Genomic DNA, 72,089 nt, shown 5'->3' with positions numbered 1-72,089 from the left:
TAGTCTTCCGATTTTATTCCCTAATACATAGCGGAACATAAGAGCACCTTCGTTGAAAGCAACCACCCTCCTCTGTCAAAATGACAAACACACTCTCCAGGTCCTATTTTGGAAGAGTTGATGACCCTAAATAAGCCAATGTCAGAACAAAGAAATACAAGTCATAACTTATTTGAGTGATGATGCCCCCTTCATTAAAATATTTTATTTCATACCCTTGTAGCTGTCAAGTAAATGCCACATTACAAATGACCAAATGTAAACAATCATTTAGTTTATTTCATTTTGTTGTTGGTGTTAAGGTTGAAACACTAGTAACTAATACAATGATAAAGATATACAAAGAAATTGAACAACTTGATGAGTATAAAAGATAGGTGACATCTTGTAAAAAATCCATACAGGATGAATTTTGATGTACTGCATTTCTTGAGTTTGAAGATGTATAACAGCATGTGCATACTATGTAGACCAGAAGGGTATGCTCCTTACAATACAAAACCTGAAAAACAAAATGTATGCTTACCTGATACATTTCTTTCTTTCCAGACATGGAGAGTCCCTGACATCATTCCAATTACTAGTGGGATATTCAACTCCTGGACAGCAGGAGGAGGCAAAATGCACCCCAGCAAAGCTGTTAAGTGTAACTTACCTTACCTTACCCATAAACACCAGTCATTCAGCCAAAGGAAAATAGAAAAAGAAGAAACACAAGGGTGAAAAGGTGCCTGAGGTTTACACACACAAAAAAAAAAAAACTGCCAAATTAAAATTAGAGAGAGGGCGGGGTCGTGGACCCAAACTAGAGGACACAGAATGAACAGGGAATCACCTGAGCATCTCTAGGTAAAAAAGGAAGATATTTTACCTCACAATCTCCTCAGCTAAGCAGAGTAAGTTCTGTGTAAAAAGTTATACTCAGCTGCTGCCCAGCTGCAGGTAAAAAGAAAATTAAAAAAAATGAAGAAATGAACTGCAGCCAATCAGCATCAACAGTGCTGAGGTCATGAACTCTTTTACTGTGATCTAATGAGATTTCATAATAAACTTCCTTAAACTGAATAGGGAAATAACATGAGAGTGCACAAGGCTCAATCCCTTAGCTGTCCCGGGACAGACATACTGATTTGCTGCCTAGAAGTCCTTTACAATGGGATGTGGCTACTGAGAAACTTTTGAGGTAAAATATCTTTCTTTTTTACAGCTATGCTACATCACTTTCAAGTGTTTCAACATTTGGGTATCATGGCCCTTTAAGGTTCCAAGGAGGAGCAACAGGTTTAAACACAGGCCTAATTTTGACTAGAGCCTGTACAAGACTTTGAACATCTGGTAAATCTGCCTAGAGGTTTGAGCAAAAGGATGGATAATGCAGAAATCTGACCCTTCAGAGTACTGACTGACAAATCTTTTTCCAGGCCATCCTAAAGAAAAGATGATACGGGGAATCCTCACCCGGCTCCAGGAGAAACACCAATTAAAGATAAAATAAAGATATTAACACAATACCTTATGGAAAATCTTGTAAGTAACAGGCTTGCGAGCCTGAAGCATAGTATCAATGACCGCTTCAGAAAAACACGTCTAGACAGAACTAGGCGTTCAATCTCCAAGCAGTCAACTTCAGAGAATCCAGGTTTGGATGGAGGAAAGGACCCTTATTAGAAGGTGTCTCCTCAGAGATAATCTCCAAGGAGGTAGAGATGACATCCTTACTAGATCCGCAAACCAGATCCTGCAAGGCTATGCAGGAGCTATTAGAATTACTGATGTTCTCTCCTGATACGATCAATGACTCGTGGAAGGAGAGCAAACAGGTATGCTAGCGAGAAATCTTGAGGATCTCTTGACCTTGAACCGTACTTTGGAACCTTGGCGTTTTGGAGGGATGCCATCAGATCCAACTCCGGAACCCCCCGAATGAGGGCTATCATAGAGAACCCTTCCGGATGGAGAGCCCACTCCGCAGGAAGAAAAGTCTGTCTTTTTAAAAATTCGCCTCCCAGATGTCGATGGCAGATAGGAGATAAACGTGAGTTTCCGCCCACTGCAGAATGTGGGCCACCTCCTTCATGGCTAAGGAACTTTGAGTTCCTCCCTAGAGGATGAAGAAGCTACTGAGAAGTTGATAGAAAGAAAATATAAACCAGTCCTCCGGAGTCCACCGTCCCTGAGCTTTTAATGAGCTCCAAACTGCTCTCCAATCCAGACAGCTGGTATCCGTGGTCTAATCACCCAGGAAGGTCTCAAGAAGCATGTGCCCCAAGACAGATGGTACTGAGAATCCACCACAAGAGAGGCGCTTCCTTTAGGTAATCCAGATCTATCCTCTGCAAGAAATCAGACAGGTCTCCGTACCATAGTCTGAGAATGCAAAATTGAAAGTCTCAGATGGTGAAGAGTAAAATGAATAATGTCTGTGTCAGTAATGTTTTAATGGCTGCTTCCAAAAAAGATAGATGGCCAGAGTCACCTTCCATGCAAGTAAGCAAGTTCCACAAGGATCCTGGCTAAATGAAATTCCTAAAATCTGTTTACTGCCAGAGGAGCCCATAGAACCTTCTAAAAGATTCGGGGGCAGAGACAGAACTGAAAAGGTAGGACTAACCTTGATAAAAAAAAAAAAAAGATAACCAGAGTCAGTAGTTGGTTCAAACCAACAACGCTGTAAAACCACAAAGGCAACCAATAAGCCACATCGGCCTGAATGGCCGAGCCCTAAGAACATCCCAGGGGAAAAAAATAAATCTATATATTCATATTTATTTTAATCATTAGGATAGAGTAGTTGTTTTTTTAATAGTTTTATGTATTCTGTTATCCAAAATATCATTCTACCCCTTCAAATATAAAGAAAGCAAAAAAAAAAAGTTTGTTTAAAATAGGTAACTAACATCTTTTATCCACTAGATGGTGCTATCAACGAAAGGAATGCTCATTAATAAAACAAGCAGGTGTAACAATTAAGTAACACAGGTGCCATAAAATGGCTTGAATGTTAGTATACCATAGCATGACTAAGCATCAAATGGATCCGAAACGTTGCTGTTTTGTCTTCAATGTTACTATGAAATAAAGGATATATTTTTGATGAATAAGTGGGTGCTGACATCCTCCTTTTGCCTTACATTAGAGGTGTGCAGGACCCTCTGACGTTCGTGCACCCCGCAAAGAAAAGAAAATTGATTTTCCATCTACTTGGTAACTGTGCTGGAACCTCCAATTTTTGAAGAAATATATCTATATCTATATATATATAAAACACTAACAAATTAAAATGTTACATGAACAATACGTCACAATTCAAAATTCCTTCCCTGTTACAGGAAAAAATATATTAGTGTTGAAGCAGATTAAGGAACTCGGAATGGTACATAAACAATACATGTCACAATTCAAAATTCCTTCCCTGTTACAGGAAAAAAATAATATATTAGTGTTCAAGCACATTAAAGGGACACTGAACGCAAATTTTTACTTTCATGATTCAGATAGAGCATGCATATTTAAGCATTTACTCCTATTAATTTTTCTTCATTCTCTTGCTATCTTTATTTGAAAAGCAAGAATGTAAGTTTAGAAGTCTGCCCATTTTTGGTTCACAACCTGGGTTGTCCTTGCCAATTGGACAGCACCAATAAATAAGTGTGGTCCAGGGTACAGAACCAAAAAAAATGGCTGGCTCCTTAGCTTAGATGCCTTTTCAAATAAAGATAGGAGTAAAATAGAAAGTTGCATGCTCTGAATCATGAAATAAAAACTTTGGGTTTAGTGTCCCTTTAAGGAATTCAGTATGGTACATAAACAATACCCGTCACAAATCCTAAAATTTCTTCTCTAAGAAAGGAAAAAATATTAGTATTCAAAAACACTTAAGTATCTGGAATGTAACATGAATACAGGTCACAAATAACCATTCCTTCCCAGTGAAGGGAAAAATGTGTGTGTGTTTTCAAAGAACACTAAATAATTAGGAGACATGATTTTAGAAATTCTTCCCTGAGCAAAGGAATATATATATATATATATATATATATATATATATATATATATATATATATATATATATATATATATATATATATAAAAATCACATCTAGCCCTCGGAAGGGACTTGTTAAGAACCCTTCTTACTGCAATATAGAAGCAGTAAAATAAAAAAGGTGTAAACAAGATTACAAGTTCAAATCAGCATGGTTTTATGAGAAATAGATCATGTCAAACTAATCTAATTAGATTCTACGAGGAAGTAAAAATATAAAAGGGGAATCAGTTGATGTGATATACTTAAGACTTTGCAAAGGCGTTTGGATACAGTGCCACATGAGATTAGTGCACTAAATTAAGAGACTGGGAATAGCAGAAATTTTAACTCATGGATGAAAGATGGGGAGCAACGAGTAGTAGTGAATGGATCACTCAGACTAGACAAAGGTAAATCAGTGGAGTCCCCCAGGGATCAGTAGTGAGCCATGTTCTTTTTAATATTTTTATGAATGACTTGGAGCAAGGATTAAATCTCTATTTTTGCAGATGATACTAAGATAAGCAAGGTCATTAGGCCAGAGCAGGACAAACTTTCGTTACAAAGGGATCTGCAAAAATTAGAAGTATGGGCAGGTAAATGGAAAATTAGATTTAATACTGGAAAATGAAAGGTTCTACATTTTAGAAGTAAAAACAAAATTTATGCTTACCTGATAAATTTCTTTCTAAAGCAAGTAATGGATGAACCCGTGGACTGGATACACCTTACAAGAGAAAATAAGCAGGTAATGTATTATTTAAATGGGACAAGACTCAGCCAAACAGAGGAGGAAAGGCACTTGAAAGTAGTAATAGATAAAGCTGAAGATGGATGCACAATGCAGGACAGTGGCTTCAAAGGCTAATAAGACACTAGCATGTGTTAAGAGGCATTGAATCAAGGGAGGAAAGCATAATTCTGTCACTATATAAATCCCTGGTAAGACCTCACATTGAGTATGGAGAGCAGTTCTGGAGACCGATCGCAAAAATCGATATTGCAGAACTAGAAAAACCCTCCCATATTGTAACAAGCCCAAGAGTAAAAATTACAAGGGGACCGTCTAAAACTCCTAAACAAGATTACCTCCTAGGAAATACTCGGCGCGTAAGCTGCAGAACACCTAGCAGCAGGAGACGCCATTACTGCTGAAAAGCGCTGAAATGAAACAAAGACTCCGCTTAAAATGCATGCTCAGATCGCACTACACGTTGCGATCAGATCCAAAATGGTGTCCTATACGCCGTCAGCAGATCCTGAGAGGAGCAGAAAACAAGTTCAATACATAACTCAAACTGCTCAAAAGCTACTGAGCCACAGCACAAATGACAAGCTGCTGGAAGCATCGGTCACCAATTGCATTCAACTCCAGAACAGGATGTAAATAAAATACCCGTCACAATCAGAAGAAAGTCTGACAGGCATAACAGCCTGATGACATGTAACAGGCACCAAAGGCCATAGCCTATACGGCAAACATAAGGCGCTAAGTTAGTGCACCTAAAACTACTCAAACCCTCTAATCAAAATAGGGAATTAGAAAGTACATACTGTGCCCCCTAGACAAAGGAGGGAATTAGGAAATACATACTGTGCCACATAAACACAAACATATGTGAAAAAACTGAATTTATGCTTACCTGATAAATTACTCTCTTGAGGTGTATCCAGTCCACGGATTCATCCTTTGCTACTTCCTGTAGAGAATGAGAATATCCCACAAGTAAAGAGAGCACACGGCAAAGCTGTCCATATAGCTCCCCCTCTAGCTCCACCCCCCAGTAATTCGACCAAAGGTTAGGAAGAAAAAGGAGAAACCATAGGGTGTAGTGGTGACTAGTTTAAACAACATTTGTTTACCCGACTTAAATGCCAGGGCGGGCCGTGGACTGAATACACCGCAAGAGAAAGTAATTTATCAGGTAAGCAAGGTGTATCCAGTCCACGGATTCATCCTTTACTTGTGGGATACCAATACCAAAGCTTTAGGACACGGATGAAGGGAGGGAACAAGACAGGTACCTTTAACGGAAGGCACCACTGCTTGTAAAACCTTTCTCCCAAAAATAGCCTCCGAAGAAGCAAAAAGTATCGAATTTGTAAAATTTGGCAAAAGTATGCAGTGAAGACCAAGTCGCTGCCTTACAAATCTGTTCAACAGAAGCCTAATTTTTGAAAGCCCATGTGGAAGCCACTGCTCTGGTAGAATGAGCAGTAATTCTTTCAGGAGGCTGCTGGCCAGTAGTCTCATAGGCCAAACGGATGATGCTTTACAGCCAAAAGGAAAGGAGGTAGCAGTCGCTTTCTGACCTCTCCTCTTACCAGAATAGATAACAAACAAGGAAGATGTTTGTCTGAAATCCTTAGTTGCTTGTAAATAGAACTTTAAAGCACAAACTACATCAAGATTGTGTAATAGACGTTCCTTCTTCGAAGATGGATTAGGACACAGAGAAGGAACAACTATTTCCTGGTTAATATTCTTGTTACAAACAACTTTAGGAAGAAAACCAGGCTTGGTAAGCAAAACTACCTTATCTGCGTGGAACACCAGGTAAGGTGAATCACACTGTAAGGCAGATAATTCTGAAACTCTTCGAGCAGAAGAGATAGCTATCAAAAACAAAACTTTCCAAGATAACAACTTAATGTCTATGGAATGTAAAGGTTCAAATGGAACCCCTTGAAGAACTGAAAGGACTAGATTCAAACTCCATGGCGGAGCCACAGGTTTATAGACAGGCTTGATTCTGACTAAAGCCTGAGCAAACGCTTGAAAGTCTGGTACCTCTGCCAGACGCTTGTGTAACAGGATAGACAAAGCAGATATTTGTCCTTTTAAGGAACTAGCTGACAATCTTTTCTCCAGTCCTTCTTGGAGAAAGGACAATATCCTGGGAATCCTAATCTTACTCCATGAGTAACCCTTGGATTCACACCAACAAAGATATTTCCGCCATATCTTATGGTAGATTTTCCTAGTGACAGGCTTTCTAGCATGAATCAGAGTATCTATAACTGACTCAGAACCCACGCTTTGATAGAATTAAGCGTTCAATCTCCAAGCAGTCAGACGTAGAGAAACTAAATTTGGATGCTTGAACGGACCCTGTATTCCCACTCCCCCGGGTGAAAAGTCTGACGACTTAGAAAATCCGCCTCCCAGTTGTCTACTCCTGTGATGTGAATTGCTGAGAGATGGCAGGAGTGATCCTCCGCCCACCTGATTATTTTGGTTACTTCAGTCATCGCTAGGGAACTCTTTGTTTCCCCCCTGATGATCGACGTAAGCTACAGTCGTGATGTTGTCCGACTGAAATCTGATGAATTTGTCCGCCGCTAGTTGAGGCCATGCCTGAAGAGCGTTGAATATCGCCCTCAGTTCCAGAATGTTTATCGGGAGAAGAGTTTCTTCCCGAGACCATAAGCCCTGAGCTTTCAGGGAGTCCCAGACCGCACCCCAGCCTAACGTCTGTCGTTACGATGATCCACTCTGGCCTGCGGAAACATTCCTTGAGACAGGTGATCCTGAGACAACCACCAGAGAAGAGAATCTCTGGTCTCCTGGTCCAACTGAATTTGAGGAGACAAATCTGCATAATCCCCATTCCACTGTTTGAGCATGCATAGTTGCAGTGGTCTGAAGTGTATCCGAGCAAAAGGGACTATGTCCATTGCCGCAACCATTAGTCCGATTGTCTCCATGCACTGAGCCACAGATGGCCGAGGAATGGAATAAAGAGCTCGGCAAGTAGTTAAGAGTTTTAGCTTTCTGACCTCCGTCAGAAATATTTTCATTTCTACCGAGTCTATCAGGGTTCCTAGGAATGGAACTCTTGTGAGGGGGGAGAGAGAACTCTTTTTGATGTTCACCTTCCACCCGTGAGACCTCAGAAAGGCCAATACAATCTCAGTGTGAGACTTGGTTCTTTGGAAAGTTGACGCCTGAATTAAGATGTCATCTAGGTAAGGCGCCACTGCTATGCCCCGCGGTCTTAGAACCGCCAGGAGGGACCCTAGCACCTTTGTGAAAATTCTGGGAGCAGTGGCCAACCCGAAAGGAAGAGCCACAAACTGAAAATGCTTGTCCAGAAAGGCAAACCTAAGAAACTGGTGATGATCTTTGTGGATAGGAATGTGCAGATACACATCCTTTAGATCCACGGTAGTCATATATTGACCCTCCTGGATCATAGGTAAGATTGTCCGAATGGTCTCCATCTTGAATGATGGGACTCTGAGGAATTTGTTTAGAATTTTGAGATCCAGGATTGGTCTGAAAGTTCCTTCTTTTTTTGGGAACCACAAACAGGTTTGAGTAAAAACCCAGTCCTTGTTCTGCAATTGGAACTGGGTAGATCACTCCCATTGTATGTAGATCTTCTACACAGCTTAAAAACGCCTCTTTCTTTGTCTGATCTGTAGACAGACGAGAAATGTGGAACCTTCCCCTTGGAGGAGAGTCCTTGAATTCTAGAAGATATCCCTGGGCTACAATCTCTAATGCCCAAGGATCGTGTACATCTCTTGCCCAGGCCTGAGCGAAGAGAGAGAGTCTGCCCCCTACTAGATCCGGTCCCGGATCGGGGGCTACCCCTTCATGCTGTCTTGGTGGCAGCTGCAGGCTTTTTGGCCTGTTTACCCTTATTCCAGCCCTGGTAAGGTTTCCAGTTTGCCTTGGGCTGTGAAGCGTTACCCTCTTGCTTTGCAGCCAGAGAGAATGAAGCGGGGACGTTCCTGAAATTACAAAAGGAACGAAAATTAGCTTTGTTCTTTGTTTTAAAGGCTTTGTCCTGAGGGAGAGCATGGCCTTTTCCCCCGGTAATATCTGAAATAATCTCTTTCAATTCAGGCCCGAATAGGGTCTTCCCTTTGAAAGGAATGTTCAAAAGCTTGGATTTAGAAGACACATCGGCCGTCCAGGACTTTAGCCATAGCGCCCTGCGCGCCAAAATCTGAATTTTTCGCCACTAACTTAGCTATTTGGAAAGCGGCGTCAGTGATAAAAGAATTAGCTAGCTTTAGAGCCTTAATTCTATCCATAATTTCCTCATATGAGGTCTCCGTCTGGAGCGAGTCTTCCAGCGCCTCAAACCAGAAAGCAGCTGCAGTAGTTACAGGAATAATGCAGGCAATAGGTTGGAGAAGAAAACCTTGTTGAACAAAAAATTTCTTAAGTAAACCCTCTAATTTTTTATCCATAGGGTCTTTAAAAGCACAACTGTCTTCAATTGGTATGGTTGTGCGTTTAGCTAGTGTAGAAACAGCCCCCTCCACCTTAGGGACCGTCTGCCACGAGTCCCGCATGGGATCAGATATGGGGAACATTTTCTTAAAAACAGGAGGGGGGACAAAAGGGACACCTGGCCTATCCCACTCCCTAGTAACGATATCCGCAATCCTCTTAGGGACCGGAAACGCATCAGTGTAAACAGGGACCTCTAGGTACTTGTCCATTTTACACAATTTCTCTGGGATCACCAAAGGGTCAGTGTCACCCAGAGTAGCTAATACCTCCCTAAGTAAAACACGGAGGTTTTCTAGTTTAAATTTAAAAGCCAATGTATCTGAATCTGTCTGGGGAGGAACCCTTCCTTAATCAGAGACTTCTCCCTCAGACATCAAATCCCTCGCTCCCACTTCAGAGCGTTGCGAGGGTATATCGGATACGGCTACCAAAGCGTCAGAATGCTCATAATCTGTTCTTAAAAACGGAGCTATCACGCTTTGCAGGTAACACGGGCCGTTTAGATAAGAAGGCTGTAAGAGAAATATCCATGACTGCCGCTAAGTCTTGTAATGTAAAAGGGTTAGACGCACTAGAGGTACTAGGCGTCGCTTGCGCGGGCGTAACTGGTTGTGACACTTGGGGAGAGGCAGACGGGCTACCCTCGTTACCTTCAGTCTGAGAATCATCTTGGGCCACATTTTTAAGTGCAACAATATGATCTTTAAAGTGTATAGACATATCAGTACAAGTGGGACACATTCTGAGAGGGGGTTCCACCATGGCTTCTAAACACATTGAACAAGGATTTTCCTTAGTGTCAGACATGTTTAACAGACTAGTAGAGTACACAAACAGGTTTGGAATCCCTTTAATCAAATAAAAAAACAATTTGAAAAAAAAAACGTTACTGTGCCTTTAAGAGATAAAAAGCGCACACAATTTTACAAAACGGTGAAAAATGCAGCAATCTTTCTGAAATGTTCACAGTATGTAGCTAAAGCCTTAATAGGTTTGCACCCCAAGTTTCAAAACGATTAACCCCTTAATGCCCAAACCGGAGCAGCCTAAAGCCAACACCTGGTTAAATCACTACAGCACCTTGCCACAGCCTTGCTGTGGCCCTACCTTCCCTTAGGGATCAGATTTGGGGGAATATAGCTTCTTTTAGGCCCTCAAACATCAGCAGGACCCTCCATGTGAAACAGCATGAACTGTGCATCTGAGGCAATTAGGCCCCTCCCACTCTACTCCGGAGCTGTGAGGCCTAGTAAATCACTCCTAAGTGACTAAAAAACAGCCATGTTAACCCCAGAAAAAAACCCAAAAGGGCTTTCAAAGTGTCTTGAAAAACTATTTTTCCTTAGCCAAACAATCGATTGCCCTGAATAAGTGTCAACCAGCATAATTAGCCCTATTATGTAAGCATTCAATTCCTTACTAAGTCTGTGAACATAGCTTACCCTCCCCTCATGGGTATATTGTCAGTCTCTTCTAGCAATAAATGACTGAACATACCTTATCGCAGATCACCCTGCAAACTGTTCCCCCCAACTGAAGTTTTCTGGTACTCCTCAGTCCTGTGTGGGAACAGCAGTGGATTTTAGTTACAACATGCTAAAATCATTTTCTTCTCAGCAGAAATCTTCATCACTTTTCTGCTAGAGAGTAAATAGTACAAACCGGTACCATTTAAAATAAACTTTTGATTGAAGATAATAAAACTACAATTCTAAAACCACATTCACTTTACACTCCCGAGAGAGACCCTAGTGCTTAGAGCCAGCAAAGAGAATTACTGGGGGGTGGAGCTAGAGGGGGAGCTATATGGACAGCTTTGCTGTGTGCTCTCTTTGCTACTTCCTGTAGGGAATGAGAATATCCCACAAGTAAAGGATGAATCCGTGGACTGGATACACCTTGCAAGAGAAACAGACCGTAAATGGAAAGAGAAGGGGAATTATAGCTTATCCACAAAGCTTAATCCCACACCCATAAAGCCTGGGCTTAGCTAGATCTGCCCGGCAATGGAAGCGGCAACTTCCCTTCTTACAGTCATAAAGCCGATAGCTGCTCAGCAGCAAATATCCCACAGTGGATATAAAAATAAGATTAAATTACCTTCTGAGAATTTTCCTCCTTTTCTTAAATATAAATGAAAAGGACTTACCGTAAGGAAATTCTGCTGCAGAGCAGGCACAGCAACTGAAGGTCTCACTTGACCGCTAACAGGGACCTGTAGACAGAGAAAGAGCAGAGTAACCAACCCTGGCTTTCTATCAAAAGGGGTAGCAATAACATTAAAAACAAAGCAAAGACAACCTCGCCGCTTTCTAACTGCTAAAAGCCACCATTACTCTTACTAAAGAGATTGACATTGACGCAGCATAGCCCCAAATCCTTGCTTGCAGGGAAAAAGTACCCATTAAAGGATTAAATATCTTCAGACACCGACTTCGCACATCCTCCATTGACAAAGAGAATGACTGGGGATTATGGGTAAGGGAAGTTACACTTAACAGCTTTGCTGGGGGGATCTTTGCCTCCTCCTGCTGGCCAGGAGTTGAATATCCCACTAGTAATTGGAATAACGTTGTGAACTCTATGTCATAGGAAAGAAAGATCTTTTTACCAACTTTACTTACTTTACCAACATAATACTAACTTGAGACTTGCAAGAGAAAACCGGAAGACAGGTGTATTCTAAAAGGTGTCCTTCAACCTCCACAGCCTTTTTTTACATGAAAGATTTTTCTTTTGTAAGACATAGCATACAAGTTTAAGTTTCCTATTCATTTCTGTTATCAAATGTGCTTTGTTCTCATGATATTCTATGTTGGAGAGGTAGGTAGCATGTACATGTATGGAGCATTACATGACAGAAAAAGTGCCACCATCCACTGTTCTTGCAAATATAACATTCTTGCTCAACATTTTTAAAATAGGGTCACACTAATTTGTTGCGCATATATTTTTAAGAGTATGTGCTGTTCTGTTTTGATTAGATCTGTACATTCAGATCCTTCCTGTGGATCCAAATGCAGAAGTAGGCAGTCTTATGTCGTTAACACTCTTTTAGGAGACTTATTACAGAGTTTAGTGTAGTGATCTTAAACAAGAATACATTTGGATAAAAAAAAAAAAAAAACACGAACCGCATGGAGCAGTCACCTACTTCCGCATTTGAACCCTCAGGAAGGACCCGAATGCACATATCTAATATAGATTCCGTGATGATTAAAGCCATTTTCTTTATTATACAAGTTCTAATCTTCATCACCCATTTCTACGTAGCAGAGAGGGACAAAATACAAACTGGAAGCTACATAATGTTACAGCTTCACATCAGATTCGCATTTTGCAATGAATATACATTATTTTCAGCTATTTCCTTATCCCCCAGAGCAAAATGATGCTTTCTAACCAGACAATGCAGAACATAGACTTAACATACATTGGGATCCACATATGTTCAATTGTGGGTGGAATACATTACAAAGCCCTTCCCTTTAAAAATGAGTTTAGCTTTGATTTTGGTAATCACCAAAAATAAATAAAATCAGGACAGTGTGTATACTGTTGGCAAATCCCAAAATAACAGGCAAATCCATTCTATAAGCAGAAGAAAAATAATCTAGGTAACATTACAACTACCCAACAGACCTGAGCCCAAAATTACATTTTACAAAGGATGAACATGGAACTTTCCTAGCCATCTTCTGTGGGTGCAAATTAATCTGAATCTCTTTATTAAAACAAAAGTGCTACTAACAGATTTGAGAGGGATAGACAAACACATGCATGAACTTCTTTTCAATGGCTTACCATTGCAAAATAAAATAAATAAAAAAACCTTTAACAAGATATTTTATTTATCACAGGAAGAAGAGAGGGAATAAAGTTAACAGTACATATTAGTCTCTTGGAAGCAATATGCACTATGATATTACAATTTTATCAAAAAAAATATCTTAGAGAAAACTGCATTATTCACTAACAATTTAGTTCCACTTCCACAATATTCAGGAAACTCAGGCCAACACAACCATTTTGAGCAAAAAAAAAAAATGTATTTGAGAACCGAAAGCTAGTATCTTGCATATTTTACAAATGCATATATAGTGCTGTGATCGAGTAAAGCAATATTAAAAAATAAATGTGAAAGTGATTTTGCCATTAGGTGAATCTTTAAACTTCAATTTTGCATCTGTATAGTAAACTTTTTATTGTGAAGGTTATTTAGCAGTTTGAAAATAATTTAAGACATTAGGAATAAAGGTTAAAGCTACTTAAAAACAAACATTTGAAAGAGCATTTTAAAACAGAAGACCCAAGTGGCTTCATCAGTACTTTGATGATCAAAATGAAGTTTGTATAAGTGCACATCAGCTTCTGCTAAAATAAATGTCCAAAACTGCATCTGTTCCGTTGACTTTTTGCCTATATTCATCCAGTGGTATTTGAAGTGCCCTTTTCCTTTCAATGAAGTAATCCATATACATGAAAGCATGCATGAAGTCAGAATCTATAGATAAATAAAATGGAGCCCGATTTCAATTAGCATTGAACTATAGAAGTGACCAATTTCTTATCCCAATACTTATTGTATTGGTTGTGTAAAAAACACGTTTTGGGAAGAAGTTACATGTAAAAATGATGGAGCTACGATTTGCTTTTTGAAGGGTCGTTCTTGTTTCTTCTTTTAACATCCCAATTATAAACTCTAGCCATATCTAAAAAAAGAATTGTTAAGGGAAATACCTATTTTTTTTTTAAGAAATCACCAGACACACACTAGGAGGGGTCTACCTAGGGTTGCCACCCGTCCCTTTAAATACAGAACACTTATAAGTTATACATGCTGCAGGGAGGAATATGAATAGTGCTGTCCTGAAACACAATATATGTTCCTCCCTGCAGCGTGTGTAACACATAAGTGTCTAGGAAAACATGGCTGAGGTGGCAACCCTAGGTCTACCCCCCCCTCATAAAAAAAAAAAAATATAGGATTTCATTTTCAGTAAATATATTGACATACGCAAAAATACTTCAGCTGACCTGACACTCATTACAGAAACTGTCAGGTTATACTGAACACTTCATACCTCTCATACAGGAAAACAGACATTACATTTTGCAAAGATACTACTTTACCTTTAAAGATTCATTAAATACCATATACATATTTAAGTATAGTATTGAGGTTACACCTCGCCTTTCTCTAGTCATGGGTGCCACCATGTTGAAATCTATATTTCACAGCATTCCAGTGTTGATGGGTTTGCACATGTGCAGCAACTCTCCTTCACATACTATATAGAGTCACCTAGGTTCCAAAAAAACGTCAGCACCCAAGATTAGGAGGCGCATTCACATTTAAAAAAGGGATATTAAACAATGAGATTGTGTATGTATATATATATATATATATATATATATATATATATATATATATATATATATATATATATATATATATATATAACAGAATTTATGTTTACCTGATAAATTACTTTCTCCAACGGTGTGTCCGGTCCACGGCGTCATCCTTACTTGTGGGATATTCTCTTCCCCAACAGGAAATGGCAAAGAGCCCAGCAAAGCTGGTCACATGATCCCTCCTAGGCTCCGCCTACCCCAGTCATTCGACCGACGTTAAGGAGGAATATTTGCATAGGAGAAACCATATGATACCGTGGTGACTGTAGTTAAAGAAAATAAATTATCAGACCTGATTAAAAAACCAGGGCGGGCCGTGGACCGGACACACCGTTGGAGAAAGTAATTTATCAGGTAAACATAAATTCTGTTTTCTCCAACATAGGTGTGTCCGGTCCACGGCGTCATCCTTACTTGTGGGAACCAATACCAAAGCTTTAGGACACGGATGAAGGGAGGGAGCAAATCAGGTCACCTAGATGGAAGGCACCACGGCTTGCAAAACCTTTCTCCCAAAAATAGCCTCAGAAGAAGCAAAAGTATCAAACTTGTAAAATTTGGTAAAAGTGTGCAGTGAAGACCAAGTCGCTGCCCTACATATCTGATCAACAGAAGCCTCGTTCTTGAAGGCCCATGTGGAAGCCACAGCCCTAGTGGAAGGAGCTGTGATCCTTTCAGGAGGCTGCCGTCCGGCAGTCTCGTAAGCCAATCTGATGATGCTTTTAATCCAAAAAGAGAGAGAGGTAGAAGTTGCTTTTTGACCTCTCCTTTTACCAGAATAAACAACAAACAAGGAAGATGTTTGTCTAAAATCCTTTGTAGCATCTAAATAGAATTTTAGAGCGCGAACAACATCCAAATTGTGCAACAAACGTTCCTTCTTCGAAACTGGTTTCGGACACAGAGAAGGCACGACTATCTCCTGGTTAATGTTTTTGTTAGAAACAACTTTTGGAATAAAACCAGGTTTAGTACGTAAAACCACCTTATCTGCATGGAACACCAGATAAGGAGGAGAACACTGCAGAGCAGATAATTCTGAAACTCTTCTAGCAGAAGAAATTGCAACCAAAAACAAAACTTTCCAAGATAATAACTTAATATCAACGGAATTTAAGGGTTCAAACGGAACCCCCTGAAGAACTGAAAGAACTAAATTGAGACTCCAAGGAGGAGTCAAAGGTTTGTAAACAGGCTTGATTCTAACCAGAGCCTGAACAAAGGCTTGAACATCTGGCACAGCTGCCAGCTTTTTGTGAAGTAACACAGACAAGGCAGAAATCTGTCCCATCAAGGAACTTGCAGATAATCCGTTTTCCAATCCTTCTCGAAGGAAGGATAGAATCTTAGGAATCTTAACCTTGTCCCAAGGGAATCCTTTAGATTCACACCAACAGATATATTTTTTCCAAATTTTGTGGTAAATTTTTCTAGTTACAGGCTTTCTGGCCTGAACAAGAGTATCAATAACAGAATCTGAGAACCCTCGCTTTGAAAAGATCAAGCGTTCAATCTCCAAGCAGTCAGCTGGAGTGGGACCAGATTCGGATGTTCGAACGGACCTTGAACAAGGTCTCGTCTCAAAGGTAGCTTCCATGGTGGAGCCGAAGACATATTCACCAGATCTGCATACCAAATCCTGCGTGGCCACGCAGGAGCTATCAAGATCACCGACGCCCTCTCCTGATTGATCCTGGCTACCAGCCTGGGGATGAGAGGGAACGGCGGGAATACATAAGCTAGTTTGAAGGTCCAAGGTGCTACTAGTGCATCTACTAGAGTCGCCTTGGGATCCCTGTATCTGGACCCGTAGCAAGGAACCTTGAAGTTCTGACGAGAGGCCATCAGATCCATGTCTGGAATGCCCCACAGTTGAGTGATTTGGGCAAAGATTTCCGGATGGAGTTCCCACTCCCCCGGATGCAATGTCTGAAGACTCAGAAAATCCGCTTCCCAATTTTCCACTCCTGGGATGTGGATTGCAGACAGGTGGCAGGAGCGAGTCTCCGCCCATTGAATGATTTTGGTCACTTCTTCCATCGCCAGGGAACTCCTTGTTCCCCCCTGATGGTTGATGTACGCAACAGTCATGTTGTCTGATTGAAACCGTATGAACTTGGCCCTCGCTAGCTGAGGCCAAGCCTTGAGAGCATTGAATATCGCTCTCAGTTCCAGAATATTTATCGGTAGAAGAGATTCTTCCCGAGACCAAAGACCCTGAGCTTTCAGGGATCCCCAGACCGCGCCCCAGCCCATCAGACTGGCGTCGGTCGTGACAATGACCCACTCTGGTCTGCGGGAGGTCACCCCTTGTGACAGGTTGTCCATGGACAGCCACCAACGGAGTGAGTCTCTGGTCCTCTGATTTACTTGTATCTTCGGAGACAAGTCTGTATAGTCCCCATTCCACTGACTGAGCATACACAGTTGTAATGGTCTCAGATGAATGCGCGCAAAAGGAACTATGTCCATTGCCGCTACCATCAAACCTATCACTTCCATGCACTGCGCTATGGAAGGAAGAGGAACGGAATGAAGTATCCGACAAGAGTTTAGAAGTTTTGTTTTTCTGGTCTCTGTCAGAAAAATCCTCATTTCTAAGGAGTCTATTATTGTTCCCAAGAAGGGAACTCTTGTCGACGGAGATAGAGAACTCTTTTCCACGTTCACTTTCCATTCGTGAGGTCTGAGAAAGGCCAGGACTATGTCCGTGTGAGCCTTTACTTGAGGAAGGGACGACGCTTGAATCAGAATGTCGTCCAAGTAAGGTACTACAGCAATGCCCCTTGGTCTTAGCACCGCCAGAAGGGACCCTAGTACCTTTGTGAAAATCCTTGGAGCAGTGGCTAATCCGAAAGGAAGCGCCACGAACTGGTAATGCTTGTCCAGGAATGCTAACCTTAGGAACCGATGATGTTCCTTGTGGACAGGAATATGTAGATACGCATCCTTTAAATCCACCGTGGTCAAGAATTGACCTTCCTGGATGGAAGGATTGTTCGAATGGTTTCCATTTTGGACGATGGAACCTTGAGAAACTTGTTTAGGATCTTGAGATCTAAGATTGGTCTGAACGTTCCCTCTTTTTTGGGAACTACGAACAGATTGGAGTAGAACCCCATCCCTCGTTCTTTTAATGGAACAGGATGAATCACTTCCAGAAGATAACCTTGGGAGACTATTTCTAGCGCCCAAGGATCCAGAACATCTCTTGCCCAAGCCTGAGTGAAGAGAGAGAGTCTGCCCCCCACCAAATCCGGTCCCGGATCGGGGGCCCGCATCTCATGCTGTCTTGGGAGCAGTGGCAGGGTTCTTGGCCTGCTTTCCTTTGTTCCAGCCTTGCATTGGTCTCCAGGCTGGATTGGTTTGAGAAGTATTACCCTCCTGCTTAGAGGACGTAGCACTTGGGGCTAGTCCGTTTCTGCGAAAGGGACGAAAATTAGGTTTATTTTTGGCCTTGAAAGACCTATCCTGAGGAAGGGCGTGGCCCTTGCCCCCAGTGATATCAGAGATAATCTCTTTCAAGTCAGGGCCAAACAGTGTTTTCCCCTTGAAAGGAATGTCGAGCAATTTGTTCTTGGAAGACGCATCCGCTGACCAAGATTTTAACCAAAGCGCTCTGCGCGCCACAATAGCAAACCCAGAATTTTTCGCCGCTAACCTAGCCAATTGCAAGGTGGCGTCTAGGGTGAAAGAATTAGCCAATTTAAGAGCACGAATTCTGTCCATAATCTCCTCATAAGAAGAAGAATTACTAATAATCGCCTTTTCTAGCTCATCGAACCAGAAACACGCGGCTGTAGTGACAGGGACAATGCATGCAATTGGTTGTAGAAGGTAACCTTGCTGAACAAACATCTTTTTTAGCAAACCTTCTAATTTTTTATCCATAGGATCTTGGAAAGCACAACTATCTTCTATGGGTATAGTGGTGCGCTTGTTTAGAGTAGAAACCGCCCCCTCGACCTTGGGGACTGTCTGCCATAAGTCCTTTCTGGGGTCGACTATAGGAAACAATTTTTTAAATATGGGGGGAGGTACGAAAGGTATACCGGGCCTGTCCCATTCTTTATTAACAATGTACGCCACCCGCTTGGGTATAGGAAAAGCTTCGGGGGGCCCCGGGGCCTCTAGGAACTTGTCCATTTTACATAGTGTTTCTGGAATGACCAGATAATCACAATCATCCAAATTGGATAACACCTCCTTAAGCAGAGCGCGGAGATGTTCCAACTTAAATTTAAAAGTAATCACATCAGGTTCAGCTTGTTGAGAAATTTTTCCTGAATCTGAAATTTCTCCCTCAGACAAAACCTCCCTGGCCCCCTCAGACTGGTGTAGGGGCCCTTCAGAAACAATATCATCAGCGTCCTCATGCTCTTCAGTATTTTCTAAAATAGAGCAGTCGCGCTTTCGCTGATAAGTGGGCATATTGGCTAAAATGTTTTTGATAGAATTATCCATTACAGCCGTTAATTGTTGCATAGTAAGGAGTATTGGCGCGCTAGATGTACTAGGGGCCTCCTGTATGGGCAAGACTGGTGTAGACGAAGGAGGGGATGATGCAGTACCATGCTTACTCCCCTCACTTGAGGAATCATCTTGGGCATCATTTTTACTAAATTTTTTATGACATAAATCACATCTATTTAAATGAGAAGGAACCTTGGCTTCCCCACAGTCAGAACACAATCTATCTGGTAGTTCAGACATGTTAAACAGGCATAAACTTGATAACAAAGCACAAAAAACGTTTTAAAATAAAACCGTTACTGTCACTTTAAATTTTAAACTGAACACACTTTATTACTGCAATTGCGAAAAAGTATGAAGGAATTGTTCAAAATTCACCAAAATTTCACCACAGTGTCTTAAAGCCTTAAAAGTATTGCACACCAAATTTGGAAGCTTTAACCCTTAAAATAACGGAACCGTTTTTATATTTAACCCCTTTACAGTCCCTGGAATCTGCTTTGCTGAGACCCAACCAAGCCCAAAGGGGAATACGATACCAAATGATGCCTTCAGAAAGACTTTTCTATGTATCAGAGCTCCACACACATGCAGCTGCATGTCATGCTGTTCTCAAAAACAAGTGCGCCATACCGGCGCGAAAATGAGGCTCTGACTATGATTAGGGAAAGCCCCTATAGAATAAGGTGTCTAAAACAGTGCCTGCCGATATTATTTTACAAAAAATACCCAGATTAAATGATTCCTCAAGGCTAAATATGTGTAAATATGATCGATTTAGCCCAGAAAATGTCTACAGTCTTAATAAGCCCTTGTGAAGCCCTTATTTACTGTTTGAATAAAAATGGCTTACCGGATCCCATAGGGAAAATGACAGCTTCCAGCATTACATCGTCTTGTTAGAATGTGTCATACCTCAAGCAGCAAAAGACTGCTCACTGTTCCCCCAACTGAAGTTAATTCCTCTCAACAGTCCTGTGTGGAACAGCCATGGATTTTAGTAACGGTTGCTAAAATCATTTTCCTCATACAAACAGAAATATTCATCTCTTTTCTGTTTCAGAGTAAATAGTACATACCAGCACTATTTTAAAATAACAAACTCTTGATTGAATAATAAAAACTACAGTTAAACACTAAAAAACTCTAAGCCATCTCCGTGGAGATGTTGCCTGTACAACGGCAAAGAGAATGACTGGGGTAGGCGGAGCCTAGGAGGGATCATGTGACCAGCTTTGCTGGGCTCTTTGCCATTTCCTGTTGGGGAAGAGAATATCCCACAAGTAAGGATGACGCCGTGGACCGGACACACCTATGTTGGAGAAATATATATATATATATATATATATATATATACATATATACATATACATATATATATACACATATATATATATACACACACACACATACACATACACAGGGAGTGCAGCATTATTAGGCAAATGAGTATTTTGACCACATCATCCTCTTTATGCATGTTGTCTTACTCCAAGCTGTATAGGCTCGAAAGCCTACTACCAATTAAGCATATTAGGTGATGTGCATCTCTGTAATGAGAAGGGATGTGGTCTAATGACATCAACACCCTATATCAGGTGTGCATAATTATTAGGCAAAATGGGTCAAAAGAAGGACTTGACAGGCTCAGAAAAGTCAAAAATAGTGAGATATCTTGCAGAGGGATGCAGCACTCTTAAAATTGCAAAGCTTCTGAAGCATGATCATCGAACAATCAAGCGTTTCATTCAAAATAGTCAACAGGGTCGCAAGAAGCATGTGGAAAAACCAAGGCGCAAAGTAACTGCCCATGAACTGAGAAAAGTCAAGCGTGCAGCTGCCAAGATGCCACTTGCCACCAGTTTGGCCATATTTCAGAGCTGCAACATCACTGGAGTGCCCAAAAGCACAAGGTGTGCAATACTCAGAGACATGGCCAAGGTAAGAAAGGCTGAAAGACGACCACCACTGAACAAGACACACAAGCTGAAACGTCAAGACTGGGCCAAGAAATATCTCAAGACTGATTTTTCTAAGGTTTTATGGACTGATGAAATGAGAGTGAGTCTTGATGGGCCAGATGGATGGGCCCATGGCTGGATTGGTAAAGGGCAGAGAGCTCCAGTCCGACTCAGACGCCAGCAAGGTGGAGGTGGAGTACTGGTTTGGGCTGGTATCATCAAAGATGAGCTTGTGGGGCCTTTTCGGGTTGAGGATGAAGTCAAGCTCAACTCCCAGTCCTACTGCCAGTTTCTGGAAGACACCTTCTTCAAGCAGTGGTACAGGAAGAAGTCTGCATCCTTCAAGAAAAACATGATTTTCATGCAGGACAATGCTCCATCACACGCGTCCAAGTACTCCACAGCGTGGCTGGCAAGAAAGGGTATAAAAGAAGAAAATCTAATGACATGGCCTCCTTGTTCACCTGATCTGAACCCCATTGAGAACCTGTGGTCCATCATCAAATGTGAGATTTACAAGGAGGGAAAACAGTACACCTCTCTGAACAGTGTCTGGGAGGCTGTGGTTGCTGCTGCACGCAATGTTGATGGTGAACAGATCAAAACACTGACAGAATCCATGGATGGCAGGCTTTTGAGTGTCCTTGCAAAGAAAGGTGGCTATATTGGTCACTGATTTGTTTTTGAATGTCAGAAATGTATATTTGTGAATGTTGAGATGTTATATTGGTTTCACTGGTAAAAATAAATAATTGAAATGGGTATATATTTGTTTTTTGTTAAGTTGCCTAATAATTATGCACAGTAATAGTCACCTGCACACACAGATATCCCCCTAAAATAGCTATAACTAAAAACAAACTGAAAACTACTTCCAAAACTATTCAGCTTTGATATTAATGAGTTTTTGGGTTAATTGAGAACATGGTTGTTCAATAATAAAATTAATCCTCAAAAATACAACTTGTCTAATAATTCTGATAGATATATATATATATATATATATATATATATATATATATATAATAATTTATGTAAGAACTTACCTGATAAATTCATTTCTTTCATATTAGCAAGAGTCCATGAGCTAGTGACGTATGGGATATACATTCCTACCAGGAGGGGCAAAGTTTCCCAAACCTTAAAATGCCTATAAATACACCCCCCACCACACCCACAATTCAGTTTAACAAATAGCCAAGAAGTGGGGTGATAAGAAAGGAGCAAAAGCATAAAAAAAAAATAAGGAATTGGAATAATTGTGCTTTATACAAAAAAAAATCATAACCACCACAAAAAGGGTGAGCCTCATGGACTCTTGCTAATATGAAAGAAATGAATTTATCAGGTAAGTTCTTACATAAATTATGTTTTCTTTCATGTAATTACCAAGAGTCCATGAGCTAGTGACGTATGGAATGCCTGAAGTACTTTTCTACCAAAAACTGCTTCAGAAGAAGAGAAAACACATCAAAATAGTAGAATTTAGTAAAAGTATGCAAAGAAGACCAAGTTGCTGCTTTGCAAATCTGATCAACAGAAGCTTCATTCCTAAAAGCGCAGGAAGTAGAAACTGACCTAGTAGAATGAGCCGTAATCCTTTGAGGCGGGGATTTACCCGACTCCACATAAGCATGATAAATCAAAGACTTTAACCAAGACGCCAAAGAAATGGCAGAAGCCTTCTGACCTTTCCTAGAACCAGAAAAGATAACAAAGAGACTAGAAAGTCTTCCTGAAATCTTTAGTTGCTTCAACATAATATTTCAAAGCTCTAACTACATCCAAAGAATGTAAAGATCTCTCCAGAGAATTCTTAGGATTAGGACACAATGAAGGGACAACAATTTCTCTACTAATGTTGTTAGAATTCACAACTTTAGGTAAAAATTTAAATGAAGTCCGCAACATCGCCTTATCCTGATGAAAAATCAGAAAAGGAGATTCACAAGAAAGAGCAGATAATTCAGAAACTCTTCTAGCAGAAGAGATGGCCAAAAGGAACAAAAAAACTTTCCAGGAAAGTAATTTAATATCCATAGAATGCATAGGTTCAAACGGAGGAGCCTGTAAAGCCCTCAGAACCAAATTGAGACTCCAAGGAGGAGAAATTGACTTAATGACAGGCTTGATTCGAACCAAAGTCTGTACAAAACAATGAATATCAGGATGATTAGCAATCTTTCTGTGAAAAAGAACCGAAAGAGCAGAGATTTGACCTTTCAAGGAACTTGCAAACAAACCCTTATCCAAACCATCTTGAAGAAATTGTAAAATTCAAGGAATTCTAAAAGAATGCCAAGAGAATTTATGTGAAGAAAACCAAGAAATGTAAGTCTTCCAGACTCGGTAATAGATCTTACTAGACACAGATTTACGAGCCTGTAACATAGTACTATTAATCACTGAATCAGAGAAACCTCTATGACTAAGTATTAAGCGTTCAATCTCCATACCTTCAAATTTAATGATTTGAGATAGGCCTCGAGATAGGTCTGGCCTTAACGGAAGTGTCCAAGGTTGGCAACTTGCCATCCGAACGAGATCCGCATAACCAAAACCTGCGCGGCCATGCTGGAGCCACCAGCAGTAACAAACGAACGCTCCATTAGGATTTTGGAAATCACTCTTAGAAGAACTAGAGGCGGAAAGATAAGCAGGTTGATAATTCCAAGGAAGTGACAACGAGTCCACCGCTTCCGCCTGAAGATCCCTGGATCTTGACAGATACCTGGGAAGTTTCTTGTTTAGATGAGAGGCCATCAGATCTATTTCTGGAATTTGTACAATTTGAAGAAATACCTCTGGGTGAAGAGACCATTCGCCCGGATGCAACATCTGGCGACTGAGATAATCCGCTTCCCAATTGTCTATACCTGGGATGTGAACCGCAGAAATTAGACAGGAGCTGGATTCCGCCCATACAAGTATCCGAGATACTTCTTTCATAGCCTGAGGACCGAGTCCCCCCTTGATGATTGACATATGCCACAGTTGTGACATTGTCTGTCTGAAAACAAATAAACGATTCTCTCTTCAGAAGAGGCCAGAACTGAAGAGCTCTGAAAATCGCACAGAGTTCCAAAATGTTGATTGGTAATCTCGCCTCCTGAGATTCCCAAACCCCCTGCGCTGTCAGAGATCCCCATACAGCTCCCCAATCTAAAAGACTCGCATCTGTTGAGATCACAGTCCAGGTTGGACGAACAAAAGAGGCCCCTTGAACTAAATGATGGTGATCTAACCACCAAGTCAGAGAACGAACAAACATTGGGATTTAAGGATATTAATTGTGATATCTTTGTATAATCCCTGCACCATTGATTCAGCATACAAAGCTGGAGAGGTCTCATGTGAAAACGAGCAAAAGGGATTGTGTCCGATGCAGCAGTCATGAGACCTAAAATTTCCATGCATAAAGCTACCGAAGGGAAAGATTGAGACTGAAGGTTTCGACAAGCTAAAACCAATTTCAGACGTCTCTTTTCTGTAAGAGACAAAGTCATGGACACTGAATCTATTTGGAAACCTAAAAAGGTTACCCTTGTCTGAGGAATCAAGGAACTCTTTGGTAAATTGATCCTCCAACCACGTCTTTGAAGAAACACCACAAGTTGATTCGTGTGAGATTCTGCAGAATGTAAAGACTGAGCAAGTACCAAGATATCGTCCAAATAAGGAAATACCGCAATACCCTGCTCCCTGATTAGAGAGAAGGGCACCGAGAACCTTCGAAAAGATCCTTGGGGCTGTAGCTAGACCAAAAGGAAGAGCAACAAACTGGTAATGCTTGTCTAGAAAAGAGAATCTCAGGAACCGATAGTGATCCGGATGAATTGGAATATGACGATATGCATCCTGTAAGTCTATTGTGGACATATAATGCCCTTGGCTGAACAAAAGGCAGAATAGTCCTTATAGTCACCATTTTGAATGTTGGTATCCTTACATAACGATTCAATATTTTTAGATCCAGAACTGGTCTGAAAGAATTCTCTTTCTTTGGAACAATGAACAGATTTGAATAAAACCCCATGCCCCGTTCCAGAACTGGAACTGGCATATTTACCCCAGCTGACTCCAGATCTGAAACACATTTCAGAAACGCTTGAGCCTTCACTGGGTTTACTGGAATGCGTGAAAGAAAATCTTCTCACAGGCGGTGTTACCTTGAAACCTATTCTGTACCCTTGTGAAACAATGTTCTGAATCCAAAGACTTTGAATCGAATTGATCCAAACATCTTTGAAAAATCGTAACCTGCCCCCTACCAGCTGAGCTGGAATGAGAGCCGCACCTTCATGCGGATTTGGGAGCTGGTTTTGACTTTCTAAAAGGCTTGGATTTATTCCAGACTGGAGAAGGTTTCCAAACGGAAACGGTTCCTTTAGAGGAAGGGTCAGGCTTTTGTTCCTTATGCTGACGAAAGGAACGAAAACGATTAGCAGCCCTATATTTACCTTTAGATTTTTTTATCCTGAGGTAAAAAGGCTCCCTTCCCCCCAGTAACAGTTGAAATTATTGAGTCTAACTGAGAACCAAATAATTTATTACCTTGGAAAGAAAGAGAAAGCAACCTTGACTTAAAAGTCATATCTGCATTCCAAGACTTTAGCTATTTTAGCTAGAAGAGCTTTATGGCTTAAGACATGTACCTGACATCAATTCTAATGATATCGAAAATGGCATCACACATTAAGTTATTAGCATGTTGAAGGAGTTTAACAATGCTATAAGCATTATGGTCTGACACTTGTTGCGCCAAAGCCTCCAACCAGAAAGTTGAAGCTGCAGCAACATCAGCAAAAGAAATAGCAGGTCTAAGAAGATTACCTGAACATAAATAAGCCTTCCTTAGAAAGGATTCAAGCTTCCTATCTAAAATAAACGAAGTACTATCTGCCGTAGGAATAGTAGTACGTTTAGCAAGAGTAGAAATAGCTTCATCAACTTTGGGGATTTTATCCCAAAACTCTAATCAGATGGCAAAGGGTACAATTTCTTAAACCTTGGAGGAGTAAAAGTACCCAGACTATTCCATTCCCTAGAAATTACTTCTGAAATAGAATCAGGAACTGGAAAAACTTCTGGAATAACCACAGGAGGTTTAAAAACTGCATTTAAAACGCTTAGTAGTTTTAATATCAAGAGGACTAGACTCCATATCTAAAGAATTCAACACTTCCTTAAGGAAAGAACGAATAAACTCCATCTTAAATAAATATGAAGATTTATCAGTGTCAATATCTGAGGTAGAATCTTCTGAATCAGATAGATCCAAATCAGAAATAGATAAGTCAGAATGATGGCGGTCATTTAAAAATTCATCTGAAATATGTGAAGTTTTAAAAGACATCTTCCGTTTAGCAGAAGGAGGAACAACAGACAGAGCCTTCCGAATAGATTTAGAAACAAATTCTTTAACATTAACATCCTGAACATTAGATGTTGAAGGAACAACAGGTAATGGATTATTACTAATGGAAATACTATCTGCGTATGAAAGCTTATCATGACAAGTATCACAAACAGCCGGAGGAACAGTTACCAAAAGTTTACAACAAATGCACTTTGCTTTGGTAGAACCGACATCAGGCAGCGTCTTTCCAGAAGTAGATTCTGATCCAGGGTCAGGTAGTGACATCTTGCAATATGTAAAAGAAAAAACATATAAAGTTATCAAATTCCTTAAATGGCAGTTTCAGGAATGGGAAAAAATGCAAAATGAAACAAGCTTCTAGGAAACCAGAAGCAACTGAATAGTGAGACTGAAACAGTGTGAAAAAAAACTGGCGCCAGGAATGACGCCCATATTTTTTTGGCGCCAAAAAAACCATCCGCAATACACATACGTAAAAAATGACGCAATTACGTAAAAACTTCCGGCATCATAGGTGGCGAACTTTTTGCGCCAAAAAAGTCTCGCGCCAAAAATGACGCAATAAATAGAAGCATTTTCTGCACCCGCGAGCCTAACAGCCCGCAATTTTTTTTAAAAAAAAAGTCAATTGAAAATTTAAGGTAAGAAAAAAGAAATTTATATGCATTTTCCCAAAAAATTAAACTGACAGTCTGAATGAAGGAATACTGATTATCCTGAATCATGGCAAATATAAGGTTAAACACATATATTTAGAACTTTACATATAAAGTGCCCAACCATAGCTTAGAGTGTCATAAATAGAAAAAGGACTTACTTACCCTAAGACACTCATCTACATAAAGTAGATAGCCAAACCAGTACTGAAACGAGAATCAGTAGAAGTAATGGTATATAAGAGTATATCGTCGGTCTGAAAAGGGAGGTAGGAGAAGAAATCTCTATGACCGATAACAGAGAACCTATGAAATAGATCCCCTAGAGGAAGACCATTGTATTCAAATAGGCAATACTCTCTCACATCCCTCTGACATTCACTGCACTCTGAGAGGAAAACCAGGCTTCAGCCTGCTACGAAGGGCATATCAACGTAGAATCAAGCACAAATTTACTTCACCACCTCCATGGGAGGCAAAGTTTGTAAAGACTGAATTGTGGGTGTGGTGAGAGGTGTATTTATAGGCATTTTAAGGTTTGGGAAACTTTGCCCCTCCTGGTAGGAATGTATATCCCATACGTCACTAGCTCATGGACTCTTGCTAATTACATGAAATATATATATATATATATATATATATATATATATATATATATATATATATATATATATATATATAATAGGATAAAGCACTCTCTGGACTTCAGACTTCAAGCGTGATGAAATTTATTAAATGATAGATATATAGATATACATACACACACGCTGTATCTCACAAGAGTACAACACTCACGTTTTTGTAAATATATTATATCTTTTCATGTGACAACACTGAAGAAATGACACTTTGCTACAATGTAAAGTAGTGAGAGTGTACAGCCTGTATAACAGTGTAAATTTGCTGTCCCCTCAAAATAACTCAACACACAGCCATTAATGTCTAAACCGTTGGCAACAAAAGTGAGTACACCCCTTAGTGGAAATGTCCAAATTGGGCCCAAAATGTCAATATTTTGTGTGGCCATCATCATTTTCCAGCACTGCCTTAACCCTCTTGGGCATGGAGTTCACAGGTTGCCACTGGAGTCCTCTCCCACTCCTCCATGACAGAGCTGGTAAACGTTAGAGACCTTGTGCTCCCCCACCTTCCGTTTGAGGATGCCCCACAGATGCTCAATAGGGTTTAGGTTTGGATACATGCTTGGCCAGTCTATCACCTTTACCCTGAGCTTCTTTAGCAAGGCAGTGGTCGTCTTGGAGGTGTGTTTTGGGTTGTTATGTTAGAATACTGAATACTTCGAAGGGAGGGGGATCATGCTCTGCTTCAGTATGTCACAGTACATGTTGGCATTCATGGCTCCCTCAATGAACTGTAGCTCCCCAGTGCTGACAGCACTCATGCAGGCCCAGACCATGACACTCCCACCACTATGCTTGACAGTAGGCAAGACACTTGTCTTTGTACTCCTCACCTGGTTGCTGCCACACATGCTTGACACCATCTGAACCAAATAAGTTTATCTTGGTCTCATCGGACCAAAGGACATGGTTCCAGCAATCCAGTTGCTTAGTCTGCTTGCCTTCAGCAAACTATTTGCAGGCTTTCTTGTGCATCATCTTTAGAAGAGGCTTCCTTCTGGGATGTGTGCAGTGTGTGGCGTATGGTCTGAGCACCGACAGGCTGACCCCCCCACCACTTCAACCTATGCAGCAATGCTGGCAGCACTCATAAGCCTATTTCCCAAAGACAACTTCTGGATATGACGCTGAGAACGTGCACAACTTTGGTCGACCATGGCGAGGCCTGTTCTGAGTGGAACCTGTCCTGTGAAATCGCAGTATGGTCTTGCCCACCGTGCTGCAGCTCAGTTTCAGAGTCTTGGCAATCTTCTTATAGCCTAGGCCATCTTTATGTAGAGCAACAATTCTTTTTTTTTCAGATCCTCAGAGAGTTCTTTCCCATGAGGTGCCATGTTGAACTTCCAGTGACCAGTAAGAGTGTGAGAGCGATTAACACCAAATTAAACCCACCTGCTCCCCATTCACACCAGAGACCTTGTAACACTAATGAGTCACATGACACCGGAGAGAGAAAATTGCTAATTGGGCCCAATTTGGACATTTCCACTTAGGGGTGTACTCACTTTTGTTGCCAATAGTTTAGACATTAATGTCTGTGTGTTGTTATTTTGAGGGGACAGCGAATTTACACTGTTATACAGGCTGTACACTCACTACTTTACATTGTAGCAAAGTGTCATCACATACAGTTGTATGCAAAAGTTTAGGCACATCTGACAATTTCCATGATTTTCATTTATAAATAATTGGGTGTTTGGATCAGCAATTTCATTTTGATCTATCAAATAACTGAAGGACACAGCAATATTTCAGTAGTGAAATGAGGTTTATTGGATTAACAGAAAATGTGCAATATGCATCAAAACGAAATTAGACAGGTGCATAAATTTAGGAAACCCTTGTCATTTTGAATACCTGTAACTACCAAGCACTGATTAATTGGAACACACAATTGGTTTGGTGAGCCCATTAAGCCTTGAACTTCATAGACAGTTGCATCCAATCATGAGAAAAGGTATGTAAGGTGGCCAACTGCAAGTTGCTATTCTCTTTGACTCTCCTCTGAAGAGAGTGGCAACATGGGGGCCTCAGAACCACTTTCAAATGACCTGAAAACAAAGATTGATCAACATTATGATTTAGGGGAAGGCTACAAAAATCTATTGCAGAGATTTAAGCTGTCAGTGTCCACTGTGAGGAACATAGCGAGGAAATGGAAGACCACAGGCACAGTTCGTTAAGGCCAGAAGTGGCAGGCGAAGTAAAATATCGGAAAGGCAAAGGATGGTGAGAACAGTCAAAAATAGCCCACAGACTACCTCCAAAGACTTACAAACATAATCTTGCTGCAGATGATCTCACCGTGCATCATTCAACAATTCAGCGCACTTTGCACAAGGAGAAGCTGTATGGGAGAGTGATGTGGAAGAAGCCTTTTCGGCACACACGCCACAAACAGTCGTTAGAGGTATGCAAACGCACATTTCGACAAGCCAGCTTCATTTTGGAAGAAGGTGCTGTGGACTAAAACAGTTTGGTCATAACAAGGGGTGTTATGCATGGCAACAAAACACCACAGCGTTGCAAAACAAGCACAGTAAAATTTGGTGGATGTTCCATCATGCTGTGTGGCCAGTGCCGGTACTGGGATCTTGTTAAAGTTGAGGGTTGCATGGATTCCACCCAATAGCAGCACACACTTAATAATTTTGAGGAATCAGTAACAAAGTTGAAGTTACGCCGGGGCTGGATATTTCAACAAGACAATGACCCAAAACACTGCTCAAAATAGACTCTGGCATTTATGCAGAGGAACAAGTACAATATTCTGCAATGGCCATCCCAGTCCCCAGACCTGAATATCATTTGAAATCTGTGGGGTGATTTGAAGCGGGCCGTCGATGCTCGGCAACCATTAACACTAACTGAACTGGAGATGTTTTGCAAGGAGGAATGGTCCAAAATACCTTCAATCCAGACACTCATTACAGGCCATTGGAAGCGTCTAGAGGCTGTTATTTCTGCTAAAGGAGGATCTACTAAATATTGATGCAATATTTCTGTTGGGGTGCCCAAATTTATGCACCCGTCTAATTTTGTTTTGATGCATATTGCACATTTTCTGTTAATCCAATAAACCTCATTTCACTACTGAAATATTACTGTGTCCTTCAGTTATTTAAAAGATCAAAATGAAATTGCTAATCCAAAAACCCAATAATTTATAAATGAAAGTCATGGAAATTGTCAGGGATACATACATTTACACATCTGTCCCTAATTGGCCACAGCAGGGAAGGTAACCTAAGTTACAACATGGAAACTCCCATTTTTTTTATAGACACAAACTTTTACACTTATTTTGTCCCTATTTCAACAATTTATGAAAAAGAAAAAAAACAAAAAAAAAAACCCCCACATCTACATGTTAATCTCAGACTAATCTTTTCTTTGAATGCATCATTCTATCTAGCATTTATTTAGTAATTTAGTGTTTAAAAGGGACAGTATACACCAATTTTCTTAAAACTGCATGTAATAGACAATACTCTTAAGAAGAATATGCACAAATAAAGATATAAAAATACAGTATAAAACCTTTTAAAAAAAACTTAAAGTTCACAGTTTAGCACGGTTGAGGAGGTTAATCTGGGACACCCACTGAAAGGAGCTTGGAAAACAAGAGCAGACACTCCCCCTCCCTGCATATGAAGAGACAGATGAACAGGAGCCAGCAGGAGTCTGTAAACACGAGTATACATCTGACACTGTGGGGCTTGGTTAGGAGTCACTGGGAGGATTGAGACTTCTTTTGGACTGTTATCCACTCCTAGCCTTCACTTGTTAATGTTTATGCTGTTTTAATGCAGATTGTTCTCAAATTAGCCTGTTTAACCCAAGTGAGTTATATTTTTTTAATAAATGTTATCAGATTTGGAGTCTCATCGGCTTTCTCTATATATTTCTCAAAGAAATACTTGGGCTTTTTACACTAAGAGTTGAGTCATAGCTCTGGGTCTGTGAGAGTACGATTTCATTCACCTGCTTATTTGGATTCTAATACAGGACTTCACCATTATTTGTTTCTTCTTTTTAAAGGACACTATTCAAAAGACCCCTGGACTATATATCCTATTTATTGCACTTTAACACATTTTCTTTTTGCTTTGTTAATTCCACTTTGTGTTTGATTACAGGATTGTCATTGATTATTTTAAGAGTCTGAATCAGCACAATCTTCTTAAAAAATAAGCAAACTATAAATTTTTACCAAAAAAAACACTACCAGATGGGCCATATAAATAGCTTGTCTACAAACCATTTATACAAAGAAAATGCAGTGTACAATGTATGAAGGAAATAGTTTTTTTACACAACTAAATAAAATAAAAAGTTCCTTGTAACCAAAATCGATCAACACACAATAAAAGGATACTGACTTCTGTAATAGTAAACTGGTCCCGAAGAAAGTCAAGATCTTCCTCCGTTGATTCAAGACTTCTTGTAGCAGTTGATAAGTTCTTTTCTAACAATACTTGTGCTTCATCAATATCATATTCAAGCATCACATTGGCCTAAGGTTTGAAAAATTATACTGAATGGTATCTTGCTAAACTACAACACCATAAAACGACACAATATGTTTTAACACATTTAAGTTTATCTACAAAACACTAGGCAGCCACTAAAACTGGTAAAGAGACTGAAAATAATTAGTAGATGCCAAACTGTACTGAAGTGTTTGAATATATTTGTTGCTATTTAAAAACAAAACCACAAAACCTTAATGATCAGCCAAGGGACAATTAAAAGGTGCACCATATTAACTCATACCAGGTGGTCACAGTGGAAACTGCGATCAAAATGTCACAAAATAAAAAAAATATTTGTTATGAGGCTAAATGATTACCAAAAACTATATAAATTTAGCCCTGAGGCAACATTGTGACACTAGTAGAGACTGATTTGTTTTTTGTGGTAAGCAAGCAATACAAGTAATGTTCTGAAAACAAATGTATTTACATTATGGACATATCCACTTAAAATGCTTGCTTTTCTTAGATTTCTCTACATATTAAAAAACAAAATGAAAAACATGTTGGCTCTAAAGGTCAGTACCAATGTCAGTTGGTGTGTGTATATATATATATATTATTTATTTTTTTTGTGTGACCACTAATATGTAACGATAGGTGAAACTTTCCTGTCATACACTGTAAGCAGCGATAAACAAATTTAGATTCCAAAACACAAAAACAATCAAAACCTATCAGCAGTCATATACTTACTCCCAACCACAAGCACACTTTATCAGTAGGTGGTACAGATGCTTTACAATAAAGATTGTCAGCCAATAAAAACCGAGTCTCCATTGGTTCAGTTGAATCCTGTTAGAAGACAAGTACATATTTTTATTATTGGTTATTTGTAGAGTGTTAACAGATTCCACAGTTATTCCCTGAGCTTTATTTCAGATAGGAGTACAACAAAACAATTATAGGGCCCTGCCAAGAGTTGCACTGTTGTCAGCTCATAAGAAGGTGATCTACAAACAGCTGGACTCTTAGGCTTACATGCTAAGGGGGTTCAGGGGATAGCAATGGAGGAGAGGAACTGGTATAAAGAAAGGTTAGCGTAGGTTGTATGCATCCCTGAACAGTAGTCTTTAGGGAGCGCTTGAAGCTTTAAAAACTAGGAGAGTCTTGTTGAGCGAGGCAGAGAGAGTTCCACAAGATGGGAGCCAGTCTGGAGAAGTCCTGTAAACGGGAGTGTGATGAGGTGACAAGAGAGGAGGAGAGTAGGTCATGAACAGAGCGAAAGGGACAGGAGGGAGAGTATCTAGAGACATGGTCTGAGATATGGGGGGGGGGGGGGGGGGTAGTGCAGTTGAGGGCTTTGTATGTCAGAGTGAGAATTTTGTGTTTGATCCTTGAGGCAAAAGGAAGCCAGTGAAGGGATTGGCAGAGAGGTGCAGCCGATGAAGAGCGACTTGTAAGGAAGATGAGTCTGGCAGAGGCATTCATTATGGATTGTAAAGGAGCTAGACGGCAAGTGGGGAGACCAGAGGACAGAGTTGCAGTAATCGAGGCGGGAAAGAAAGAGTGGATTAAAATCTTAGTTGTGTCTTGTGTAAGGAAGTGTCTAATTTTAGAGATGTTAAGGTGGAAGCGGCAGGCTTTAGCCAAGGACTGAATGTAAGGAGTGAAAGAAAGATCTGAGTCAAATGTGACCCCGAGACATCGGGCATGAGGGGTAGGGGTAATGATGGAGTTGTCGACAGATTGGGGGTGGAGTTTTAAAGAAGGGGGAAAATAAGAAGCCCAGTTTTGGAGAGATTTAGCTTGAGGTAGTGAGAGGACATCCAGCTAGAGACATGAGAAAGACAGTTAGTGACACGGGTTAGCAAGGAAGGAGATAGGTCTGGTGCAGAGAAGTAGATTTGGGCGTCGTTGGCATACAAATGATATTGTAAACCGTGGGACTTTATTAGGGAACCTAGTGATGACGTGTAGATTGAGAAGGGGACCGAGGACAGAGCATTGCGGTACTCCGACAGAAAGTGGTGACGGGGCAGAGGAGGCCCCAGAGAAGGCTACACTAAAAAGGTACGGTTTGACAGGTAGGAAGAGAGCCATGAGAGGGCTGTGTCAGATGCCGAAGGATTGGAGCAAAAGAGGGTGGTCAACAGTGTCAAAGGCTGCGGACAGATCAAGGAGGATAAGCAGAGAGAAGTGGCCTTTTGATTTTCCTGTAAGTAGGTCGTTGGTAACCTTAACAATTGCTGTCTCTGGAGTGATGGGGACGAAATCCAGATTGCAGTGGGTCAAGGAGGGAGTTTATTGTAAGGAAATGGGATAGGCGTGCATAAACTAGTTTTTCGAGAAGCTTTGAGGCAAGAGGGAGGAGGGAAATAGGGCGGTAGTTGGATGGAGAGGTAGGATCAAGGGAAGGTTTCTTGAGGATAGGTGTGACCAGTGCATGTTTCAACGATGAGGGAAATATATCGGTGCTGAGGGAGAGGTTGAAAGTGTGCGAGTATAGGGGTAAGGGTAGCAGAGAGGGAGGGGGGGAGTAGCTGTGTGGGGATAGGGTCAAGAGGACAGGTAGTGAGGTGAGAGTGCAGTATAAGTGCCGAAACTTCCTCAGTAACAGGGGAGAATGAGCTAAGTTTAAGGTTATGTGGGGTTGTGTTTGATTGAGAGCATTTGAGGGGGTAAGAGAATGGTATTATGTTGAGAGCTGATTTCATTTCTGATGGAGTCGATTTTGTTATTGAAGTGGCTGGCAGTCTTGAGCTGACAGAGAAGTTGTATTAGGAGGTGGGGGAGGGCAGAGAAGGGTATTGAAAGTGGAGAACAAACGTTTTGGGTTTGAAGAAAGATAAGAGTAGAGAAGTAGTGTTGCTTATGGAGATTAAGGGCAGAATAGTAGGAGTTCAAGATAACTCCTAGACTTTCTCAAGTGCCGCTCAACAGTACGGGAGCATCTGTGTAGGTATCGTGTCAGGAGTATGCCAGGGCTGAGGATGAGTGTGATTTCCGAGCTATGGTAAGAGGGGCGAGATTGTCAAGGACGGATGTAAGGGTGGAATTATAGTGGAAAATAGATTGGTCAAGGCAGGAAAAGGAGGAGAAGGATGAGAGGAGAGATTTGAGGGAATTAGAAAGCAATTGTTGATCCAATGACATAATGCTTCTGTGAAGTTTGGTGTGAGGAGCAGAAGGAGGGAGAGTTGTAGGGAGGGATGATATGTTGCAAGTAAGGAGATGTCAGAAAGAGGAAAAGGGGAGTTTGTGAAGTTTGAGAGTGCGCATCGATAGCTAAAGATCAGGTCAAGGGAGTGACCATCTTTGTGAGTGGGAGAATCAGTCCATTGTGACAAACCGAAAGAGGAAGTGAGTTGCAGAAGTTGTTTTGCAGAGGAGGCAGTGGGATTGTCAAGAGGGATGTTGAATTCGCCAAGAATGAGGGAAGGGGTGTCTGAGGAAAGGAAATAAGGTAGCCAGGCAGCCAAGTGATCTAGAAATTGAGTTGAGGAGCCAGGAGGACGGTATATGACTGCAACACGTATAGAAAGAGGAGAGAATAAGCGAATGTGGGTTTCGAATGAGGAAAATGTGAGGGAAAAGATGGGATGTATTTGTTGAAAGGTGCAACGAGAGGAAAGTAAAATACCTACACCACCTCCTTGTCTATTACCAGACCTAGGAGTGTGGCTAAAGTGGAGTACATAATACATTTTCAGTTTTATCTATTCCCATTATCTAATTTAATTGATAAATGAATTAACGGACAATACAATAGTTGATACAGTTTGTGCTGTGCAAATAGAGAAAAGAAAATTACAATCTTCAAAAAGAATTTGCAAATTGCATTTTTTATTGTGGACTTGATGCACTTCATAATGCAAAATTCTCCTTGAACCACATATTTGATCAAATGCAGACATTTTTAAATTTCTTACCTTTTTCTTCTGCATGTGCTTTAGAATTTCCAAAGTCTGCTTAATTTCCGGAATCTGACCTTTTAGCCTGTAAAATGAAATGCCTAATATTATCCACACTTTTTTTTTTTACCTAGGCCAAAAAAATAACTACACACATGTACAAACATACCTTCTTTTCTTTTGAGAGAGATTAAGTTCCATAAATTTATATTTCTGATACTGCTCATCGAGTTTCCGAAGTACTGCTTCAGCGGTTTCATTTCCAGGTTTCTTCATAAAAGTATCTACATCTTCCTTTAAAAAAAAAAAAAAACAAAAAAAAAAACGCAACAAAAGCAAGCCATTAAAAAAACCCAAAAGAACGCAAGACTAGCATTATGAGAACTAAAATATGCAGTATTATAATACATTTTTATTAAACACCAACAAAAGATTTGTTTTTGCAACCTAAATCAGGTCAAGTGCAGGTTAAGAAACTATACTTACATTAACAGGGTGACACTAAAAGGTAAGTTATAATTTAATAAAATATACTCCTGCCTTTATTACTATAAAAACAAAAATTTATGCTTACCTGATAAATTTCTCTTTCCGGATATGGAGAGTCCACAACGTTATTCCAATTACTAGTGGGAATATCCCTCCTGGCCAGCAGGAGGTGGCAAAGAGCACCACAGCAAAGCTGTAAAAGTGTCACTTCCCTACCCATAACCCCCAGTCATTTTACAGAAGGGAAATGGAAAAAGGAACACAAAGGTGTAGAGGTACAATAACAAAAAAAATAAAATGTACAGATAATGCAAGATGGTAAATACTATATTCTGTTACAAATGAACTAAGAACGGATACTCTCCTTTAAATTGGACCGCTGCCTTCTTACAGCCTCTCCCCAAAGACTGTGGTAGATGGCGCAGGTCTATTGGAAATTTCAATCTCTCTAATGAATAAAGAGAGAAAAAAGGCTTGGAGTGTGTATAAAAGCCAATTAATAAAGGTGCAGTATACTCACTCCATAAGTTGCATGATATCTGCTGGTCTTGAGTGTGTTCATTAGAGAGATTGAAATTTCCTATAGACCTGCGCCATCTACCGCTACCACTTCAAAGGTGTAGAAGTGCCTGAGGTTTAGTAAAAAATATAACTGTCTTAATTTCTTTAAAAAATTTAACTGTCTTAATATCTGGAAAGAAAGAAATCAGGTAAGCATAAATTTTGTTTTCTTTCCTAAAATATGAAGAGTCCATAACTTCATTCCACGAAATTAATAGGGAGGGAGAACAAGACAGGCAGACCTAAACAGAAGACACCACTACTTTAAGAACCTCTCGCCCAAAAGTATCAAATTTGGAAAAAGTATGCAGAGGGGGACCAAATGCAGCCTTGCAAATCTGTTCCACAGAAGCTTCATTTTTGAAAGTCCAAGAAGAGGAGACAGCCCTAGTGGAATGAGCTGGAATTCTCTCAGGAGGCTGTTGACCCGCAGTCTCATAAGCAAAATTAATTATACTTCTCAACCATAGGGAAAGAAGTAGCAGTAGCCTTCTTTCCAGAGAAACAAACAAACAGGGCAGAAGACTGGCGAAAACATAATTTATGCTTACCTGATAAATTCCTTTCTTCTGTAGTGTGATCAGTCCACGGGTCATCATTACTTCTGGGATATTACTCCTCCCCAACAGGAAGTGCAAGAGGATTCACCAAGCAGAGCTGCATATAGCTCCTCCCCTCTACGTCACTCCCAGTCACTCGACCAAGGACCAACGAGAAAGGAGAAACCAAGGGTGTAGTGGTGACTGGAGTATAATTTAAAAAATATTTACCTGCCTTAAAAAACAGGGCGGGCCGTGGACTGATCACACTACAGAAGAAAGGAATTTATCAGGTAAGCATAAATTATGTTTTCTTCTGTTAAGTGTGATCAGTCCACGGGTCATCATTACTTCTGGGATACCAATACCAAAGCAAAAGTACACGGATGACGGGAGGGATAGGCAGGCTCTTTATACAGAAGGAACCACTGCCTGAAGAACCTTTCTCCCAAAAATAGCCTCCGAGGAAGCAAAAGTGTCAAATTTGTAAAATTTGGAAAAAGTATGAAGCGAAGACCAAGTTGCAGCCTTGCAAATCTGTTCAACAGAGGCCTCATTCTTAAAGGCCCAAGTGGAAGCCACAGCTCTAGTGGAATGAGCTGTAATTCTTTCAGGAGGCTGCTGTCCAGCAGTCTCATAGGCTAAACGAATTATGCTACGAAGCCAAAAAGAAAGAGGTAGCAGAAGCCTTTTGACCTCTCCTCTGACCAGAGTAAACGACAAACAGGGAAGACGTTTGTCGAAATTCCTTAGTTGCCTGTAAGTAAAACTTTAGGGCACGAACTACATCCAGATTGTGCAGAAGACGTTCCTTCTTTGAAGAAGGATTTGGACACAAAGAAGGAACAACAATCTCTTGATTGATATTCCTGTTAGTGACTACCTTAGGTAAGAACCCAGGTTTAGTGCGCAGAACTACCTTATCCGAATGAAAAATCAAATAAGGAGAATCACAATGTAAGGCTGATAACTCAGAGACTCTTCGAGCCGAGGAAATAGCCATTAAAAATAGAACTTTCCAAGATAACAACTTTATATCAATGGAATGGAGGGGTTCAAACGGAACACCCTGTAAAACGTTAAGAACAAGGTTTAAACTCCATGGCGGAGCAACAGTTTTAAACACAGGCTTAATCCTGGCCAAAGCCTGAACGTCTGGCACTTCTGACAGACGTTTGTGTAACAGAATGGACAGAGCTGAGATCTGTCCCTTTAATGAACTAGCAGATAAACCCTTTTCTAAACCTTCTTGTAGAAAAGACAATATCCTAGGAATCCTAACCTTACTCCAAGAGTAACCTTTGGATTCACACCAATATAGGTATTTACGCCATATCTTATGGTAAATCTTTCTGGTAACAGGCTTCCTAGCCTGTATTAAGGTGTCAATAACTGACTCAGAAAACCCACGTCTTGATAAAATCAAACGTTCAATTTCCAAGCAGTCAGCTTCAGAGAAGTTAGATTTTGATGTTTGAAAGGGCCCTGTATCAGGAGGTCCTGTTTCAGAGGTAGAGACCAAGGTGGACAGGATGACATGTCCACCAGGTCTGCATACCAAGTCCTGCGTGGCCACGCAGGCGCTATTAGAATCACTGATGCTCTCTCCTGTTTGATTCTGGCAATCAATCGAGGAAGCATCGGGAAGGGTGGAAACACATAAGCCATCCTGAAGTCCCAAGGTGCTGTCAGGGCATCTATTAGGACTGCTCCTGGATCCGGACCCGTAACGAGGAAGCTTGGCGTTCTGTCGAGACGCCATGAGATCTATCTCTGGTTTGCCCAAACGTCGAAGCATTACCTCCGGATGAAGTTCCCACTCCCCCGGATGAAAAGTCTGACAACTTAAGAAATCCACCTCCCAGTTCTCCTCTCCCGGGATGTGGATTGCTGACAGGTGGCAAGAGTGAGACTCTGCCCAGCGAATTATCTTTGATACTTCCATCATTGCTAGGGAGCTTCTTGTCCCTCCCTGATGGTTGATGTAAGCTACAGTCGTGATGTTGTCCGACTGAAACCTGATGAACCTCCGAGTTGTCAACTGGGGCCAAGCCAGGAGGGCATTGAGAACTGCTCTCAATTCCAGAATGTTTATTGGCAGGAGACTCTCCTCCTGACTCCATTGTCCCTGAGCCTTCAGAGAATTCCAGACGGCGCCCCCAACCTAGAAGGCTGGCGTCTGTTGTTACAATTGTCCAGTCTGGTCTGCTGAATGGCATCCCCCTGGACAGATGTGGCCGAGAAAGCCACCATAGAAGAGAATTTCTGGTCTCTTGATCCAGATTCAGAGAAGGGGACAAGTCTGAGTAATCCCCATTCCACTGACTTAGCATGCATAGTTGCAGTGGTCTGAGGTGTAAGCGAGCAAATGGTACTATGTCCATTGCCGCTACCATTAAGCCGATTACCTCCATGCATTGAGCCACTGACGGGTGTTGAATGGAATGAAGGGTGCGGCAAGCACTTTGAAGTCTTGTTAACCTGTCCTCTGTCAGGTAAATCTTCATTTCTACAGAATCTATAAGAGTCCCCAGGAAGGGAACTCTTGTGAATGGAACGAGTGAACTCTTCTTTTCGTTCACCTTCCATCCATGTGACCTTAGAAAAGCCAGTACTAACTCTGTATGAGACTTGGCAGTTTGAAAGCTTGAAGCTTGTATCAGAATGTCGTCTAGGTACGGAGCTACCGAAATTCCCTGCGGTCTTAGTACCGCCAGAAGAGCACCTAGAACCTTTGTGAAGATTCTTGGAGCTGTAGCCAATCCGAATGGAAGAGCTACAAACTGGTAATGCCTGTCTAGAAAGGCAAACCTTAGATACCGGTAATGATCTTTGTGGATCGGTATGTGAAGGTAAGCATCCTTTAAATCCACTGTGGTCATGTACTGACCTTCTTGGATCATGGGTAAAATTGTCCGAATAGTCTCCATTTTTAACGATGGAACTCTTAGGAATTTGTTTAGGATCTTTAAATCCAGCATTGGTCTGAAAGTTCCCTCTTTTTTGGGAACCACAAACAGATTTGAGTAAAACCCTTGTCCCTGTTCCGATCGTGGAACTGGATGGATTACTCCCATTAACAACAGTTCTTGTACGCAGCGTAGAAACGCTTCTTTCTTTGTTTGGTTTGTTGACAACCTTGACAGATGAAATCTCTCTCTTGGAGGAGAGTATTTGAAGTCCAGAAGGTATCCCTGAGATATTATCTCTAGCGCCCAGGGATCCTGGACATCTCTTGCCCAAGCCTGGGCGAAGAGAGAAAGTCTGCCCCCCACTAGATCCGATCCCGGATCGGGGGCCCTCAATTCATGCTGTTTTAGTGGCAGCAGCAGGTTTCCTGGCCTGCTTGCCCTTGTTCCAGGACTGGTTAGGTCTCCAGCCTTGTCTGAAGCGAGCACCAGATCCTTCTTGTTTTGGAGCAGTGGAAGTTGATGCTGCTCCTGCTTTGAAATTCCGAAAGGAACGAAAATTAGACTGTCTAGCCTTAGGTCTGGCTTTGTCTTGAGGCAGGGCGTGGCCCTTACCTCCTGTAATGTCAGCGATAATTTCTTTCAAACCGGGCCCAAACAAGGTCTGCCCTTTGAAAGGTATATTAAGTAATTTGGACTTAGAAGTTACATCAGCTGACCAGGATTTTAGCCACAGTGCCCTGCGCGCCTGAATGGCGAATCCGGAATTCTTAGCCGTAAGTTTAGTTAAATGTACTACGGCTTCCGAAATGAATGAATTAGCTAGCTTAAGTATTCTAAGCCTGTCCGAAATGTCGTCCAGCGTAGCTGAACTAAGGTTCTCTTCCAGAGACTCAATCCAGAATGCCGCTGCAGCCGAGACCGGCGCAATGCATGCAAGGGGTTGCAATATAAAACCTTGTTGAACAAACATTTTCTTAAGGTAACCCTCTAACTTTTTATCCATTGGATCTGAAAAGGCACAGCTATCCTCTACCGGGATAGTGGTACGCTTAGCTAAAGTAGAAACTGCTCCCTCCACCTTAGGGACCGTTTGCCATAAGTCCCGTGTGGCGGTGTCTATTGGAAACATCTTTCTAAATATCGGAGGGGGTGAGAACGGCACACCGGGTCTATCCCACTCCTTAGTAATAATTTCAGTTAGTCTCTTAGGTATAGGAAAAACGTCAGTACAGCAAAATATTTATCCAACCTACACATTTTCTCTGGTATTGCAACTGTGTTACAATCATTCAGAGCCGCTAACACCTCCCCTAGTAATACACGGAGGTTTTCCAGCTTAAATTTAAAATTTGAAATATCTGAATCCAATCTGTTTGGATCAGAACCGTCAGCCGCAGAATGAAGCTCTCCGTCCTCATGCTCTGCAAGTTGTGACGCAGTATCTGACATGGCCCTAGCATTATCAGCGCACTCTGTTCTCACCCCAGAGTGATCACGCTTTCCTCTTAGTTCTGGTAATTTAGCCAAAACTTCCGTCATAACAGTAGCCATATCTTGTAATGTTATTTGTAATGGCCGCCCAGATGTACTGGGTGCCACCATATCTCGCTCCTCCCGGGCGGGAGATGCAGGTACTGTCACGTGAGGCGAGTTAGTTGGCATAACTCTGCCCTCGTTGTTTGGTGAAATTTGTTCAATTTGTACAGATTGACTTTTATTTAAAGTAGCATCAATACAGTTAGTACATAAATTTCTATTGGGCTCCACTTTGGCGTTATTACAAATAGTACAGGTCTCATCCTCTGAATCAGACATGTTTAACACACTAGCAACTAAACTTGCAACTTGGAAATATTATTCAAATAAAATACAATGAAAAAGCGTACTGTGCCTAAGAAGCACAGAAGATATATAACAGTTGAAATCAAACTTTGCAAAACAAAAACACAATTTTAGCAAAGGCTTGTTCCCATTAGCAAAGAATAACTAACCCTGATGGCATAAAAAAGTTAAAGAATAACGTTTCTTTATCACAGTCAACTACAATCTCACAGCTCTGTTAGATTACTTCCCTCCAACAAGCTTTGAAGACCCCTGAGTTCTGTAGAGATAGACCGGAACATGCAGGAAAAAACAATGAGCTTCTGACTGAAATTTTTGATGCGTAGCAAAAGCGCCAAAAAAAGGTCCCTCCCCCTCACACACAACAGTGAGAGAGATCAGTAAACTGTCATAATTAGATAAAGCAACTGCCAAGTGGAAAAATAGTGCCCAAACATTTTATTCACCCAGTACCTCAGAAAATGAAAAGGATTTTACATTCCAGCAAAAACGTTTAACATAAATTAGTAAAAAACCAAATAGGCTAGAGATTATATACACAGTGTAATTCTAGTGAAGTACCATTCCCCAGAATACTCAAATGTAAAAAATACATACATGATATTATGTCGGTATGGCAGGATTTTCTCATCAATTCCATTGTCAGAAAATAAAAACTGCTACATACCTCTTTGCAGATTAAACTGCCCGCTGTCCCCTGATCTGAAGTTTACCTCTCCTCAGATGGCCGAGAAACAGCAATATGATCTTAACTACTCCGGCTAAAATCATAGTAAAAAACTCTGGTAGATTCTTCTTCAAATTCTACCAGAGAAGGAATAACACACTCCGGTGCTATTAAAAAATAAACTTTTGATTGGAGAAATAAAACTAAATAAAATTACCATAGTCCTCTCACACATCCCATCTAGTCGTTGGGTGCAAGAGAATGACTGGGAGTGACGTAGAGGGGAGGAGCTATATGCAGCTCTGCTGGGTGAATCCTCTTGCACTTCCTGTTGGGGAGGAGTAATATCCCAGAAGTAATGATGACCCGTGGACTGATCACACTTAACAGAAGAAAATTCTTAGTCGCCTGTAGGTAGAATTTTAGAGCACGCAGCACATCCAAGTTGTGCAACAGACGAGGATTGGGACAGAGAGGGACCAACAATTTCCCGATTAATATTTCTATCCAAAACAACAATTTAGTAAGAAGAACTGCCTTAACCGCATGAAATATAAAGTAAGGCAAATCGCACTGCAAAGCCGAGAGTTCAGAAACTCTCCGAGCAGAAGAAGAAGAAAAAAAAAAAAAAAAAAAAAAAAAAAAAAAAAACACCCCAGCAAGAAACAAAACCTTCCAAGATAACTTAAAGGGACACTGAACCCAAACGTTTTCTTTTGCAATTCAGATAGAGCATGGAATTTTAAGCTACTTTGAAATTTACACCTATTAGCAAATGTTCTTCATTCTCTTACTATCTTTATTTGAAAAGCAAGAATGTAAGTTTAGATGCCGGCCCATTTTGGTGAACAACCTGGGTTGTTCTTGCTGACTGGTGGATAAATTCATCCACCAATAAATAAGTGCTGTCCAAGGTTTGGACTTTCTTTTTTAAATAAACATAGCAAGAGAAGTTAGAAAAATTGATAATACGAGTAAATAAGAAAGTTGCTTAAAAAATTGCATGCTCTATCTGAATCACAAAAGAAAAATAAGGAAATGTATGCTTACCCGATAAATTTATTTCTTTTACGATATGACGAGTCCACGGATTTCATCCTTGTGGGATATCGCCTCCTGGTCAGTAGGAAGTGGCAAAGAGCTCCACAGCAGAGCTGCATATATAGCCCCTCCCTTCCCCTCCAGTCATTCGACCGAAGTTAGGAAGAGAAAAGCCAAGGATCAGAGGTGACTGAAATTTAACAAAAATAAAAACCGGTCTGTCTTTCTAAAAATTACAGGGTGGGCCGTGGACTCGTCATATCGTAAAAGAAATAAAATTTATCAGGTAAGCATAAATTTCCTTTTCTTTCACAAGATATGACGAGTCCACGGATTTCATCCTTACTTGTGGGATACAATACCAAAGCTACAGGACACGGATGAAAGGGAGGGACAAGACAGGAACCTAAACGGAAGGCACCACTTGCTTGAAGAACCTTTCTCCCAAAAACAGCCTCAGGAGAAGCAAATGTATCAAATTTGGAAAAAAGTATGAAGAGACGACCAAGTAGCAGCCTTGCAAATCTGTTCAACAGAAGCATCATTTTTAAATGCCCATGAGGAAGCCATAGCCCTAGTAGAATGAGCTGTAATTCGTTCAGGAGGTTGCTTTCCAGCAGTCTCGTATGCCAAACGGATGATACTCTTCAGCCAAAAAGAAAGAGGTAGCCGTAGCTTTCTGACCCTTATGTTTCCCGGCAAAAACCACAAACAAAGAAGATGTTTGACGAAAATCCTTAGTCGCCTGCAAATAAAATTTTAAGGCACGGACTACATCCAAGTTATGTAGCAGACGCTCCTTCTTAGAAGAAGGGTTAGGACATAATGAATGAACCACAATTTCCTGATTAATATTCTTGTTAGAAAATACCTTAGTAAGAAAACCTAATTTGGTACGTAACACCACCTTCTCAGCATGGAAAATCAGATAAGGTGGATCACATTGTAAAGCCGAAAGCTCAGAAACTCTGCGAGCAGAAGAAATAGCAACCAAAAACAAAAACTTTCCAAGATAATAACTTAATATCTATGGAATGCAGGGGTTCAAATGGAACCCCTTGAAGAACTTTAAGAACTAAATTCAAACTCCCCGGAGGAGCAAATCGGTCTAAACACAGGCCTGATTCTAGTCAGAGCCTGACAAAAAGACTGAACATCTGGAACATCTGCCAGACTCTTGTGTAGCAAAATGGATAAAGCAGAAATCTGTCCCTTTAATGAACTTACCGACAACCCTTTCTCCAAACCTTCTTGGAGAAAAGACAAAATTCTAGGAATCCTAACTACTCCATGAGTAGCTCTTGGATTCGCACCAATGGAGATATTTACGTCATATCTTATGATAAATCTTTCTAGTAACAGAACGAATCAGAGAACCCTCGCTTAGATAAAATCAAGCGTTCAATCTCCAAGCAGTCAGTTGCAGAGAAACTAGATTTGGATGATGGAAGGGTCCCTGAATGAGAAGGTCCTGCCTCAATGGAAGCTTCCACGGAGGTAGAGAGAACATGTCCACCAGATCGGCATACCAAGTCCTGCGAGGACATGCAGGAGCGATGAGAATCACTGATGCCCTCTCCTGTTTGATCCGAGCAATCACCCGGGAAAGAAGAAGAGCAAACGGCGGGAACACATAAGCTAGGTTGAACGATCAAGGCATCTATCAGTTCAGCCTGAGGATCCCTGGACCTAATCCGTACCTTGGAAGCGTGGCATTCTGACGAGATGCCATCAGATCCAAATCTGGTCTGCCCCACCTGAGAATCAGGGTAGCAAAGACTTCCGGATTAAACTTCTGTCTGCTCAAGAAATCCGCTTCCCAGTTGTCCACTCCTGGGATGTAAATTGCTGACGGATAACACGAGTGAGCCTCCTTCCACCGTATTATCTTGGATAATTCTGTCATCGCCAAGGAACTCTTTGTTCCTCCCTGATGATTGATGTAGGCCACAGTCGTGATGTTGTCCGACTGAAATCGGATGAACTTGGCCGAGTCCAATTGGGGCCAAGCTTGAAGCGCATTGAATATTGCTCTCAACTCCAGAATATTTATGGGAAGTAGAGACTCTGCTCAAGTCCATACTCCCTGAGTCTTCAGGGAATTTCAGACTGCCCCCCATTGAAGTAGGCTGACATCTGTTGTCACTATCACCCATGAAGGTCTGCAGAAGCACGTCCCTTGGGACATATGATCCGGCGACAACCACCAAAGAGTCTCTTGTCTCCTGATCCAGATCTCTCCGAGGAGACAAATTTGTATAATCTCCATTCCACTGTCTGAGCATGCTCAGTTGTAGAGGTCTGAGATGAAACCGCGCAAACGGAATATCCATTGCTGCCACCATCAATCCGATTACCTCCATGCACTGAGCCACTGAGGGCCGAGGAGTGGACTGAAGAGATCGGCATGTCTCCAGAATCTTTAACATTCTGACTTCCGTCAAAAAGATCTTCATGGATACGGAATCTATTAGAGTTCCCAGGAAAGGAACCTTTGTCTGTGGAATTAGTGAACTCTTTTCTAGATTCACCTTCCACCCATGAGTCCTTAGAAAGGAAAGAACCATGTTGGTATGGGACTCTGTCAGTTGAAAAGAGGACGCCTGGATTAGAATATCGTCTAGATAAGGCGCCACTGCAATGCCCCGCGGTCTGAGAACCGCTAGTAAAGACCCTAGAACCTTCGTCAAGATCCTGAGAGCCGTGGCCAGCCCGAAGGGAAGAGCCACAAACTGAAAATGTTTGTCCAGGAAGGCAAACCTTAGAAACTGATGATCTCTGGATAGGAATGTGAAGATATGCATCCTTTAAGTCCACGGTAGTCATATTGGCCCTCATGGATCAATGGAAGAATTGTCAGAATCGTTTCCATCTTGAAGGATGGGACTCTGAGAAACTAGTTTAGACACTTGAGATCTAGAATGGGTCTGAACGTTCCCTCTTTTTTGGGAACCACGAAAAGATTTGAGTAAAACCCCTGTCCCTGTATTGGAACAGGACAAATTACTCCCATGGTAGAGAGGTCTTTTACACAACGTAAGAACGCCTCTCTTTTTATCTGGTCTACAGACAATCGTGAAAGAAGAAACCTTCCCCTTGGAAGGGAATTATTCATCTCTAGTTGGTATCCCTGGGACACGATTTCTAGTGTCCAGGGATCCTGAACATCTCTTATCCAAGCCTGGACAAAGAGAGAAAGTCTGCCCCCTACTAGGTACGGTTCCAGACCGGGGGCCGTCCCTTCATGCTGTCTTGGGAGCAGCAGCGGGCTTCTTGGGTTGTTTATTTTTGTTCCAAGACTGACTGGGTCTCCAGACGGGCTTGGACTGTGCGAAGTTCCCTTACCGTTTAGCGGAAGAGGAAGAAGACACCCTTGAAATTTCGAAAGGAACGAAAATGACTCTGTCTCCTTTGTTTGGACGTCATATCCTGAGGGAGGAGATGACCCTTACCTCCCGTAATGTCAGAGATAATCTCTTTCAATTCATGCCCAAATAAAGACTTACCTTTGAAAGGGATAGCTAATAGCTTAGATTTAGAGGATACATCCGCAGACCAGGATTTCCACCACAAGGCTCTGCGTGCTACAATGGCCAAACCTGCATTACCAACTTGGTAATCTGAAAGGCGGCGTCTGTAACAAATAAGGGCTTTAATTCTATCCAATATTTCCTCCAAAGGAGTCAGTTTTAAGAGACTCTTCTATGACATCAAACCAAAAGGCAGCCGCAGTTGTAACTGGTACAATGCAGGCCGTTGGTTGCAACAGGAACCCTTGATGAACAAACTGTTTCTTTAAAAGACCCTCAACTTTTTATCCATAGGGTTCTTGAAAGCACAACTGTCCTCAATAGGAATAGTCGTAAACTTAGCTAGAGTAGAAATAGATCCCTCCACCTTAGGAATCATTTGCCAGACATCCCTAACAGTGTGAGATAAAGGGTACATTTTCTTAAATATAGGGGAAGGGGAGAAAGGTATACCTGGCCTTTCCCATTCCTTGTTAATAATTTCCGAAATTCTTTTGGGAATCTGAAAAACCATCAGCGTAAGTAGACGTCCAAATATCTGTCCATCTTACACAATTTCTCTGGAGGGACCACAATAAAGTCACAGTCGTCCAGAGTTAACAAAACCTCCCGTAATAACAGACGAAGGTGTTCAAGCTTAAATCTGAAGGACATCACGACCAAATCAGTTTTGGGTAATGCGCTACCTGAATCAGACAGTTCTCCTGATAAAATCTCCCTACCCCCTCCTTCAGAGTCCTGGGAGGGAATGTCCGGAATCGACATCAAGGAATCAGAGGTCGCCTGGACTACCCGAGTCTCTACTCTATTACGTTTACCCTGTAGTACTGGCAACTTAGATAACACCTCTGTAAGGGTTGAGGACATAACTGTAGCCTGCAGAGTGAACGATGCAGACACTGATGAAGAACATGGCATTGCTTGTGTGGGCATTATGGGCTGAGATGCTTGGGATTGAGTTTTATCCTGAACCTCATCATCCTGAGTACAATCATTATCAGATGAGAAAATTTGTTCCTTACACTGTAATGCCCTAGTTATACAAGAGGGACAAAGTGTAACAGGGGGTTCCACAATGGCATGTAAACACATGAGGCATGCACTATGCTCATCCATCGTAATAAAGCGAAAAATAGAAAAAAAAATGACAGAATTCTATTGTAAAACTAAAATATTGAGTACTGTATCTTTAAAACTCAAAGTACAGATATAACGTCTTTATTTTTCTTTAAATGACAAATGAATCCGTTTCATATATAGCAAAGGAGAAGCTCTAATATACACCTTTCCTCTTACACCATGTATTATGACTTGGTACAAATCACCAAAATAAGGCATAGACTTCCAAAAAATAAAAAGCTTCGTCACCCTCGCCGCAGCTCTGCTGCGGCTCCTACCTGAACAAGCTATTACTACATATGCATCCGGAAAAGCAGGCAAGAGACTGTTGACGATCACACTATTACTAACGGACGGCGCTATGAAAACTCGAAGTCTAGCTCCGCCCTTTGTGGGCGTAACGTAACGCACTGAGAAATTAGACATCCGCCATTAACCGGAGGAAAAAAAAAAATACTCCTATGTACTCTGGAATAAATGTACAGCAATCTGAACCCTTGTGTCTCCAGCCTCATAACGTTAGCCCCCACACAACTCCCTAGCGCTTCAAGGCACACATGCCTGAGTGTCTAGCAAGTAAAAACCCAAATACCTCAATTTCTCCCTCTTAAGTAAATTTAGAGAACTTGGTACCTTATGACATTATGTATACCAGCGCTTCTAGGACATCAACTCTAGAATGTCTGGTTCTGTCACAGTTGTACTTGCATATCAATCCCCAGCATAAGTAAAATACAGTCCATCTGATTCTGTTCCCCAGAAAAATAAGAACTGCACTTGATGCTGAGCCTTCAGTGTCAATGTGTCCTTTTATATCCTCCTGAGGTCCTGTGAGGCAGAAAAAGTCTGTTAAGACTTTGTACATCAACGCAGCACAATCCTGGGAGGCACAGCGGAGACAAAAATCCACCAGTTCCCACAGCCTAAAAAGACTGCCTGAAGCTGCTCTGTAATAAAATCGCACACTCGGCACCATTTAAAAACAAAAAATTCTTGAAGAATCTAAACTAACACCTCACTTTACCTCTTCCTATCACTAACACAGGCAAAGAGAATGACTGGGGGGGGAGGGAAGGGAGGGGCTATATATACAGCTCTGCTGTGGAGCTCTTTGCCACTTCCTGCTAACCAGGAGGCGATATCCCACAAGGATGAAATCCGTGGACTTGTCATATCTTGTAAAAGAAAATTGGGTTCAGTGTCCCTTTAATATCTATGGAATACATTGGCTCAAACTGAGCCTGCTGCAAAACTGTAAGAACAAGGTTAAGGCTCCAAGGGGGAGCAACAGGTTTAAACACAGGCCTGATTCTGACCAGGGCCTGACAAAAAGATTGAACATCTGGCACCTCTGCCAGACGCTTATGTAAAAGGATAAAAAGGTAGAAATTTGACCTTTCAGAGAACAGACTGACAACCCTTTCTCCAGACCTTCCTGGAGAAAGGATAAAATTCTAGGAACCAAGACCCTACTCCAAGGAGGTATTTACCTTATGGTAAATTTTACGCGTAACAGGCTTGCGAGCCTGCAGCATGGTCTCAATGACCGACTAAGAAAACCCACGCTTAGCCAAAATTAAACGTTCAATCATCAAGCAGTCAGCTTCAGAGAAACGAGATTTGGATGGAGGAATGGACCCCGAGTTAGGTCAATCCTCAGAGGCAACCTCCAAGGTGGCAGAGATGACATCTTCACTAGGTCTGGATACCAGATCCTGCAAGGCCATGCAGGAGCTATTAGAATTACCAACACTCTCTCCTGTTTGATACGAGCAATGACTCGTGGAAGGAGCGCAAATGGAAGAAAGATATGCTAGATCGAAATCCCAAGGAACCGCCAGAGCATCTATCAGAGTGGCCTGCGGATCTCTTGACCTTGAATCATACCTTAGTAGCTTGGCGTTCTGCCGAGACTCCATCAGATCCAACTCCAGCACCGCCACTTGAGGGTTAACCTGGAAAACACCTCCAGGTGGAGAGCCCATTCCCTGGGATGAAATGTCTGTCTGCTCAGGAAATCCAACTCCCAGTTGTCCACTCCTGGTATGTGGATGGAAGATAGATAATTGTGAGCTTCCGCCCACTGAATAATCCGTGCCACCTCCTTCATGGCTAAGGAACTCAGAGTTCCTCCCTGGTGGTTGATGTAAGCCACTGAGGTTATGTTGTCCAACTGGAACCTGATAACCCAAGCTAAGGACAATTGAGGCCAAGCCATCAGAGCATTGTAGATCGCTCTCAACTCCAAGATGTTTATGGGGAGAGCAGACTTCTTCAGAGTCCATAGTCCCTGCATCTTTAACGAGTCCCAGACTGCTCCCCAGCCTAGCAGGTCGGCATCCGTGGTCACGATCACCCAGAAAGGTCTCCGGAAGCATGTGCGCCGAGACAGCTGCCCCTGAGAAAGCTACCAATGGAGAGAGTCTTTTATCGACTGGTCTAGAGTTATCCTCAGATCAGAATGGTCTCCGTTCCATTGTCTGAGCATGCATAAATGCAGAGCTCTCAAATGGAAATCGGCAAAGAGAATGATGTCATGGAAGCGACCAATTACCTCCATACATTGAGCTGATGGCCGAACAGTAGACTGATTTTCTGATCTGTCAGAAAAATTCATAGGATAGGGAATCTATTATGGTTCCTAAGAAAACCACTCTCGTAGCTGAAAAAGGGAACTCTTCTCCAGATTCCCTTTCCAACAGTGGGAACGTAGAAAAGACAACAAGACCTCTGTATGAGAGTTTGCTTGCTGAAAAGATGGCACCTGAACCAATATGTCGTCCAGGTAGCATGCCACTGCAATTCCGAGACCTGATCACTGCCAAGAGAGCTCGCAGAACCTTTGAGAAAATTCTAGGAGCTGTGGCAAGCCAAAACGGAAAAGCCACAAACTCAAAGTGTTTCTAGAAAGGCGAATCTCAGGAACTAGCGATGACCCCTGTGGATAGGAACATGAAGATACGCGTCCTTTAGGTCTATGGTCGTCATGAACTGACCCTCTTGGACCAAAGGAAGAATGGAACAAATAGTTTCCATTTTGAAGGATGGTACCCTTCTTGTCTTGTGGTAGAAAAGACCCTTTTCCACCCATATCATCAGAAATTATTTCTGCCAGATCAGGTCCAAACAAGGTCTTACCCTTGTAAGGTAGCGCCAAAAGCTTGGACTTTGAGGTAACATCAGCTGACCACGATTTTAGCCACAAAGCCCTGCGGGCTAAGACAGTAAAGCCAGACATCTTGGCTCCGGGTTTAATAACTTGCATGTTAGCATCAGAAAAAGGAATTGGCTAGTTTGAGAGCCTTAAGTTTATCTTGGATCTCCTCCAACGGAGTCCACTAAAATTGATTCAGACAAGGTGTTGCACCAATAAGATGCATCACTTGCTACTGTGGCAATATAAACTGAAAGTTGCCATTGAAGACCTTGAATAAAGTACATCTTTTTCAAATAAGCCACAAGCTTTTTGTCCATGGGATCCTTAAAGAAACAGCTATCCTCTATAAGGATTGTATAAGGATTATTACTGTGAAATAATCTCCGTCACACTGTCTGGAACAGGAAACGCTTCCACAGAGGAAGGAACATCATAGTATTTAAGTTTACTAGCCTTCTTAGGGTTTACAACAGAAGTATCGGAGTCGTCCAAAGTAGCCAATACCTCCTTTAACAGTACATGAAGGTGTTCAAGCTTAAATGTGAAGTTTACGTCTTCAGTATCAGATGAAGGAATAGCTGTCCGAATCTGAGATTTCACCCTCAAAGGCCAACATATCCTCCACCTCAGACTCATGAGTGAAGGCAACCTGCGTAGCAGTAGATGGGACAGAAACCTTACTATCTGAATGTCTAATTTTCCTCTTGCGTTTTCCCAGTATAGGAAAAACAGATAATCCTGCAGATACCTCAGAAGATACCTGTGCAGCAAAATCTGCAGGCAAATAAACTCCTCCAGAGGGCTGAGAGGAACTGCAGGGCACTGTATGCGACGCCATAGAGGCTTGGGACATGGAAGCAGAAAGCTGTGACATTGCCTGAAGAGCATCATCCTGAGAGACAGGCTCAGAAACAAAAAGTTTCTTTACATTTCAAAGTCTTTTTTAAACATGAGGAACAATTGCACGAAACACGATTTGGGCCTCAAGAAACAAACATTTGTCCATAGAAACAGATTCCTGCTCCATGACTAAAGCTTAAGGGATTCCCAGAAATAATGGAACGACAAGAGGATTTTAAAATAAAATAAATATTTCCATTTCAAATTAGACACCGTCACATTAAATGTATTCAAGTTTTTTTTTTTTTTTTTTAAATGTATTCAAGTTTTACACTCACTTTAAATTTATACAAAGCGGAATAGCGCTCAAAAATGTACCCCTCAAATAGGACCTCTGCATCTCGGCAGACTGAGGTGCCCTACCTGCCCCACTGGAGGAAGAAAATTGACAGCCGATTTCAAAGTCCTTTCCATCTCACAGAAAAGACGTCATGCAGCCAGCAGCGCTCCAATACAGATCTGAGCGGAAGAGAAGCTTGTCATGTGACCGGCTAAACAGAAACTGCACAGTGAAGAAAAAGTGCGTGTTTCTGAAGCCAAGACAGACCGGAGCCGCAAACTGACAAATACAGACTGCAGTTTGAAACAAATTTACTGGTCATTCCTCTGACTAATCGTTGGGAAACAAATAGTAAAAAAAACAGCCTCTGATTTCCTAAACTGTAGCTGATACTAAATCCCCAATAAGCATGACTAAAACAGAGCCACAATTATTTTTAGATTAACTCCTTCCATACCATAGAAGAAAATGTAACCCTTAAGTCTCCATTTCACATACATTAGTGCCTGCACACTGCCAGAATAAAATCCTAAATTAAGGATTAATGTCCCAGATAAATAATGCAGAGAAAAACTTAAAGGGACAGTCGAGGTTCACATGCTAATTTCTTAGACCTTGAAGGCCGCCTCTTAATGCATTTTAACAGGTTTTTCACCACTAGAGGGTGTTAGTTCTTGTTTTTCATATAGATAATACTGTGCTCATGCACATGAAGTTACCTGGGAGCCATCACCGATTGGCTAAACTGCAAGTCTGTCAAAAGAACTGAAATAAAGGGACAGTTTGCAGAGGCTTAGATACAAGATAATCAGAGGTAAAAAATATATATAAATATAACTGTTTATGCAAAACTGGGGAATGGATTTAAAAAAAAAAAAAAAAAAAAAAAAAAAAAAAGGGATTAGCTATCTTTTAAAACAACAATTCTGGTGTAGACTGTCCCTTTAAAGTGAAAGTAAAGTTTTTGACTAATCAATCCGATTTTCCTCTTATATTGTGTTAAACATTCTAGTTGCTAACTTTATTTTTTTTTTTAAATATCAATCAGAAATGAAATAAGATTTACTGTGACCGTCTTTTTGCAGCTTCCTCCTCCCCCTCGCTTTCTTCCTGGTTTCTATCTGTTGCACTCCCAACCTCCGTTTGCGTATGCGTTCTAGATTTTTAAAACTATGCGCAATATCGCAACTAATAATGCAGTAATAGATGCGCAATATATCAGAATAACGTTTCCTTTATAATAACTTACTTTAGTACAGCAGTACAGCGATATCACAAACAAATTCTTTTTTAGAACGAGGACGATCGTTCTTTGCTAGTCGGCATGCGGGTTGTGAGCACGCGCGGACTGACAGCGATTTTCTGATTTAACGCATGCGCGATAGAACAAGTTGGAGAAGGTCATTTCGTCTTAGACGACAATGGGGGAACCAATCCATTAGATACGGATCAAATCGTCACAAATAGCCGCAATTTTTTTTTTATGCAGGTGAAGGAACGAGGTTAGTATACGGAACCATAAAAAAAAAAAAAAAAAAAAAAAAAAAAAAAAAAAATTTAAGACAGATTTTAAAGAAATGATGAATGAAACGTCAGTTTATTTTACAATTACTTTGAAGTGATAACGAGATATGAGGTTAACTTTACTTTCACTTTAAGTGCAAGTCCCCAGTACCTAGGAGACAAAAGCACTTACCTGCAATCTAGCTGTCCGGCAGGGAGACAGCTCACAAGGCGTGAAAGGACACATACACCTTACAGAGACCTGTAGAAAAAAGAAAGAACAGAGTAACCAACTCTGGCTTTCTATAACAAGGGCAGCAATATGTTAGGAAATAAAGTAAGGACCACCTCACAACTTCCTAACTTCACTACCCTACTGAAGAGATTTACGTGCTTGCAGGGAAAAGTACCCAAAAAAATTAATTCATTTCTTCAGACAGTAGTGAAAGGATAGGGGCATTAGTGGTGAGAATCCCCAGTGGCATAGAGGTTTTGTGCTGCCCTAGGCCCTCAAAATTCTGCCGACCGCCCCCCTCTCTGATGCATTGTCATCCCCTAGCCAAGTTACTTCCGCTTTGCCCTATGACCCTGCTGTAACCCCCTGCCCCTCCCCCACGGCCGCTCACCTCCTGCTTATCTAACAAGTGTTCCAGATTCAGCTCAGCTGCCACTGTCTGCTGCCCTCAAGTGTTCTCTGTGACTGCCAGTTCCACTTACACGCTGTTGACTCCTAGACTCCCTACACACGTGTAGTCAGTCAGGAGCCTATCTGCGCGTCAAATCTGTCAATGGGAAGTTCCGGGTGGCCGAGCTGCTCCAATGCAGCCGGGTAATAAAAAAAAAAAAAAAAAAAAAAAAAAAGGACTAGAGACACTGACTGAGACAAGCAAGTGACCGTACAGACAGGCCAAATTAAAAGTGGCAGCATGGCAGGTGAAAAAGTTTATGCAGGGAAACTTTCTTTTTCAAAAACAAATGCTTTTTCATGTGCTGAAGCTGGGGCGACTTCTGCATCACTGTTAGTTCCGCCCCTGTCCTCAATATAAAAATAAGATGTAGGTCCCAACAATAAATTGAATGGGGTTATCTTAGGTGTAACGGCTTACTAGAAGGGAGGGGGGGGGGAAAGATTACAACATACTTTTATCTATCAGTTATTTTGCAAACTTTTCTTGAAACTGTAAATCATGTTTTCCACTTCCCCCAGGAGAGCTTAAAAAGGGACAGTCTACACCAGAATATTTATTGTTTTAAAAGATAGATAAACCCTTTATTACCCATTCCCTAGTTTTGCATAACCAACACTGTTATAGTAATACACTTTTTATCTATGTGATTATCTTGTATCTAAGTCTCAGCAAACTGCCCCTTATTTCAGTTCTTTTGACAGACTTGCATTTTAGCCAATCAGTGCTGGCTCCTAGGAATCCACGTGAGTGAGCACAGTGTTATCTATATGAAACACATGAACTAACACCCTCTAGTGGTAAAAAACTGTCAAAATGCCCTGAGCTAAGAGACGGCCTTCAAGGGCTTAGAAATTATGAACCTCCTAGGTTTAGCTTTCAACTAAGAATACAAAGCAAAATTTGTGATAGAAGTAAATTGGAAAATTGTTTAACATTGCATGCCCTATCTGAATAATGAGTTTGTTTTGGACAAGACTTTCCCTTTAAGTACACTTTGCAGACTTCAGAACCTTGACAATGCATCAGCCCTAAAGTGATTGCTTGATCAATATTGGAGCTCATTAACCTTTTAACGACATTAAGGCGCTCTATCTTAACAGCACTGGGCTTTAACGCCGTTAGGACAGAATAGAACGTCATAGACGTTTGGCTGTCTTAAAGCCAATGGCGCTTCTATGATGCGACCCCGAGCTGGAGGGGGTGCCTAGTGTAACCCCCCTGACCAGATCATTGAAATCTTGCGATCGCATGTACGATCACGAGACTTCAATTTGTTTATATCGGAAAGTTGTTCAGCTGTAGACAAATTAACCATGTCATTAAAGGGTTAATATTTTTTCTAATTGGTCATAGTGAGGAAATAAGACTTTCCAAAACTTGTCTATGGACTGTAAAATATAAAACATTATGTATAAAGATATTTTGTAAATTAGGACTTAAATGCTGGGCACTGGTTTGGCGTTCCATGGTTGTCCCCCCACAGGCGGCCACACGCTACTGGCAGCTGCACCTGAAATTTTGCCAGGCCATGTATCTGGGAACTAAAAGTTCCAAAATGCCATCCAGGCACAGTGGTGCTGCACTGCACCCCCCTCATGGCATCCTCCTCCAGCCAGAGTCCAGAATGCAGGCACCTGCTAGAGGGAGTAAGGTCTACCAAAAGTTTTAGAGGTTTTTACCAAAGGGTTTCCTCATTGCTATCTTTCCTAAGTTAAAGGTTTTAAAAAACACCTGCTCTAATTGGTTAGTGCAATTCCCCACTACCCCCTTTGTGGGGGGTTAGAACTTATAATGTGTTTGCTTGAGATCTAAAGAGCACTGCTAGCACCGAGTGGAAACCGCTGCTAATCGTTGTAACAGCCCTAGTTCACGACTCAGCTGTGTAAATAGCAGCTGCAGTAATAAATTAGAGCATGTAATATTTCAACTGTTATGACCCATTAATACACTACCAGCTTCCTCAGACACACTGCACCATAAAATGTAACAACATTTTTTAAATTAATACCACAACCATTAGGCAGCTAAAGCCAGGAGCACCTTCAGAAGAGTCAGACATGCCAAATGTCAGCCTTACAAACAAGAACGCTCTTTTCAAAAGATTATTGGTAAGAGGCAGAACACACCATAGCCTGTGTGAAAGGGATTTGTTGAAGAAACATTAAATATATTTTATAAGCATCGTATTGAGTAGGCATGTGCATTTGGCTGTTTGGTTAGCAAATGAATACCGAAAATGGCAGCCATCAGCAGTTTTCGGAGCCAGATTTCTTCTTGTGAAAGTGCAACACACTAAGATCTGGATATGCACAGATCTTAGTGTTGCACTTTCACAAGAAGAAAGTCGCCTATGAAAACAGCCAAATGCCGCTGGCGACTGCCATCTTCAGCATTCGTTTCCTAACAAAACAGTCAAATGCACATGGCATATGCATATTGAGGTTATGGCCCACTTCCATCTAGTAATGGGTGCCACCATGTTGAATGCTGTTTGCACATGTGCAGGAACTCTGTAGATACCTGCAGTGTAACCTAGGTTACAAAATGGCAGCACACAATTAGGAGAAGCATGGAATGTATTTAACGTCCCTTTATACATGTGCTAGGTAGACTGTGAGGGTCACATATAGAGTGTTTACTATTCCAGTGACAAGATTTATATTGTTTGATATTGGCATCAATGTACTTTGTGTTCATAATAGTGATAGTTATGTAATGTGTATGACCGTGTTTGAAAGTGTTTCAGTTGGTAAAATTTACTTTGTAAAATTTTTTATGAATACAATATTTTATGAATATAATAATCTCCAGGATTTGTGTTTATGTATTAATATAAATGCTGTGTGATAAGGCCATAAGTGCCAGGCCATAAGCACCCAGCTGATTTTACTGACAATATGACTCAAATGTGATCAAGTTTAAAGATAAAATTATATAATATTAACAATGTTCAATTTTTATTGCACAAATTATATTTATATACATTTATGTATAAATTATGCAATTTGTGCTTTGCATAGCAGAACAGATTAGAACCAGCAATGACTGTATACACTGTGTGCATGTGACAGTACTTTGTGGGAGAGACCTAATAGTGGTCACACGTATATTACGTGTATATGACCTATGAATATGGAGAATATGACAATCATTAGCTTTGATTTGTCCTTTCTTGAAACTGTGTTCAAGACATTCAACATAAGATGTTTTTCCTTTTAAGAAGTGATGTGTACAGCTCATTTTTGTGTGTGTGGGGGGGGGGTTCCTTACTACAGATTACCGACACTCCATAGATACATATAACTCCAAGTCAACACATCTAGGCTAAATGAGGATAGATTTATCCACAAATCAGGTAGCGTGGTCTAACCGTAAAATCCTTTTATTTTATTTCAGAAAGCATATTTCCAACTGTCCTTCTTGCCTCTTTCCCCGAAGCAGCTGTGCTCTGATTTGTCTTTAGCAACCTGTTTTTACAAGACAGACATTGATAGTTTTGGTTCCTGTCCAATAATTTGAGTTGTTTATGGGGTTTTACTGCCCAATGTATTTGAATTTCAGCAAGCTCCCGCGCCACTGGTGCTTTAAGGACTCTGAATTAGCAAAACACACTGTGCAAAAGCAGTTGTCAGACGAGTCAATATAGAAAATATAATAAAAACGAGAGTTCTTACTGCTTAACGCCCCTGTAAAATACTTGTGCACCCAACTCTCAGCCTCTGTATAACGCCCGTGTTTCCAGATATACTCCTGTATAAAATAATTGTACCCCTAATGTGACCCTCAGCCTCTGTACCCAGATATACTCCTGTATAATGCAGATGTGACCCTAATGTCACCATCAGTGGTGTGATCTTGTGCAATAGATGACTGATAACGCCTGTTACTTAGGAGGCATAGAATAGTTGGAGAATAACTTGGTACTTGCTGTAGAACCACGTTAGCTCAGCAGCTACAGATTTAGAACATGGGCTTACTGCACAAACATTTGTTCACTGTAACTAGACATAAATGTGTATTTACCTCAGTCCATATATCCATTAACCACATACAATTACTACAATTTTGCAATTGTCTTCTCATACCTACTAGAGAAAGTACAGATTTCCAGATAGAGAGCAAAGGAACACATTGTCAAAAATAATATAAAACTGAAAAAAGCCCCAAGGGTTTTAATACAAAGTTAATTGATTTAGTATCCTTCATCATCAAACAATAAACGTTATTAAACACAATGCCTTGCACTGCTCGCTCGGCAGGGCGGAGTATATGTTATACAGAGCCATGTAGGGATGCGGCCGCCTTAGTAACCATGAGGACAGCATCTCAGCTAGGGCCTACCCTCCCTACCGGCGCTGACGAATTTTACCCTTCGGAGGAAAAAAAAAACCTATAGGAAGACACGGGGGGGGGGGGGGAATCGTCGGCGCTCACCACAAACACCGCTTCGGGAATGCCCACATGCCGGTTGACACCATCGGTGCTTCCACTCTCACTGGCCACCGCCATCTTGGAAGCTAAACGTAACTACGTCACCACGATTTTATGACTAAAGGCACGTTTGTCGCGGCGGATACGCCCTGCTATTGGCTGATTGGTTGCTGTGTGTTGAGTTACGGTAACCGCTGAGCAGGTCAGCAGGGCCCTCATTTCTAGAATGACACGGAACAAATTATGAGTATTTGCGTAGAATTACTATTGTTACTACTATACGTTACCTAGAAGCCAGACATGCCAGAAAGATCATTGTGACAGTTGAATTTGTTTTGGTTACTAAAAAGCCTCTAATGTTATTCCAAATTAGATGATTCAAACCATATGTAAAGCAAGAACATAAAAGTCTTCTGATACCCGGGCCATATGATATGTCAAGCAAGAACATAAAAGTCTTCTGATACCCCTCAACTGTCCCGATTTTAGGGGTCTGTCCCGGGATGATTGATGTCTGTCATGCATTAAAAAAATATATTTTTTATTTTTTTTATTCTATTGGGGCCCATACATGGTCATCACATGACCACATGCTCCCAATACACAGTCATGTGACTGCATGATGCCATGTACTGTGTTGGCTCAGGCATGAGAAGGCAGTGACTGTGCCATGGTGTTGTTTTGAGGACAACTCTGGCCACGGCTAAGAAGTTTAGAACCAGAGTCGAATCATCAGCATAGCTAGAGATTTATCTCCCCTTTAATCCCATGCTGTTTATACACAATTTATTGCTTTATAGTTGTACAATGGGTTTTGCCACATACTCCTAGCCCTATCCCTGCAGTGTGTGGAGTGACCGCACCCATTCTCCATTATTATGTCACATAAAGCAGGCAATATATTGCTTCTAATCCTGCATGTCAGAGAGGCGGTCTTAATACACAGGCAGGAGGGTGAGGGGACAAGGGGCAGGCTGATATCAAACCGTTGCTACAACTAAAAGTAGAAAAAAGTCAGATCCTATGTGTAGGGGGGGGGGGCGTGGAGGAGCGGGTTGAGGGACAGCGGTGCAGGGTTGGGGTGCCGGCACAGCAGCAGCCAGGGTAATGTTTATTTTTTTATAGAGTGATCTGTAGTGGTCTCTGAACCATTCTGCAGAATAAGTAAGTTATTTGAAAGTTGTAAACGTTTTTGTGGGATTTATATACTGCTACAAATGCCTTTTTTTTACACAGAGCACTTTAAGGGACAGTCTAGTCAAAATTAAACTTTCATGATTCAGATACGGCATGGCATTTTAAACAACTTTCCAATTGACTTTTATCATTCACTTTGCTTTGTTCCCTTTGTGGTATTTTAGAAAAGCTTAACCTAGGTAGGCTCAAACTGATTTCTAACCGTTGAAAACCGCCTCTTAGCTCAGAGCATTTTGAAAGTTTTTCACAGTTAAACAGTACTAGTTCATGTGTGTCATATAGATAAGTGTGCTCACTCCTGTGGAGTTATTTAGGAGTCTGCACTGATTGGCTAAACTGCATGTCTGTCAAAAGCACTGAGATAAGATGGCTGTCTGCAGAGGCTTAGATACAAGGCAATCACAGAGGTAAAACATATATTAATATAGCTGTGTTGGTTATGGAGAACTGGGAAATGGGTGATAAAGGGATTATCTATCTTTTTAAACAATAAAAATTCTGATGTAGACTGTCCCTTTAATACCTGCTAAATCTCTGGAGTATCATGTACAAGCATAAGAAAAGCACTGTACAAAAAGTTAAGAATATTCATTCTGCTGTCAGTTAAAAACATTTGCTTCAAGCAAAGTCTGCACACATTATCGGCTGCAGACTTGGGGCGGAGGCTTAGTGGTTACCTAGGCAAACAGAAAGCGTCCCCCTAGTAACAAAAGTCAGTGGGGGTGTCTCTTTTTTGGATTTTGAAATGTTGGGAGGTATTAAATACTGTGGGGGCCAGGGCTCAGCATAATACCTCCAATTACATTAAAAGGCATTTTTTTTATGCAATTTAATTTTTTATTTATTTGTATAAACATAAAGATCCTAACTTTGTTTCATCCCCTGCGGTTATGCAGCTGTTCCCACTCTCCCCTCTTAGCCTATATCATGCTCTTCCCCTCTCTCCTGTGATGTAGAGTTGGCTCAATCTTGTCCATCTCATTTGACCTTTTCCACTTTAGATCCAGGCCACACTATTTTTTATACCTATATTACCCATATACTAAATAAAAAAGGGATATGGCTATAAGTCCCATTACAATGGGATGTGGCTACTGCGGAAGTTCTGAGGTAAAATATCTAACTTTTACATAAAGATGTTCTGGCTATGGAGTGAATCATGCTACTTACTGATCTATAACTGCCTTCCTGCACCACCCACTGGTCAAAACAAAAGGATCCACTTAGGGGAACGACCATTGGTGTATTAAGTGCAATGGGATCAGGGCCCAAGTGCTGGGAGGGGCACATACAGCCAGTCTATACATAGGCATGTGCCTATGTGGTCATTATCTTTGTAGATGCCAACATTATACTGCGCAGTATATTTATCAGTGTATAGAAACTCACATTCACATAATTATACAGTGCATTGTGTTCATGATTTTTGTGTAGAGACCATTAGATAATTCCTTAGCCCTACAGTATATTGAATATGTGGGTCCCCCTATTGAGTTTTTATTTCGATCTCCTCTACACTTGTCTCACCCTCAATTATTTTAAGTTTTCAAGAAACCTATTTACATTTGTTGGGCACGGTGATGAGGTCGAATATGGCCCCACCATCCTATGCCAACCTTTTCATGTCTTGGTTTAAGAACAGGTACATATTTGCAGACAATAATCCCCATATACTTATGTATCAACGCTATACTGACAACCTGTTTGTAGTATGGGGTGAACTGTTGAGAAGTTGGAAAGATGGGTAAAACAATTGAATTCTCATGTGGAATATGTGAAGTTTAAAATGAAGCAGAATGATAGAGATATTCACTGTTTGGACCTTTGGATATATAAGAAACAAATAAATAAAGGTTGCCATTTGTTTACAACACTAAATGTTATGGTCATGGACAGAAATTCAGTGTTACAACAAGGAAGTTTTCATCCACCACAGCTAAAAAAAGGCATTATAAGTTCCCAACTATTAAGGGTAATCCGAAAAAACAGGGAAGAAGATAAGAATGTAGACCAATTGTACAAAATGAGAGAGAAATTCCTTAAAGTGGGTATACAATGAAGGAAGTGGATCGACTTTGTAACCACATATACTCCGACAAGCACTACAATACATAAGGTTCTCTCCAAGAATTGGTCTCTAAGGGTAAAGTATATGACTTTTCAGCTAAATTTAATAGTAGTTCAGAAACTGATATCTCTAGTAGCGAGGAAGGGAAAAGAGGTAAAAAATATACAGAACAAAGACAAAGGTATTTATTAGGCAGGACAACTATAATAGGAAGAGAAGAGGGGGCAGCTAATCAGAAAATAACTCTCAAGGAAGAGGCATATATTATTTGAGACAGAGTAGAGCGAATGTGAAAAAATAATTAAGAGTAATAAAGTAGTGAATCTATCCAATATGATTCTCAGATTGAACTGTTAGGAAAAGGTCTGATTTTCACAAAATACATTTAATGCAATAAAAGAAGTACACGTTTTCTAGAAAAATATTCTGAGTAAATTACATCAGAATAGGAAAAAAGGAGAGAAAACAACACTAGATTTGAATAATATTCTTCTTTTAAAAGATTTGGAAGAATTGGAAAAAGAATCCAGCCTGGAAACAGAGCAGCAAAAAGAAAAAATAGGTTTTAGTAATTTACGTAATAAGTCTAAATTCATGGCAGCCTTATCAACAGTTCCAGTTGTAGAAACTTTTGTGCAACTAGTGGAAAAAGGACATAATCTCACTAGATAAAGATACAGATTTCAGGGATAATTTCAAAATGCAACAAAGAGTAGCTCTGAGAGAGCTAAAAGAAGATACTACCATTACTATCAATCCATGTGATAAAGGTGACAATGTAGTAATCCTGGACACAGTAGATTATCTAGAGGAATGCAATCACCTATGGAGAGATATAATTCATAATGAAATATTAAAATATGCTCCAATTATGATATTTAGTGATGAATTAAAAGTAATTTTAAATAAGGCTTTATCAAATGGTTTAATTTGAATTTATGACTGTAAAACATCCATGAATACCTACCTTCTATACAATATTAAAAATGTATAAGTAGAAATAACCTCCACCGGGAAGACCTATTATCTCTGGACTGGGTTCTGTTACAGAGAAAATATCTCAATATGTTGATTTCTGCTCAAGACCATTTTTAATAACTCTTTCCTCATATGTTAAGGATACATTAGATGTTTTAAAAATTATTATTGATGGCATCAGAATGAAAAATACCCTGATTATGATAGCTATTGATATAGAATCGTTATACTCTTCAATTCCACACAACCTGGTTATATATATATCTTGAAAATCAGATATGCAAGAGGGGAATGAGAACTCAAATAGCACTGTATTATATTCACTTTGCCCGATGGCTCAATAGTCAATGCTACCTGTTAGCCACTTAAACCCTTAATGCCACAATATTACCAGATGAAGCCGGTGACCTCAGAAAAACTGCAGACTTTGGACACGCCAGACATTCCCTTCAGTCAACTTCAGTACCTGACGGCCTTAGCGGTAAGCTGGGACTCTGTCCCCTCGGACAGGCAAAGTTTCCATCCACACCTCTCGCTCCCACAGCTCCAGTAAACAATTTGGCTCGGCGTTCATCCCACAGCGTCGCTTCCTAGTGACGTCACCGTCCAGTCTTCCGTGACCACGGGTTCAGGCTAACAGGGCAAACAAAAGCAGCTACAAGTGTTCCAAAAAGGCTGGTAATCCAAATCAAAGAAGAAGAGGTAGGACCTTGCTTGATAAAATCCAAATCTTTATTTGGCCAAAAGTTAAAAAATACACGGAGGAACATGTATTTTTTAACTTTTGGCCAAATAAAGATTTGGATTTTCTCAAGCAAGGTCCTATCTCTTCTTCTTTGATATATATATCTTGAACCACAAATCTTTTGTATTTAATAAGAAATTATATAAGCAAAAACTCCAACATATTCTTGTCTGTACCTTGGTAAATGGGAAACTTTCGCCTAGATTACGAGTCTTGCGCTATGCTTAAAAAGCAGCGTTGGCCGGTCCCAACTCTGCTTTTTAACGCCCGCTGGTATTACAAGTCTTGCAGGTACAGGTGTACCGCTCACTTTTTTGGCCAGACTCGGAAATACCGCAAATCCACTTACGTCAATTGCGTATCCTATATTTTCAATGGGACTTGCATAGCGCCGGTATTACAAGTCTGCCAAAAAGTGAGCGGTAGACCCTCTCCTGTCAAGACTGGTACCGCATTTAAAAGTCAGTAGTTAAGAGTTTTACACTACAACGCCGTAGCATAAAACTCTTAACTAAAGTGCTAAAAAGTACACTAACACACATAAACTACCTATTAACCCCTAAACCGAGCCCCCCCCCCCACATCGCAAACACTAAAATAAAAAATGTAACCCCTAATCTGCCGAACCGGACAAATTCTATCAGCCAATTGGAATTAAGGTAGAAAAATCCTATTGGCTGATGCAATCAGCCAATAGGATTGAAGTTCAATCCTATTGGCTGATCCAATCAGCCAATAGGATTGAGCTCGCATTCTATTGGCTGTTCCAATCAGCCAATAGAATGCCAGCTCAATCCTATTGGCTGATTGCATCAGCCAATAGGATTTTTTCTACCTTAATTCCGATTGGCTGATAGAATTCTATCAGCCAATCGGAATTGAAGGGACGCCATCTTGGATGACATCACTTAAAGGAACCTTCATTCCAGAAGACCTGTCGGATGAAGAGGATGCTCCGCGTCGGATGTTTTGAAGATGGACCCGCTCCACGCCAGATGGCTGAAGATAGAAGATGCCGTCTGGATGAAGACTTCTGCCCATCTGGAGGACCACTTCGCCTGGCTTGGATGAAGACTTCTCCCGGCTTCGTTGAGGACTTCGGTCCGGTTGGGTGAAGACGTCTCCCGGTAAGGTGATCTTCAAGGGGTTAGTGTTACGTTTTTGTAAGGGGGGATTGGGTGGGTTTTAGAGTAGGGCTGGTTGTGTGGGTGGTGGGTTTTAATGTTGGGGGGGTGATTTGTACTTTTTTTTTACAGGTAAAAGAGCTGATTACTTTGGGGCAATGAAAGGCCCTTTTAAGGGCTATTTGTAATTTAGTGTAGGGTAGGGCTTTTTTTATTTTGGGGGGGCTTTTATTTTGTTAGGGGGATTAGGATCTTGTAATTTGTTTATTATTTTCTGTAATTTAGTGGGGGGGGTTTGTACTTTATCTAATTTTATTTAATTGTATTTAATTTAGGTAAGTCATTTTAATTATAGTGTAGTGTTAGGTGTTATTGTAACTTAGGTTAGGTTTTATTTTACAGGTACTTTTGTATTTATTTTAGCTAGGTAGTTATTAAATAGTTAATAACTATTTAATATCTATTCTACCTAGTTAAAATAAATACAAACTTGCCTGTAAAATAAAAATAAACCGTAAGCTAGCTACAATGTAACTATTAGTTATATTGTAGCTAGCTTAGGGTTTATTTTATAGGTAAGTATTTAGTTTTAAATAGGAATAATTTAGTTAATGATTGTAAAATTAATATAGATTTATTTAAGTTAGGGGATGTTAAGGTTAGGGTTAGAGACATAGATTTAGGGGTTAATAACTAATTTGGGGGCTGCAGATTAGGGGTTAATAAATTTAGGTAGGTTGCGGCAACATTGGGGAGCAGCAGATTAGGGGTTAATAAATATAATGTAGGTGTCGGCGATGTTGGGGGCAGCAGATTAGGGGTTAATACATATAATGTAGGTGGCGGCGGTGTCCCGAGCGGCAGATTAGGGGTTAATAATATAATGCAGGTGGCGGCTGGTATTGAGGTGAGATGTGGAGCAAAATTTTGCTCTACGCTCACTTTTTTGCGGTTAACGCCGGGTTTGTAAAAAAAAAAAATACCAGCGCTGTCTGTAAGTGAGCGGTGAGCATAAACTGCTCGTTAGCACCGCATAGCCTCTAACGCAAAACTCATAATCTAGCCGTTTGGATTTTGGTTACAGATAGGGAATATGAAAATTCAATTACCCTCTGGTTAAGATTTATTGACAATGTACTACTCCTATGCACAGTTGAAAATATATAGAGAGTGTGGATTTAACCTCCACACTATCAATAGGGGGAGCACTAATATAAACAGAACTGGTAATGTAATGTAAAAACAAGGATGTGTTTACACAAACCCTTATATATTAGGGAGGTAAACTAAGTATACTGAAGTAAAAATACAGAGTCCAATGTCCCAAAGGTGGCAAGCATCCAATCTTCTTTGAAAGTTGCTGCTATTACGATACTTCCAACTGGCTCTAAGGCGGCACAGTCCCTTCCCATATGCAATGTGAAGATTCTAAAAGATAATCTCTTGTTGTGTGATTATCCTGTGCACAGTCAAACTTTTGATAAAAAATTATAGATGAAATAATAACGATATAACTTGAGCTTCACTTATGCAAGAAGTAATAAAGAGGTTTCCTTCCTTGACCTGAAATCAATAAAAGATGGTGATAAATTAAATACAGCAACCTACAAAAAAACAACAGCAGGAAATGCACTTTTGAGAGCAGACAGTCACCATGATCATAAACTAATTTCTAATATTTCTCAAGGTCAGTACCTTAGACACAGACATAATATAAAGAGGAAGCAAGAGATCAATTTTGCAGGTTTAAATATGCCATTGAAAAGGGCATATAATAGAGCAAATTCAGCAGATCAATGGAAACTGCTGTATCAGCAATTATAATAATAAATGGCAGAATGTTAGAGCAATTTTGGGCAAACATTGGCACATTCTAATACTTGATGCTTTAGAGAAACAGATTGTAGGTACTTTTCCGAAACATCGCTAAATATGTATCAAATAGAAATGGTAACTTTAAATGTAACAAATGTTCAGTTTGTCCCAATATGATACTGGGTGGGACATTTATAGATAAAAATGGACAATAACAAGTAGTAAATGGGCATATCTCATGCAAAAGTGAAGTGAGTTGTGTATATGTTATCATGTAGTTGCCCCATGTATTATGTGGGGAAAACCTATAGAGAACCATTTTAGAGAATTAAAGAGCTATTAAAAATCAATGTGTTAAAACAAGTGTAATTGTGAGACATTTTTTAAGATATCAAGGTTGTGATGATGAAAGTCTTACGATTGGAAACAAAGGGATAGTCTAGTCAAAATTAAACTTTCATGATTCAAATAGAGCATGCAATTTTAAGCAATTTAGTAATTTACTCCTACTATCAATTGTTCTTCGTTACCTTGGTATCTTTATTTGAAAAAGCAAGAATGTAAGCTTAGGAAGCAGCCCATTTTTGATTCAGCACGTGGGTAGCGCTTGCTGATTGGTGTCTAAATGTAGCCACCAATCAGCAAGCGCTACCCAGGGTTCTGAACCAAAAGTGGGCCAGCTCCTAAACTTACAATCCTGCCCTTTCAAATAAAGATACCAAGAGAACGAAGAACATTTGATAGTAGGAGTAAATTAGAAAGTTGCTTAAAGTTGCATGCTCTATCTGAATCCAAAAAGTTTTATTTTGACTAGACTATCCCTTTAATTTGCAAGGCAAAAATATTACAAATAGAATGCAAATGGATTTTTAGTCATAATGCATTAAAACCAAATGACTTAAATGAAGAGATGCCCCCCTTTTTAAGGGAGTGAATGATAAAGAATAATTGGGATAATTACTATTAGCAAAATATTAATATAGGATAACTAATTACCACCTCTGCCTGGTAGTATTTGAAATAGTGAAGGTGTCATATATTACTATTGAAACTGCAGATGTGTAAAGATTGAAAGAAGAACACTGTAGCAAATGTCCCTTTAAGTCATTTTCTAGTGAGGTCCCTTTAAAATAATTTCACTCAGGGAAACATAGGTGGAACTACCTTAGAACTTTAGGAGGAGTAAGACAGATGACGTGATTTTACTAAGCCAGAAGACGCCCTAAACATGGAAGGGGGAAATGTGCGTCACTTGAATTGCTGACTTGAGCATAGGATAGACAGTTGAATCCTGTGCCAACTATAAACTTTGTTTTTATTTAATAGTGGCTTTAGTAAAGAAAAGGGGCTAACATAATATAATGTAATGAAATGTTCTGCATTACATGATTATCTTAATGACAATTTATTTTCTGTATTTAGGAACAATGTATTTGCGCAGCACAAGTAGCTGCAATGAAATTTATATTTTTGTACATAGTTAAGTGCTGGAAATGGTGTCTTATTTTTTCTTTGATGATATACATTTTATTATACCACCTTGCACCATTATCTACTATAATTGTTGTTTAAACATGGATGATAATTGGGGAATTTATTAATCCTAAAATGCAAAATATATATATATATAATATAGTATCTATAATATTTACTAAGAATTATTATTCATTTTAATATTTAATATTTCAATGACGCAATGTAAGATTAGTAATTATTCATGTGCGCTAACCCAACACAGCGATTTAGGTCTAACGTGGAAGAACATAGGAATGTAAAATATGTGTATCAGACTTCGAGTTTAGGTCTAGCGCGGTGTCAGGTTAGTAAACAACATAATTTCATCGCAGGATGACGGCTTCCTGTTGGGGGAGGAGTCAGGCAGTGTACCTGTGTGCCGGCGTGGTGAGAGGACGCCGCTTTCATCTGCTCCCCGCTCTCCGCCACTTGTCTGGGAGGTCTCCCAGGAGTTGAGTGTGGCGCTCGGCAGGGATTCGATCCGCTTGAGAGCTGAAGACTAAGAAGCCATTTTGGCCGCGGATGCCTGAAAGTCCGCTTGTTTTTTTTTTAAATCTTCTTTCTATATCTTCCTGGAAGGGGTAACTGAAGATGGTGACGGTGATCTGTGATTTCCCTTCTGCCTGTCACAAGTGACCGAAGCGCCCGGCGTGCGGAGAGAGATATTGCCGCAATCTGTATTGGGAGGTGCAGGTGCAATCTCTATCCCTGGTGTTACAGTCCTGGGAACGGCTACCCCGCTGACGCTCCCTGGTGAGCAGTGGGGGAGTGGCAAGCTTGTTACCCCCAGGAAAAGATGGTCACTGCCAAGACTGCTACGTCACATGTTGAGTGATACAGCAACGAAAGTCTATGTGTAAGGTGGTATTCCTCTGACGCTCCCTGGTGAGCAGCGAGGGGAAGACAAGCAAGTGCATCTCCTACTGGAAAGTCTGGTCTATGTCAAGTCCTCAAATGTGTGTCTGGAGTGATTCAACAATGAAAGCTTTCGTGTGAGGTGGGATAAATGCACCTGCAAGGCTGTGCTCTAGCTTATGATGCGTCTCTCCTGGAAGAGGGAGCCATTACCGTTAAGGATAAAGGCCCTATCTGTGGCACTGGTGAGTTTGTGGAGGTCGTTGATACCCGGTGCTGTTCCCCTACTTTGATGGTGACTTTGGTTGCAGATTTAAAAAGGGTGTTTGAAAGTCTGTTGTTGGCTCTAACAAATTGCTTGTAATCTGTTTTGGAAAATCTTCAATCGGGGTTGATATTCTTATGTAATAAGCTGGATATTTGACTGTCTACTAGGAAATTCCACTTTTGATATGCTGTGACTCTGTGAAGGCCTACAGTTTTCCTGTGCACTTGATGCTATAATCTTCCATGCTGGTTAATCCTGCCAGCAATGGGGGTCAGGTGTTAATATTCTGTGGCTGGTTTTGGTTAATGGTTGCTTAAGGACGCTTTGCTGCCATCAGAAAGATTTTTTCCTTTTTTTTTTTTTTTTTTTGTTTTATTAGTTATATTTTATTTTGTGGCTCTTACATGTCTAAAATATCTGGGTTATAAATGTATTGCCAATAACTTGGGTAGAGGTTAATCTACGTTGATTGTGCCAGTGTGTTTTTCTTTTTCTCTTTTTTCTAGTCTAGCTTAGGTCAGCAACTGTCAAAAGCTGGATGGTGGCTTGTTTTAGGTCCAGATAGGAGTATAGTTGAAAAGGTCTTACTCTAGCTAGAGTATGTATCAGTTTTCTTTTTTCACAATCTAGACTGTAATAATTAAGGGCATCCCTTGCTAAGAGCAGTGTTTTCCACTATAGGTATAGGGTGTACTTGATTAATTCAATAGTATTCGACAAGAGTGTTGTCCCGGCTGGGATTGGATACTTTGATGTGAATTCTAGTGGCATTTTTTTTCTCTTAGGGTACTACTGGGATCTTCTATATCACAGATTAAATATTTTAGTCTCCTTAGGGACCTTATTATTCAAATACACAGATACAGGGAGGGGATTTTGGGGTGACTTTCCTACCTTTTTTTTTTTTTTTCTCTTTTTTTTTTTTCCTTTTTCACCTTGGTCTAGTGCACTTTTAAGTTTACACCTGAGCACCCCCTTTTTTTTTCCCCTCTGCTTTTTTTTCCTACCACTTTTGTGTGTCTTGGAACACACTCTTATTTAAATAGTATTGTTTGCACGTGCAGGGGCGGGTTTCTTCCGTTTGCTGCCTTCACAAGCTTTTCACACGGCTATATCACTATTGTCACGCACTAATTAATGGATACATTTCTATCACAAGGGAAAGCTTCCTCTCCAAGAATGCCGAGTAAAGTAAAAGACAAAAGAGCTAAGGTATCAGATCCGAGCATGGATACCACAGTCGAAACTATGGTTAATCCTATGGACACCCAGTCGTTGATCTCTCAATTATCTGATCTATTCTCGCCTCAATTCGATTTGATAAAAAAAGAGTTGGGTCTTATTTCTTCTGAGATCACTGTATTATCAGCCGAGGTAAGACAATTCTCACAAAGAATACAGGAGGCTGAGAATAGGATCTCTGACTTGGAGGACCAGGTTAACACCCAAGGAAATATAATTACCCAGCAGGATTCTAAAATCTCGATCCTGCAGGGGAGGCTGGATGACCACGAAGATAGGGCGAGGAGAAACAATATAAGAATTGTTGGTTTTCCAGAATCCCCTGAGTTTGAAGATTTGCTCCATTTTTCCTCTATGGTACTACCGCAGAGGCTGGGAATTCCACAAGCCCGATTACCCATTATGATTGAGAGAGCCCATAGAATA

The 72,089-nt window shown here is 40.7% G+C and overlaps 1 protein-coding gene and 1 long non-coding RNA gene across 3 annotated transcripts; both read right to left on the bottom strand.

Annotated features, from left to right (window-relative positions):
• Window positions 1–13,106: 13,106 nt before the first annotated feature.
• VBP1 (VHL binding protein 1) lies at window positions 13,107–59,951 on the bottom strand. 2 transcript variants are annotated; one of them, XM_053699129.1, is made up of 6 exons: window positions 59,860–59,951; window positions 36,366–36,490; window positions 36,215–36,281; window positions 33,039–33,137; window positions 32,186–32,324; window positions 13,107–13,990 (listed from the first exon to the last, which is right to left on the bottom strand). In XM_053699129.1, the coding sequence occupies exons 1-6, from the start codon at window positions 59,932–59,934 to the stop codon at window positions 13,920–13,922; spliced, it is 576 nt and encodes a 191-aa protein (XP_053555104.1). In that variant the 5' UTR covers window positions 59,935–59,951; the 3' UTR covers window positions 13,107–13,919. The 2 variants fall into 2 exon arrangements, with proteins under 2 accessions (XP_053555104.1, XP_053555105.1); XM_053699130.1 differs by having other exon boundaries at window positions 36,366–36,486; window positions 59,860–59,941.
• LOC128645841 (uncharacterized) lies at window positions 29,557–30,652 on the bottom strand. The gene is made up of 2 exons (XR_008400149.1): window positions 30,083–30,652; window positions 29,557–29,858 (listed from the first exon to the last, which is right to left on the bottom strand). It is a non-coding gene; the product is annotated as an uncharacterized LOC128645841 (long non-coding RNA).
• Window positions 59,952–72,089: the final 12,138 nt, after the last annotated feature.

Source organism: Bombina bombina, chromosome 1 (assembly GCF_027579735.1).
Source record: "Bombina bombina isolate aBomBom1 chromosome 1, aBomBom1.pri, whole genome shotgun sequence".
Taxonomy (NCBI): domain Eukaryota; kingdom Metazoa; phylum Chordata; class Amphibia; order Anura; family Bombinatoridae; genus Bombina; species Bombina bombina.
Note: the sequence above shows the minus strand (reverse complement) of the source record. Positions and strands in the feature narration are given on the sequence as shown.

What these genes read in the sequence shown, in the direction of transcription:
- VBP1 (XM_053699129.1), bottom strand. Translation starts at nt 59,934, where the DNA reads ATGGCGGTGGCCAGTGAGAGTGGAAGCACCGATGGTGTCAACCGGCAT. An exon ending in AGCACATGCAGAAGAAAAAG is followed by an intron (nt 33,138 to 36,214) that starts GTAAGAAATTTA and finishes GTCTTCTAACAG; the next exon opens with GATTCAACTGAACCAATGGA. An exon ending in AAGTGTGCTTGTGGTTGGGA is followed by an intron (nt 32,325 to 33,038) that starts GTAAGTATATGA and finishes TTCAAACCTTAG; the next exon opens with GCCAATGTGATGCTTGAATA.